Source organism: Meriones unguiculatus, chromosome 2 (genome assembly GCF_030254825.1).
Source record: "Meriones unguiculatus strain TT.TT164.6M chromosome 2, Bangor_MerUng_6.1, whole genome shotgun sequence".
Lineage (NCBI taxonomy): Eukaryota > Metazoa > Chordata > Mammalia > Rodentia > Muridae > Meriones > Meriones unguiculatus.
In genome coordinates, this window is record NC_083350.1 from 146,264,131 (window position 1) to 146,336,219 (window position 72,089).

Below are 72,089 nucleotides of genomic sequence, written 5' to 3' on the forward strand. Positions count from 1 at the left end.
TTCCAAATTGTTTTGCTTTTTTTATTTATTCTTCTCTCATACAATAGGTCTCAACTGCAGCCTCTCTTCTCTCCACTCCTCCCAGCTCTGCATTCCCTCAGATCCACTGCTACTGTGTCCTTTCAGAAAAGAGCAGACAGGCCTCCCAGGGATCTCAACTGAGCATGGCAGAACATGATGCAGTAAGATTAGGCACACTCTCTCATATCAAGGCTGGACTAGTCCACATTTGGACTAGGCAACCCAACTGGAGGAAAAGGGTCCCAAGCGCAGGCAAAGAAGTCAAAGACACCTCACTCCCACTATTAAGAGGAATCCCATAAAACTCCCAAACAACCATAACATATATACATAGGACCTAGCACAGACCCATGCAGGCTTTTCAATCGTCAGTTTCTGTGAGCCCTTCTGCATAGTTGATTCAGTGGGCTGTGTTCTCCTGACCCCTCAGGTTCCCCTAATGTCTGGCTGTGGGTCTCTGTGTGGACTCTTCGCAATCCCAAATTGTCTTATTCTAATACTGGTTTTATTCATACTGTAATGCAGACACTGGCAGCCAGATGGTGCGTCTTCACATAACTTTAGTACATATGTGGCAAGATGATGAAAATTTCCCAGAAATGCAGCAATGTGACTCTGTCGTGTTTAAGCTGGCATCTTTCAATCTACTGACCTGTGTCTTCTGTCCACCAGCTGAACTCTCCTTGGCAAGGAAGTGTTCTTAAAATTCCATATCACTTATTTCTGCTCAAATACCTCCTACAGTAAAATTGCTTAGAATAAGTTTTTATTAACCTATCAAGTGTATAAAATTATGAGCAAGTGAATGATTGGGGAAATTGAGTTCTAGGGAACTTCATTATAGAGTCAAGAAGGAAAAACCACTGTTGGCCTTTTTAGAAACCTTCCTTGGGAGGAAGGTAATTTACATATAAGCATGGGAGGAAAGAACAGACATATACACTCAGGAGGAATAGAATATATACACACATGCATGGGGAAAACAGAACATACGCATACACATGGGAGGAACGGAATTTATACACGCATGCACGGGCAGAATGGAATAGTCACATATGCATGGGTTTGACATTCTGATCAGTGATGGGTTCTTCTGGAAAAACAGTGTCCAGGGAAGGCACTCAGGCTCACCAAAGAAGCAACACACAGCCTTTACTCAGAAAACAATCCATTCTTCCAGAGAATTAAAAAAAATATTCAGGATAAGACTGTTGTAAAACCAAGGGGCCCCTATGTACACAGCCAGCGAAGAGCTGACAGTGACACACAGCAGGTGTTCTGTCAGAGGAGAGGGAGTAAAAACAGAAAAGCCAACACCTATCAAGGCTTCGAGAGAGACAAAGGCTAAATCTTGGTCTCCTAGCTTCCTTTGGGAAGGGCTATATCTCATTCCCCCTCCCTCAGTGTTTTTTAAGAGTATAAACGTGTAACAAAGTTCTTACTGTAAGGATATCCTGCACGTGCTACTACTTAAGGGAGAAGAGCAAACCAAGGCATTTTCTGTAAAGCAAATAGATTTATTATGCACTTCATGTACATCAGGATGTTTTCGCGTAATATAATACAAGGAATAAAATAATACTTTACACTGTGAAATTCAATGTACATTTTAGGTTATTTACACACCCCACACAGAGAGAACAAAAGAAAGCATCTGTCTGCGACTACATTTATGGAAAGTGTTGATGGGGGGACATTAAGCAAAACGAACAGTCGCCTAGCCAAACAGCATGATGACCTGCTCCTGACTCTGAAGTAAGGGGCTATTTGCTTTGTTGAGGAATCGGGTAGGGGTGGGTGGGGGAGAACAGAACAAAAGGTATTCGCTGGACACCACAGGGCTCTGACTTCTGGTCTTCTTGGGCCCCAAACTTCCCTGATGTTTCCTTCAGATGTTTACTTTTCTGATGTTTCACCTGACCTTTGGGAAGGGGTGTGAAGAAACGCCACAAAAATGTTATACACACATGACAGCCTAAACAGTTGACTTACAAAATTTAGACATTTGAATTTAAAAAATAGCTTTTTTTTTTTTTTAATTTTTGGAACCGTTTCTTATCTTCGTAGTAGAGCAGAAGTCATTGTTTTTCCCAGTTGTGGTACTAACCCTCCCCTCCCCTATCCCAAAATGAACAAGCACAACGGGCTGGCTACAGCACCTTGGTCAGCCTGGTCTTCACCAGAAGCCATTTTTGTTCTACTCTAATCATAACTGATTATAAAAACAAAAACAAGAAACAAACAAAAAAATACCCCAAGGAGTATTTATGAGAATCTGATTTCTTCAACAGACTCTCCTCCTAGCAACTGTTTCCAGGTGTGTAAAGATGGAAACAAAAACAGGTGGAAAACACAAATCCCTAACGCACCAAGTTGTCTTTGCCCTTTGGTCACAAGGTGCAACTTTGTAAAAGCAATAAAATTAAATAAATATGATTTCAATAATTCAAGGTGAAGAGAAAAAAAATGGCAGCTTTCAGAGTCTCTTCCTTAAAAAAACATCCACCTAATAAGAAGTTCCTCTTCTATGGTCAATGTGTGTGAGAGACGGAGTGATGCTGGTTCTAGTAACAGGCTGTGACCCCACACTTCTCAACAGATTCAGAAACTTTTAAGGCTGCCTTCCAAGAGTCCTGTTCAATGTCATTAATCAACGTCCCATAGGGACAAGAATTCAATCCTTGAACCATTCACATTTGACTTGTCAGTATCAACCACGTCGTCATCTTTGCTGTCAGTGAATTCATCAGCTCTCCCTCATCCTGGTTATGACTGATGGATGACACACGGGAAATGAGCTTGGCCGACATGGGAAAGACGGAAAGCAAGGAAAGGCTTACACACAGACTCACGTGAGAAACACTCATCACAGAAATTACACATCTGCACTTCCATAAACAACACTACTGGCGCCCTTCGCGCACGATGACCATTACTGGCCTCTCATTAAACATTCCAAAGTTGTCAGTAGTAGCAATGGTTTTGTGCTCAATTTCCAAATTCTCTTTCCCCATTTCCCCTTAGCAACAGCACATGGAGTGTACAGAATCTCCTAGGCTGGGAAGATGGACGGGACTCACTCAAGGATCAAACCATCCTTGGCTTCTGAATCATCCTGCCAAACATTTGTGCAATCCGAGTTCCCTAGTGCAGACGCCTCCCTTAACCATGGCATCCAGCCACCCTCTGTGCAACTGTGCAAAGAAGAAAACAGGAAAGAGAATGTGGCCAGAGAAGTGCAAGCCCATCACGTCTAGCAAGTAACAGAAGATATGTGCTGTGACTAATGGTCAGCGGTGTCACTTGTGATGGACAGCACAGCGTACATTCAAGAACATCCATCCCACCAAGCCATTCAAATGTACCCAATTGGTTCTGACTGGGGCTAATTTGATCATGCAGTAATTGGCAAGTGGAAACAGCTCAGAGCACTGAGCATTCAATTACATTTCATTTAGCTGGAGGAGATGAAGGCAGCCGGTGAATGATTCAGGGATCAGAGCTTCATCCTTAGCTGGACCTGGAGCCTGTCTACACACGTGCCCCACAGGCACTAACAGCTCTGTCCCTGAGAAAGTCCAAGCTTCAGGAGCAGGAGCGGTGGTCTGTCTAGTTGCAGGTGGGATGACAGGCAGCTGGAAGATGGCTCAGAGCCCGTGTTGAAGTCACAGAGCTCTTCTGTCTGCAGTTGGAATGACTGGTGTTCGCCTGCTCTGTCACATTCAGCCTGACACAAACGGTACTTGGCTGGAAAACGGAGACTTAAACTACCCAGAGTGACTTGCTACACCACCAGAATTGAGTCACAAAGTCATTTTTTTCACCTCCATGTGGCATTAACACAGAAACTTGTTTTTGTCTAATGCTGAAGGTTAGCGGACAGAAAACACTTGCAAGAATTGCTTTATTGACTAACATCTATTAAATACACAAGAACCAGGCACACCAGACAATCGATGGGACCGAGTACACACCACAACGCAGAAAACAATAAATACAGAACACCGCCTTTGCGGAGACACCTGACCGTGGCACATGCACGTTTAGCAAATGGGAAAATACTCAAAACTGGGTTTGGTTGTATCGAGGAACTGCTGTTTACATCTGCATTTATTAGGTGTGGTGGAGACTGCTTCAGCACGGGTTAGGCTGAGACAGGCAGCCTTACTGGGTAGGCACATGACAGGAAGTCAGGAAACAGTACTGTGGGAGTCACAGTCTCGGCAGCACGTCCTCAGGCGTCTTGCTTCCATCTGGCAGCTGAATGGCCATTCTGACCTAATGCCTCCTGTTTCACACAAGCGGAAACTGGAAAAAATAAAATGAAAGGGAATTCATTTATTTCTACACTTTTCTTACAATGGCACAGTTTTACGATTTTATAAAAGAATATGTATAACCACTTAGTATTTATGCATTTAAGTACGTAAAGAATAATTTCAATATATACACATCAGAAATTCATTATTCTCCCAAATATTCACCTCGCATCACGTTTTTACTATTTGACAGGGATGTAATCCTTTGTTTTCACAGGAGGTAGTATTATGAGTTTGGGGGGGGGGGTTGTGTTGTACCACCAAAACCAAGTGTTTGGAGAAGTATTTTTCAGTGAGCTTGGGCTGGCCATCTATTCCTCCTTACAGATGGGTATTAATACTAAGGTATTAGCAGATGGATGTAATGCATCATCTATCAAATTCATAAACTGTATCACCAAAAACCATCCCCAGAAATCATGTGTTCAGCACAGTCATTGGACATCAGATATGAGGCTCAAGGAAATCTTCAGTTTATTTAGAACATGAGAAATGCCTCTGGGGGAGCACACAGAGTGTACAGAGGAGCCACTCACTTTTACCTAGACAGTGAGGCCTCCTTTGAGAGGATGATAAAACATTTTATTTAATATAAAATTCTAGTGATATGAACATAATATATGCTATCCGTATCTTGCCCCTAACTACATAAATAAGTAAATATGATAAACCCATACCTTTCATCATGGTCCACATCTGTTCATATTACATGCCAACACTACTAGATTTTTACAAGAGTTATCATAATGAAACTAGATTACTGATTTAAATCCATGATCTGTCTCTGGGTGAAACAATGAAATTAACATTTACCAAGTATCTATTAGGTACAACCTGGTGCTTCAAAACCAAACAATGAATACTTAGAAAACAGCCCTGTTTTTCATCAAAAATCTCCTGATAGGAGATGATAATACAGGAAAAAAAATCTTAATCTAGGATTAATTCATGATATGTTCATCTGTTCATCCAGTTATCCAATACATTTTTACTGACAGACTGCCATGGGTTCCAATAGTATTCCAAGGACAAGAATCCAGCATCAAATACAAACACACCCCTTCGGTCTAACATTGAGGAGGAAAAGGGAGGGGAGATAAAGAGTAAACAGATTAAGTATGTATTGTGTATGTGTGTCTCCTGTTTATCAACTGTTACCCAGTGTCTGTCTCTATTACGTATTATCTTCTCATCAACCACGTGCCTATGTATCTATTACAGACCTATCAATTCTCTATGTTTATTACCCATGTTACCCATCTGTGTACGAGTGTATCTATCAATTATCTACTGGCTATTGACTATGAGCTATCCTACCTCCAATTTATGCATCCGTATATGGACCCATCAGTCCTGTATTACATAAATGCTTTGGATAGGTACTAGAGTCTGGAGAACTCACGCTGAACAGACTGGCTGGGATGAGACCCCCGAGGACACACCGAGGGAGGGTGCCTGAGGGGCCTTGAGAGCACCAGGGAAAGGGTGTTTTAAGGAAGAAGAAGGACATTCCCGTTCCTTTTTGCTCTCCACTGCTCTCTTACCTCTCACAAGGGTGTTTCCTTCTTGTAGTTGAAGCTGGGGTCAGAGCCCTCAATCTGGAGCTTCAGGGCTTGTTTAAGGTTCAGCTCTGTCTCTGAGGGAGGGAACCCCTCCAGCACCTCCTGATGCCCTCGCTCCTGCACTGTGCGAGGGACAGAGACCCTGCCCAGGAACACCTGGTTGCTCTGCAGATGGTAATTGGGGTTCGTCATTATGCCATTCCTTCTCTTCTGCTCACCGCCCTGCTGGTGGAGGAGAAGCTGTTGCTGGGCACGGTTGCTGTCCTGAGGTAAAGGGACCATGGTCTTACACTGAGATTCCGCCGGCGGCGTCTGCTTAGGTGGGCTACTCCCAGGCTTAGCGACAGGTCCTCTTCTGTCAAACTGAGTCATTTCGTATTCTAGAACCTTTGGCTGTGAGGAATTATTTTGTTTTGCTTTCTTCCCAGCTGACCCAGACTTGCTGGAGTTCTCTGATTTGCCCCCTTTATTTGATTTTGTTGACTTCAGACTTGGCTTCACTTGGCTCCATTCAAACTCACTACTGGGAGAATTATGGCTGTGTCCTAGGGACTGGGTTGTGGAGGAGGGGGACACGACTGACTGTCTGCTCCTGCTGCGAGGCAGCGAGTGCTGCTGGATCTGCTCCGTGAATGACAGGCTGTGGAAACTGTCAATGGGCACCGTTTGAGCCGTGGCTGTGGAGGAGGTCGTTCTCAGAGATGAATTTTTTGAGCTTTTCAGGGAATTGTTGGACAGGGACGACTTTTGCCGGTCCACAGTCGAGTCTGGAGACTCTGACGGAGAGCTGAAGGCATGAGCCGGCCCATTGGGCAGGCCCCGGAGGGAAGGCTGCGCGTCCCCTCCGCCAGTACCACCAGAGCTGTTGGACCTGATGGTCAGAGACTGCATCTTGGACGGCGCGGACTGTGGAGGCTTCTGCTCCATCGTGTGGACAGGGGAGGGGGAGCAGCCATTCAGACTGGAAGCACCATATTTTTCTAACAGCTTAATGATCTGAGAATGCCCGTTTTTGGCTGCCACCCTCATGGCAGTACGTCCAAACTGGTCGGCGTGGTTGGGGTCGGCGCCGTGCTCTAGCAGAACCTGCACCACATCCACATGTCCCTCCTGGGCCGCGATGCACAGGGCCGTGGCGCCTTGGTTGCACGTGTGGTCCACCACGGCGCCGTGCTCTATCAGAAGCTGGACCACTTTGACGTGGCCCTGCCAGGCGGCAGACTGCAAGGCCGAGCGCTTCTCGTTGTCCGCCGCGTTGACGTCGGCGTGGCAGGCGATAAGCACCCGCACCATCTCCACGTGGCCCTGCCAGCAGGAGACGTGCAGAGCCGTCCTTCCCTCCGCATCGCAGGCCTCCACGTTCGCACCGTTTTCCAGAAAATACTCGGCCATTGTAAGTTGGTTCTCTAGGGCCAGTATGTAAAGCGTGGGCCGCCCGTCAGCGTCTTTGTAGTTCACATCGGCCCCGTGGCTGAAGAGTAATTCCACGATGTCCCGGTGCCCTTCCAGGGCGGCAACGCGCAAGGCATTTCTCCCGTCATAGCCCCTCTGATCGATGTTGGATTTGTTCTCTAGGAGGATCTGGACACAATCATAGTGGCCCTCCTGGGCGGCCAAAATGAAAGGGATGCGCCCGTCGTTGTCAATCTCATTTGTTCTAGCACCTTGCTCGATGAGGGCTTCACATATTAACCTGTGGCCCTCAAAAGCTGCCATGTGCAGAGGCGTCCAGCCAGCATCGTCGCGGTGGCTCTCGTCCAAGCCTCTGTCCAGGAGGGTGCGCACCACCTCCACGTTCCCCTGTGCCGAGGCGATGCTGAGGACCGTCCGGCCTTCGCTGTCGATGCTGTCCACGGCTGCGCCCCAGAACAGAAGCGTGTTGACCACAGAAGCATGCCCCATGGAAGCTGCGGCCAGCAGGGGGGTCCGCCCGTTGTTGTCCGTGTGATCTACATCCGCTCCTCCCTCGAGAAGCAGGTCCACCACGTCCACGTGACCTTCGTAGGCCGCCACCAGCAGGGGCGTCATGCCATCCTTGTCACAGTGATCTACCTCGGCCCCTCGGTCAATCAAAAGGCTCACGACTGACGCGTGCCCCTTGCTGGCCGGCACGCACAGCGCGGCCACGGAGAGGGCCGTCCTGCCGTCCACGTCCTCGTGGTTCACCTCGGCGCCATGGTCCAGCAGGTGCTCGACGATCTCTCTGTGGCCCATGTAGGCCGCGGCGATCAGCGCCGTCCTCCCTTCATTGTCGGCTTTGTTGACCTCGGCACCGTGCTGCAGCAGGTTCAGGACGATGTCCTCGTGGCCCCCCCCAGGCGGCTGCACGCAGCGCCGTCCGGCTGTCCGCGTCCGCGCAGTCTACCTTTACGCCAGCGTAAAGCAGGGCAGACACAACCTCGGTGTGGCCCCCCCAAGCAGCGGACCTCAGGGCCGTCCAACCGTCCTGATCCGTATGGTTAATGTTGGCTCCACACCCAATCAGGCAGTTGACCACCTTTGTGTGCCCTTGTCGGGCCGCCAGGGTGAGGGGCGTGTGTCCGTGGGCATCTTCGATCTCCAAGTCGGCCCCCCTGGAGACAAGCAGGTTCACCACATCCAGACTGCCGCTGTAAGCCGCATTGGCCAGCAGAGTTCTGCCGTTGGAGTCACACTGGTTGACCGATGCTCCGCTGTCCAGTAATGTCCGAATGGAGTCCTCTCTCTCCAGGGCCTGCCGGACGATGCACGACGTGCGATCGTCCTCGCTGTTGACGTGAGCTCCGGCTCGGATGAGCAACTGCAGCACCTCTTGCTCCTTGGGTATCAAGGTGGACAGAGAGTCTTTGACCGGGGTGCCATTCCATATCATCCACAGCGCCAGCTCGGCTGGCTCCAACTGCAAGTTCGAGTTAATCAAGTGCAAGGCAAATTCTTGCGCTCCCTGGGGCGTCAGGTCCCGGGCCTGGCAGGTGTAGCTCATGGCCAGCATCCGGTGCCCTTCCGCAGCGTTACACAGGTATTTCTGGGTGCAGTGCTTCACATCCAGGAGCCACTCGGCAAAGCTGTGGTGGAACAGGATCTTGGTGCCGCCCAGCCCATCCACCAAGAGCTTGGACAGGACGTCTAGCTTGCGCTGAAAGTCCTCCAAGGTTAGAGACATATTCTTGGTCCACACGGCATGGTACAATTCTGTCATGGTCAGGGGCCGGCAGGCCGCGAGGATCACGTTCAGAATGGGCTGAACTTTGGCAAACTGTTTTCGGACAAAAAGCCTCTGGCACAGCCAGAGGTAGAGACCATTCAGCGTTCCCGGGATGTCGCGGATCTCGCGAAGCATGATGAAATTCTCCACGACCCCATCCAGCACGCGCTCCAGATACAGGAAGCACCCGCTGCTCTTGATGTGCAGCTGGTTCAGGGTCTCGGCCGTCTCCTTGGTGAGGTGCCGCCGGAGGGCCTCCTCCTGATCCAGGCGGTGGAGGATGTACTGCTGCACATCCTTGACGATGTAGGCCTTCCGGAGGTCGTCCAGGCTGATCTTCCGGAACCCTGCAGAAGACGGCCTTGTGTAAGTAGAGCACAGACGTGGGCGTGTATGAGGAGAAAGAACAGATGCCAATCAACGGACTCCTGGGTGAACGCTAATAAGAGGGTCTACCTCAACACCTGCTGAGCTGCAAAGCCGCTTTTGCATGTAAAAACACATAAACTGCAACGACTTCACTTTCCTACCGACCAATGTGGCTACTATCTGTTCTTGCAGCTCGGTGCCTATTTCAACTCCAACTCCTCTGCAGGAAGCACTAAGTGAAACCAGACAGACATACCCAGCTACACAAGTACCATGGGAAGGCATTCTGAACATCAAATTTGTGAAAGACAAATAGGCCTGTTTTCACAAGAGGCTCTTTTTAACACAGGTACCAGCTATTTCCACCCACCCACTTGACCATGCATCAGATTTAATGTGGGCGGTTTATATCCAGACAGAATACCACTCACTCTATCGTATGTTGCTTTATGATATCAAATTAAAATAATTAAATCTCAGACTGTCAAGAAGTAGCTGGAGCCAATTAAGATGCAAATTGCCAAGCCACTCATTCAAAGTCAACCAAAGCTAAAAAGCAAACTAGCGCTGGCTACTCTAGGTTCTTCAAAGCAGGCTATAACAGCATTTTCTAGAGGAACAGCAGCGTACAGACCTGATTTGTTAGGTAACTGTCTATTTGTCCCAAGAAAGAAAAAGCTCATCAAGGCTGGTGTATGTTAGGAATGGTCATCCACAAGACACTCACACTCGTGAGCACAGCGAAGCAAGACTGCAGGCAACCCTTAGAGAAAAGACACACTCTAGAAGGGACCATGGCGGCTGGACGACAGCAGCAGCAGCAGGTACAACAATCCATGCTGGGCTGGGAATTCTGAGCAAAAGGTGGGTCATACAGGGGACTTGGTGAGTGTGGATAAGTCAAAGGTGACCTTGATCAACAGGATGGAAAAGGTATCACTGAAAAACAAGCCAACAACTATCTGAACCCAAGCTTGAAATACCCAAAGGGAATTTTTGAAAAGTGCAATCTGCCAACAAAACCAAAATGAAATAACACATACACAAAGCTACATTTTCAGAGTGGGATTTAAGAACACACCACACGCATACACGCATGCACAACAGCTGAATCAGAAGATAAACTATGAAAGAGGCTCTCACCTCTGGGAGGGTTTAGAACTGAGTCTGCCCTGAGTCTGGCCTCACCCCTGTTCACAGCACAGCCTCCTCCCTCCCCCAGTTCTGCCTTGTGTGCATTCACTTACTTTTTCTTCCAAAAGGTGAACACTCAGCTGCCTAATAAAGCCATGTGTGTGCTTCATGCTGTGTCCCTTAAAACAAAACAAAACAAACAAACAAACAAACAAACAAACAAAAAACTTTCTGCTTTCAATTAGCAGCTGTACTTTAAAAGTGTTAGAGTTTTGTAAGCATAATTTGGCCAGTGGCATCTTCTTTGTTTGGGCTGTTTACTGACAATTGGAGATTTAATTATTTTAATTTAATTGCATAAAACAAACCTTCCCAACCTGAAGAGAGGCTGAGCACACCCCTTGGAATGTCTGGCACCCCACACATCCTAGCAATTCGAGATGTCTGGCCTCCAAAGCCTCTTCCTGTGTGTTCACTCCCTTGTTGCTTTACGAAGTCACTGACACCATTGAGGGTACAAGCGGCCCACCTGATGAGGTGGTGCATGCCAGTGATCGAAGTACTGGAAAGCTGAGGCAGCAGGATTGTGAGCTGGAGGCCAGCTGGGGCTACACAGCAAGCTCTGGACCTGCGACTAACAAATAAAACATTGCTAAAGTGGTACACAATAGTGTGTTAAAGCTTCCAAAGTGAAGTGCACGTAGACCCATCTATGTGAAAGATCATACAACCCACTATGCACCAATATCTACAATTTAAGCTAATTAACTAAAACACCCGATAACAACTTGAGATAACAAAAACAGATTTGGGCTAGGCCTCCACAGTGCCAGGACTGATGCCCCCAAAGCGGGCTAAGGACAATGCATTGAGTCAGCTCTCCTTGTGTGCAGTTTTGAGGCCTGAACGCAGGGCCTCTGAATGCCGAGCAAGGGTTAACACTGGGCTACATGACTAAATATTCACACACACACACCTTCCGTGTGAACTGTGAGGGAGGCTTTCCTATCTTAAAAGTGAGTTAAGTTCAAGCACAGAAAGGCTGCTTGAGTCACCCACCATGACCAGTGAGTGACGGAGTCAGTGTCAGGGCTTTGTGTGATGCTGAAGTGTTTCCTTTCCTGGTAGCACTGAGAAAGAAAACCATGCTGACAGCGATGGGAGGAGCAAGAAGGCCAAGGACATGGGGCTGATGCTATGCAGATGGGTGCAAAAGATTTACAACTTGAAACACAAACCTTTCCCAAATCTAAAGAGTGATATGGATTTAATACAAATTTCTATGTACCACTAGTAACAGTTATATCCTCAATATGGGGTGGGCAGCTTGTGCCAACAATCCTAGCACCATGGAGGCAGAGGCAGGAAGATTGTTACAGGGTCAAGATCCACACAGTGAGGTCCATTCCTGCCAGGACAAGACTTGGTGGCAGAAACAAAACAGAAATAAGAGCAGATGGTTTAGTTTAGCTCAGCAGTGCAAGCTGGGCCAGCATGTGCAAAGCTCCGACTGAACTCTAGCATGCAAGAGAGAAACTGGACTAACACATGGAGAATTGAGCCCATCCACTGACCAACAAGGTAAATAGCATGGAAATGATCTTATTTGTTTATTGGGATACTGGGGGTGGAACTCAGCACCACACTCATGCTAGGAAAATGCCCATAGGAGCCATATGGCCTCTCTTTTGAGTCAGGGTTTTGCACTGGCCTGGAACTCACCATGTAGGCTCGGCTGCCTGCCCAGGGAGCCCAGAGGCCTGCTCTTCTCTGCCTCTTCAGGAGAGAGGCTATCACACCCAGCTTCTTTATGTGGATTCTGGAGCAGGTGCTTTGACAGATGAACCATCTTCCCAGGCCCCGCTAAATAACTTTTCTATTTCTGGTAAAATATTTCAGTGGGCATGACACTCCTGACTAAACAAATGTGTTTGAGTCTCTGCTTACAAATGGGTGCAAACACTGTTGGTACCCTGACAGGGGCCTGCCCCCAGGCTTACAAACAGGTGCTCACACAGTCAGGACTGTTTTCATGGAGCCTACACCCTAGTTGAGAGGATAATCAGTAAACACACGAAATCCAGACAAATTTAAAGTGGTATTAGATCCATGAAGAAGATAAAACCAGACAGAGGGGGTGTGTGATTATGTACAAGGAAGGCACAATTAAGCAAGAATGGAAAACATAGCCTGTGTGACCTAAGAGGGAAGACGGCAAGAAGTACAAGGGATGAACACTCTGGTGTGTGCAAGGCCGTCAAGCAGATGAGGCAACCTGGCTGAAGGAAAGGCAGCGGGAGCCCTCATGCCAAGGCAGCCATGGCTATCCCTGCAAGCATGAAAGACTGTAACATAGCAAAGTAACCAGGTCCACAAAGGGCACACTGCCTAAAACAGTAAGTACAAATAGGCTGGAGGACAAAGGGTCACTGACCTTGCCTCTCTGGCAGCTGAGGTTGAGTAGCTCATCAAAAATGCCTGGGCTGGGAAGCCATTGGAATTTTTCAGACTTTGAAACATCTGAATATGCACAAGAACAGAAACCATTTCCAAGTACAAAACCCATCTGTCTCACATATACATTATCCACACAGCTTGAAAGCTCAGATAATATTTTAAATAACACACAAAACAAAATCTTGCCAGGGATTCTACTTGGATTCACTCAAACAACGTTTAGATTTTGGAGCATTTTGGAACTCAAGATGACCAACCTGCAGTAAGACTACAATGCAACCTCGATGCCAGACAATGGAGGAAAGAAGGGTACAAAGAAAGCCTGCCGTGTTCTTTTGGAGTTCTGCTGCTCTGAGGAAATACCAGGACCAGAAGCAACTTGAGAGGGAGAAGTTTCTTTTACTTTAAGGCTTGCACTTCATCATCCAGGAAACCCGGGGCAGGAACCTGAAGGCAGGGGCCGACTCGAGAGACCACGAGCAACACTGCTTACTGGTTGGTCTGCCCTGGCTTTCTCATCCTGCTTTCTTTATACAACCCGAGACCACGTGCCCAGAGTGGCACTGCCCACAGTGGGTTGGGCCCTCCCACATCAATCACCGATCAAGAAAATGCCCCCAGAGGCTTGCCCACAGGCTAACCTTGTTCTCCACTAAGGTTCCATCTTCCCAAATGCCTCTAGCCAACAAACTTGTTCATGGCAAAGATGACGTGGCACTGAAGCTAAAGACCCAGACTTATAAGAAACAAAAGAATCCAGGTCAACACTGATTTTCATTAACACACTAGAATGGGATGACTAGAATAAGAACAATGTGTCCAAGGCCCTCACCAGGCCTCAGGCATATCTAGGCTCATGGGACCACACTATACAGAGAGGAAACAGGAAGTCAGGCAAGCTGCCTGAGGTCCCAGTGTAAGCACGACTGTGTACTCACTGTAGTGACTCATTTGTGCAAACAGAGGGCACAGCTTGGGGCTGGAGACATTCAGGGGTTAAAGCATGTGCTGCCTTCGCAGGGACCCAAGTTTGACTCACAGCATTCCCACTGGGCCACTCCCAGCTGCCAGGAACTCCACTTAGAGGGGACGTGGAACCCAAGCGTACAGACTCACACACATACGCACACTTAAAAATGAAACCTAAATGTTCATAATGAATACAGAACGTAAATGAGCTGATGCTACCAGCTGACTTGAAGAGGGAGAGAAGAAAGCAGGGCTTTGCCTTCACCCACACACAGGAGCGGCCACACAACACTGGCTACTGTCCCAATCACTGGAAGCTTTCACCCTGATAGTGCATGGCTGGCCTTAGATGGAATGAAGTGCTCTACTCAGCCATGTCGGGATGAAAGGATCACACGTGACCGTTCAAAGGACTTCGGGAGCCAAGAGATAGTGATTTAATGACTAATGAGTTGTAAAGTGCCCAGAACTACTGAAAAATGGCAGAGCTAATTAATCACTGAGTTGGGTCTTACTGTGGGAAGTAGGGAAAGACTGTTTTTGTATGTGTACGCATTCATGTGTGTGCATGTGGAGGCCCGGGAACAACATTAGGGATCATTCCTCCCGATTGGCTAGGCTCGGGGGACAGTGGACCCTAGGGCCTGACTGATTAAAAGCTGGTGTTATGATGCCGGGCTGGGTTTTGTTGTTTTTATGGATGGGGGTTCTCATGTTTGTATGGCAAGCACTTTACCCACTGAATTATCCTCTCAGCCCGGGGAAATAATTTTGTGGAAAAAGCCAACGTAAGTGATTTTAAAACACACCACGCCTTATTTTAAGTATGATCTTAAGGTATGGCGATGAGAGGCTAAGAAGGCTTATGCAGCACTGAGGCCTCCAACCACATACTGTGCTCCCTACCAGAACCCCTCCTGGGTCCAGTTCTGGAGGACACAACACTGAGGGTCACACAGTCTTGCTCACCAGTGAACATTTTAGTGACGGCTCTGCTCTGTTTCCGGGCAGAGCAGAGAAGCAGCAGCCACGGGGGAAAGAACTCGTGGTGACTAGCCAGGAGCTCTGCCACAGTCCCGGAGAGGCTGGGCGACGTCTGCTCCCCTTCCACCACATTGCAGCCTTCGTCCACGGAGTCAACCAACAGGTAGAGGCTCTGTGGGGGTGGCTTCATCCCCAGGAGTGGGAGCAGCACACACCTGCAAGACAGCCATAGAACAGGTCAATGTCACCAACAGACAACGCACTGAAATTCATAGTCCAAATCATTCGTTGTCATGGTGTAAAAACAGATTTCAGATAAAAGCGCGTCTTCTAGTAGTAAGCTCCATGGTACAGTGTGTAGTCCGCGCTTGCCTGTGTATGTGCCATGACTCAACATAATTAGGGGTGGTAGGAACTGGATGAAGCTAGATTTTAACACCCTTCCCGGTGCTCTTGAGTCAGTAATGAAATGCTTAGATTATCCTGAATGTGCTGAAAACAGAAACAGAGATAAGCTTGGAGGATACCATAGCCGGAAGAAACTTTTTGTCCTGGTTTGGTTTTTGGTCAACTTGACACAGGCCAGGGCCATCCAGGAGGAAGCCTCAGCTGAGAAAATGACTCCAATAGAGTGGGTTGTGCTGAATCTGTACCGATTTTTCTTGATAATCGGTGATGTGAGAGGACCCAGCCCGCTGTGGGTGGAGCCACCCTGGACAGGTGGTCCCGGGAAGTATAGGGAAGTAGGCTGAGAAAGCCTTGATGAGGAAGCCAAAAAGCAGCACTCCTCCCGGGCTTTGAGTTGGTTCCTGCCTGAGTCCAGCCCTGATTCCCCTCAGGGATGCCACCTGGAAGTGTAAGATGACATAAACCCTTTCTTCCTCAAGTTGCTGTTGGTCATAGTTTTTGATCAGAGTGATGTAGACTTAACTAGGACAGAAATGGTACCAAGAGTGGGGTACCATTGTGGTGTTAGACTTGACCATGTTGCTTTTGTAAAGATCGCAGAGGCGTTTGGAACTTTGGGCTGGAAAAACCACTGAGTGCCCAGCGCTTAATAAACTGTGGTGGGAAACTGGAGGATGACTCTGAGAGCAGTGCTGGATGTCTGCTCTGTGAGTTTCAGAGGGAAGTGGAGACTCTCCTCCAACAGCTGGTGTGATATTTTGTATTAAAAATCTGTGGCCAACTGGAGCTGATCAATCAGCCAGCTGTGATTAACTCCAAAATTACCAAAGTGAAACTATCCCTTGGCAGGGAAAATAGATGCTGGTCAGCTGAGGCTGAAGAATCAGCTGGGATAAAGAAGAGACCAGCACCACTGAGGTGAAGTCTTCTGGGAAGAGGTTCCTCAGGGTCAGCACACTGAAGCTATGGTCCAGAGAAGGTCAAGTCTATACTTGTGCTTGCAGCTGAACTTGGTAATTTGTAAGAGTTTCCCAAGTGTTACTGGTTTTGAAGGCATAAGGATGTAATGGAAAACAGCTGAGGCTTGACTCTGAGAGGCCAGAGAGGCCATTGGTCAAGGTAGAGCCTCAGTTGCACAAAAAAGCCCCAGGATTAAAGAAATGATGTAAAGATGAGACTTGACACCATATGGCAGGGTCAAAGTCCCTGAAAAGAGCTCAGGAGAGACTATTGGGAAAGGTGAAGTTGTAACAGAGACCTGGGCACTTTTGAGATGCCAGTATCATGAGATGACCACCAAGCACAGCAGCAGCTGTAGAAGGGGAAAAGTCTGAGACTGTGAGACAGGCTGGGTGTGCTGGGTGTGCTGGAGAAGTAGAGCTGCTTAGTCTCTTTGAAGCCCAGAAAATTGCGAGTCCCAGGTGAACTTTAAGCTATTTACACTGCTGGAGTTTGGTTTTCCTTTGATCTGTGACTGTGCCCTAATGCTTCCCTCTTATGGTAAGAAAGTATCTGAGTTAATTTTGATTTTACAGGTACCCACAGTTATGAGACTGTCTTAGTTAGGGTTACTATTGCTGTGATGAAACACCATGATCAAAAGCAATTTGGGGTGTAAAGAGCTTATTTGGCTTACACTTCCACATAACAGTTCATCATCAAAAGCAGTGAGGGCAGGAACTTGAGCAGGGCAGGAACCAGGAGGCAGGAGCTAATGCAGAGGCCATGGAGGGGTGCTGCTCACTGGCTTGATTTTCCCAGGCTTGCTTAGCCTGCTTTCTTAAAGAACCAAGGACTACCAGCCCAGAGGTGGCCTCATCCACCTGGGCTGGGCCCTCCCACATCAATTTCCAATTAAGGTAATCAATTACCAATTAACAATCTACAGGCTTGCCTACAGCCCAGTCTTGAGGCACATTCTCAGTTGAGGCTCCTTCCCCCCTGATGACTCTAGCTTGTGTCAAGCTGACATAAAACTAGCCAGTCTAGAGACTTTGGATTTTTAAGGAGACTTGGGTATTTTAGAGACTGAATGTACTGGCTAGTTTTATGTCAACTTGACACCCTAAAGTTATCTGAGGGAACCTCACCTGAGAAAAGGCCTCCAAAAGATCCAGCTGTAGGACATTTTCTTAATTAGTGATCACTGAGGGTGGGACTCAGTGTAGGCCAGGCCAGCCCTAGGCTGGTGGTCCTTGAAAGCCATGATGAGCAAGCCAGCAAACAGCACTCTTCCATGGCCTCTGCATCAGCTCCTGCCTCCAGGCTTCTGACCTGTTGGAGTTCCTGCCCTGACTTCCTTCAATGATGTGTGGAAATGTAAGCCAAATAAACCCTTTTTGTCCCCAAATTGCTTTTGTCAGTGTTTCACCACAGCAACAGAAATCCTAACTAAGATACTGAACTTTTATTTTTTTTAAAGACTGTAAGATTTTTAGTTATGTTGTCTCACAGGGCAATATTAATAGTAAAATGACATCATGGGGAGAAAGAGAAACGAAAAGGTAATGGTTTAATAGTTAAGTTTGTGTGTCAGTTGATTAGTTTCTTAACAACTTAACACAAGCTGGTCATCTGAGAAGACGGAACCTCAAGTGGTAAAGTTACTCCATCATAATGGCCTGTTGGAAAGTCTATGGGACATTTCCTTCTTCAGTGACTGATGAGAAAGAGCCTGGACTGCTGTGAGGGGTGTTACCCCTGGGCAGGTTGTCCTGGGAAAAAGCAAACTGAGAAAGCCAGGGTAACAAGCCAGTAAACAGCATTATTCGACGGCTTCTCCCTCATCCTGCCCTGATTCCCCTTCATGACAACTGGAGGCTGAACTAACCCCTTTCTTTCTCAGGTTGCCTTTGGTCATGGTGTTTTAGCACAGCAATGAGGAGCAGCTAATATGCCCATCACATGTTCTGCAGAATTAAGTGCTCCATGAAAAATTTCCACAGGAGACCTGCACGTGAAGAAGTTGTGAACCATACTCACTTAAAGAGACCGTGAAGTAGTAATTTTATCACTTTTTATTGCAGCAGTACACAGTAGAATGAAGCCATCTGTTTTTCAGTCTCCACTGTACTTATTTAGATCTGCTAAGATCACCTGCCAGGCCCTGGGGACCCTGAGGAACAACCCCCATTCTCTTGATGCTTACAGTCCCAAACAAAAACAAAAACACTATGACATTCAACAAGCCTATAGTACACCCACCACTGCACCTTACCCTATCTAGTATTTTGTCTGCTGTGAACACAAAGGTTGATTAAAAGCAAAACAGTTAGCATAGGTTAGCCTAGCAATCCCCCCCACACACACATCTATCAGTGAACCAAGATTCCAGGTTCTTAGTATTTACCACTCACTGCCACACAAGAGACTGAGTGAACCTCAATGCTTCTACAGTTTCACCTATAACCCAGCTCACAGTAGGAACACCCAGATGCATGCCACCTGGGGAGTGAACAGACTTTGTTCATACACATCATACTCTGGTTGGTTGCCACCCCAACCAAAAAGGAAACTGAAAGCAACAGGCTAGGGGATTCACACAGCCTGCCTTCCAAGAAAATGGACCAAGATCAGAAAGCTTTGTGTCTGAGTGCATCAAAATGGCTCCCTAAAAAAATTGTGATTATGGGGATGTGATCTAGAACTTGACTGTGGAAAAGTGTACTCAAAAAGGAGAGTGCAGAGGGGAATTCTGGGAGTGACAGGATAGCTCTGTACTATCACTGACTCTACACTTCTCAAAATAATAGAACTGTAAAAGAGTCATTATTACTGCATGCAAACTAAAAAAAAAAAAAAAAAAAAAAAAAAAACAAACAAACTTACATGATATACACTAAAATAGGCAAGAAAATAAATCTCTCATGGTAATATGTCCCTTGGTGTGGGAGTCTGAGTTCTCAGCAGTCGGCTGACTCTGCTCTTCATACACAAATGCTGAGCAAGTCATTACACAGAAAGCCTTTGTTCATGGGCTGGCCTGGCCAGGCCTTCAATCCCACCATTACCCTCAAGCTACCGAGATCCACACTGCCCTGGAAGCATGCTGAGTCCAACCACAGGTTTCTTTTTCCAGGCCCTGACCAGTAATTGCTGCTTACCCATTCCCTCCAACTCTACAGGCTTGCTGTGGGCCTTTGAACAAGCCCTCTCTCATGCCAGAACCCTCCTTGTATGCCTGCTACCATGATCACTCTCCCCTCCAGCCCCAGAGGCTCAGCTCAAATACGCTCACAGAAGGCTTGGATAGCAATTCTCATTCTGCAGCCTTACATAGAGAGGGTGCTGCAAAGAGATGCTGCTCAAAAGCCCTCAACAACAGGGACTAACCAGGTCACCAAGGAACTAAGAGTGTGCCATCTACCTTCCCCTTCTCTAGGGAAGAGGAAGGATGCTAGGTGAAATGCCCTTTGCCCTCACACTAGCTCACCGAGGACCCCTTGGAAGAGTTACCTATAAATGTTTCCTGGGTGTAGTATATTTGTGAAGCATTCATTTATAAATATTTTCATCTCAATTATATAAAAAGTTCACAACACTCAAAAATAAGATGCCTACAATTCTAGTGTTGACAGAACAATGTTCTTCATCCCCACATGTGAACATAAGCGCTCACTGCTGGCTTCCACTCAGCTCCTGTGGGCTTGTGGTGGCTGGCTTTATGTGTCAGCTTGACTGGGCCACAGGATGCCCACACGTGGTCTTCTGTTCTTCTGGATATTTCTGAGGTTAAGGTGTAAAATGGTGGCTCTCACCCAATCAGCCAGAGGCTAAATGCATGACTGCCTGAGTTGGGGCATCAGTTCATTCCTGTCTTCAGATTCAAAAACATCTGTTGGGGTCTTGAGAGCTTGAGCTTTGCAATGAGAACTTGTACCACCTGCTGCCCCTATTCAGGTCAGCTTTCCTAGGTCTCTAGCCTGATAGCTGCATACCTTGAAGCTTCTCAGCATCCATCGGTCACCATGGGAACAAGTTCCTTCTAATTAATCCATTTATTACATTCCAACCCAGGGCTTACTTTAAAGCTATTTACATGTTACTTTCTCACGTACTTTGGAGGTTTCTAGTGGATTCCATACATGGACCTACAGGACATATTTCTACCACCTGCCTCTCTCTCTACAGGGCACGGTGAGATCACTGTACTCCACAGTGCTGGAGAAGGGCTCATTTTGTGATTTCTTTTAGGTTTACATTCTTGGAATAAACAAGTGAAAATGTTTCCAGAGAACACACTGGGCCTACAAAGATAGGTGACCAGCTGCAGGGCATCTGTGACCCACAGAGTCGGCACGGCTGTCACAGTCCATGTAACAGTGGGGACCTGACCTTCTTCTCAGACATGAAGACACTCCTGCCAACTCCCGGAGTCCAGTGTCAATACAGCAGAAGCACAGTGGCCTGATTCCTCCATTTCTGACAAATAAACATTTATGTTCACTGTTAGGGCATGGCTACCGATGCATACCTCAGCCGCCCTGACCTTGAATGGTCCTGCTGCCCAGTGCTGAGGAAAAGGCAAAATCTGATAAAAAGTGTGTGTGTATAAACATTTAGCTAAAAAAGGAATTTACAAAAAAACAAAACAAAACAAAACAAAACAAACCATTCTCAGAACTAGTAGGTGAAAAAAAAAAAGAAGCAACTAAGATAAAAATGGGACAAGACAAAAACAAAAACCCTAACTCAAACAACTACAGTTATTTCAATAGGTTGCAGTAGCTTTGCAAATACATTAAAAAAAGGTCAGGTCCTACAGTGACTTGCCATTGGCTCCCCATTCTGGGCAGTTTTGTGTCAGGAGGCACAAGCTAAAGTCATCCGAAGAAGAATTAACCTTAGTTAAGAAAACGCCTCCTTAAGATGGGCTGTGGACAAGCCTGCAGGGCATTTTCTTAATCAGTGCTTGATGAGCGAGCCTTAGCCCACTGTGGGTAGGGTAGGGACACCCCAGGGCTGGTGAGAGAGCAGATGAACAAGGCAGTAAGCAGCACCCCTCCATGGCCTCTGCATACTCCTGCCTCCAGGGTCCTGCCCTGACTTTCCTCAGTGATAAGACTGTTACCTGGAAGGGTAAGCTGAAATACACTACTCACCAAAAGGCTTTTGTTCCAGTGTTATATTATGGCAATTGTGCCCTAACTAGGACAAGCCCACTCCCTCAGCCCCGGTGCTGCTAAAACATTCCTGGTATTTTTATACACAATAGATTGCCAGAATCCTCTCCTAAACTGGGGTGGACAGACATTAGGGTCACTGCTCTCTCTCTAAGACAGAGAGTGGAAAGTTGGGCAGGCACAAAACGTTGGAGCCCACACACCTAAAGCAAACTGTGTCTCAGTACTAACTCTGCTTCCTATGTGACATATTACTGGGTTCTACTCCATAAACAGGTACTTCTTTTCACAAGAAGGAAGAGGGATGAAGATGGCAGGAGCCAGTGAGGTCCTGTGCATGTTAGTGGTTCTGCACTCACTTCATTAACTGTTGGCCTCACAGTGAGAATATGCACATCTTTTTAAACACTCACAAGTGAGCCACTCTTTCTCTGGGCTTCAGCACAGTACTGCTTCAGTGGGGGATGGTCCACGGCTGAGGTTTTACAGGAAGACTGTCCCGTTTCTGTTTTACATGACATGATCAAAAATTCTGATTTATAGAGCTGAAGGGGATGCTCTGTGAGAAAAGTACTTGCTGCACAGACATGAGGCCCAGGGTTAGACACCCTGGAAATCATGGAAAGTGTGTATCCTGAAACCTGATATGGAGATGGAGAATCCTCAGATGTCCAAAGGCCAGCTGGTCTGGAGTACACAGTGGCAAACAAAAAGAAAACGAAGATGGACACTGAGAGTGTCCATGGCTTTCACACATGCTCCGGGGTGAACGACATACAAAGGGGGGCACTGAGCTAAGCTGTTTTGATTCCAGGGGGCCGTAAAGAACCCTAATCCTCAAGTCCTTAACACCCAAAAGCCACACAAGACACCGAGTTCCAGGGCTGAAACATCTCAGGTCACCCGGGCATGCTCTTGAAGAGGCCACTGGGACCCTGGCCTTGTGCACTCTCCACCACTGCTGGATAGCATCCCCAACAGAGGCCAGGATAATGGACTCACCTGCTCAGAGGCCAGAACGGCCTTTGATCTGCACTGCTTTTCTCTGACCCCTCAATGTGATGCTCTCCCAGGGTGATGTAACCACTTACAGGGTGTGACACGGCACACTTCCAAAGCCAGGGTCTCAAGTCTCTTTCCTCTGAGGACTATCCAGGTAAGAGCTGAGGACCTAGCTCCCCCATCTACCATGTGTGAGGGTCATTCACCTAGAAAGTTAATGCTAAATCTAGCGTCTTCTAAATTATCTCAGGCAACATACTGACATCTCTGCTGGTCGTTTTAATAAATTACCCAATAAGAAAAAAATTCCAGGCTTTAATAAAAAAAAAATCGGGAGAGGGGTTATTTGCTTTTTACAGAAAATGAAAACAGCAATAATTTTTATCTTGTCTTCCTTCAGTACAACAAACTTCAACTGTGTTTTCTTAAAAAAAAAAAAAAAAGCTATCCATCCAATAAAGTAAAGCATTTGTAAAGGGACAGAAGATGATGGTGGTAGCTGGCATTTCCAAAGAGTCAGGGGTAAAATACTATCTAATCATTCACCCAACCAATAATAACAACAGCCAGCTGATGATTAAAACAAGGTTAGAGTGTGGCCAACCTAAAGAGGGGGAAGCCTGTTTGTGAAATCTTGATCAAGGTGAAGCCAGAATGTGAAAGCATAAACAAGAACATACAGCAAAAGACACACAAGCACCAGAAGCTTAGCTTGGAGGGAACTGAACCCAGTACTACCCCAAAGTATGCAGTGATGGCCAGAGACCTACCGGCCCTGGGAGAGCACCCAAAGCTAGTCTCATGAAGACAGGAACTGAATATAAAAACATCCATGTCAGCCAGGCTTGGTGGCTCACGCCTTTAATCTCAGCACTCAGGGAGGCAGAGGCAGGGAGTTCAAGGCCAGCCTGGTCTACAAATCAAGCCCAGGACAGCGAAACCCTATCTCAAAAAAAAAAAAAAAAAAATCAGTGTCAGTGCTGAACAAAGAAAAACTGATAGCAACTTGGGGTCGTGTCTTTAAGTTTCAAGTTGTTACCCTCATTCAAAGGTAACACGGAGGCTTAAGATAGTGATGTGGGGGAACCAGTTAGCAGAATGGAGAGTCTGGGGATCCAGACAGAAGAGGGGTATAAAAGGGAAGATAGCCGAAGAGTGGCCGCTCCAGACCAGGCCTACTACTGATGTCCAAAGAGAAGTAATTTACAACACCACCCACGGACTTAGAAAAGCCACATTAATATTCACAGGAATAAGCAGAGATAGATTTATTTTTAAAGAAACAATACAAGTATAACTCCATAAAGTGGGATAGAAAGTTCCGGCGCATCCCATCCACAGTGACTATAGGGTGAAGATGGACAGTGCCAAACAGCACAGGGCTGGCTACCTGGTCACAAGAAAAAAAGCAATGGCCAGATTACAATACCTACATCTATAAAGACAAGAGATGAGCCCAGGTGAACTACAACTTCTGAGACCAGGGGTGTTTTCAAAGATGGGGACTAGCCTGCTGGTCTCAGTTCATCTGGTGATCGGGGAAGTGTCAGTGATCACAGGTGCAGACCAGGAACCAGCTTGGCCCATCAAGGAACTCTGCCAAGGAACCAAACCCACAGGGTCAGTCAGGTCTGCTTTAAAGAGCAAAGTGCAAATCTGAAGAGTTCAGCACACAAGATTAGTTTTCCCCAAGGTGTGTTTGCTAAGTTCTGGACGGTGTTTAAAAGGCTGAGGAAAGTAGGCCAAGTGTGTCTGCAGGCCAGCGGGAGAGCTCAGTGTATGCTGGAAAGAGATTCTGCTTACTCGAAACACAAACAACACTCAAGAGAGATGAAGGAATCTGAGGCTGGAAAGGGCATGAGGCTACAGAGCTAATAACCTAAGCATCACTGAGAAAGAGCAGAACCTCTGAGCCCCAAGGAGCTGAGGGGTGGTCAAAAGTGAGACAAACTGTACCAAAGAAGGCAGGTGTACCTGAGGTTTGGCAAAGACCACCAAGAAAGCCAGGGCAGCCGAGTCCTGAAGATGACCTCCCATTGCCATTGCTGGCCCAAGGAAGGAAAGGGCCTTACTGATGAGAGGCGCTATCAGGACACTGCTATGTTATCATCCAAAACATAGACACATACTTAAATCTTTATTATGGGGCCTGGAGGTGTGGCTCAGTGTTGAGGAGTGCTTGCTGTTCTCGCAGAGGGCTGGAGTTAAGGTTCCAGCACCCACGCTGGGTGGCTCACACCTGCCCTAACTCCAGCTCCAGGGGATTCGACACCATCTTCTGACTCTGCATTTACATGCTCAACTCTACTTCAGATACACAATTAAAACACAAAAACAAACCATTTTCCCCAATTTTTTGTATATACATGGGTGTTTTGCCTGTACATGTCTAAGCACCATGTGCAGGCCTAAAGGCCAGGAGAGGGTATTGGATTCCTTGGAACTGGAGTTACAGATGGTTGTGAGATGCTGTGTGAATGCTGGGAATGGAACCAGGGTCCTCGAGAAGAGCAGACAGTGCTCTCAACTGCTGAGTCATCTCTTTAGCTCAATAAAACCTTTAAAATAATTAATATGGGAGCTGCCAAGATAGCTTAGTGGGTAAATCCATTTGCTGCCAAATCTGAAGACCTGACATCAATGTCTGCCCACATAATGGAAGAAGAGAACTGACCTCCACACAGGTGTCACAGGATGGCCATGCCCACAGATATAAACAAACAAACAAATAAATAAATACATACATACATACTTAAAAATTAGGATTATGGATTGGTAACGTACTGGTAAATGAAACAATATAGAGCCAGATCAGATAATCCAGGTATTTTCAGCACTCTGGGTGTCTTCCATACCATCCAACACAGTGTGAGCATATAAAAAAAGATATGTGTCAGAAAACAACTTCGCTAGAGTCCCCCAAACTAAGCAACTCTGGCCCACAGCTCCCTCTGACCACGGCCGTGGGGAACAAACTCACACCCGAGCTGGAGATGTCCCCTCTGCTCTCTTATCCTGGAAGCCTGTTCGTCAGAGTCTACCCACCTCACCTCCTCAACAATGGCCAACACTCCCTCATCTCTTCTCTATTCCACCTCTCCTCCCAGCCTGTCTTCTCTGTCCTCTGCAAGCAACCCATGAGCCCACAGCTCCTCCCGCTTCTGCTAGATGTCATTCCTGCATCACAGGTAAGGCTCCTGACCACAGGTAAAGTCTACTAGGTACCACTCCCTAGCATCATTCACGATGCCAGTGGCCCGAGCTTTCTTGTGCTATGGAGATGACCTGCCTATCACTCAACGCCTATACATGAACCTCAACTTGCTGGAATCCTTTACAACTGACACCTTTGGGCATGGTTCTATCCTCCAACTGCAGTGATTCCTTATCCATGCTCTAACAACCCCTAAATCAACCCCCCCCCCCCGCGCCCAAGTTCTGAGCCTCTTGCTATTACTCTGCCTGGGTGCCTTAGACGGCAACAATATCCCATGCAAACCCCAGCTGAACCTGAACTGCTTGCTCACCCTCTGTGCTTATGCTGGAGTTCAGCTTTTCAGAACTGTGAGCTCCAGCTCCCAGCCCTCGCTAGGCTCCTCCCTTCAGTCTCCAGTTTTCAGTAACTCAGTAATTCCAGGCTTCCAGCTTCCCAGCCAAGATCTCAAGAGCCAGATCTTGCTTTCTTTCTGTCACAACTCACATCCAAAAAGCTCTCGGGTCAATCTGAAACCAAACTCAGAATACACCTCGACTGGGCTCTCTGCTTCCCTCAAGCCCAAGCCCCAACACCTGCACATGGATGACTTACTGCCCACTTACCGCCTTCCTGGTCTTAGCTATCTACCCTCTTCTCAGGACGTCAATTAGTGTGACCTTATGAAACAAAGCACTTCCATGGCTTCCAGTCTGCTCAAAGGCAGGGGAGAAAGAATGTCCTCTCAACCATCTAAAGCTCTCTCAGGCTCCTGACTGCCTCTGCCTCTCACTAGCTGCCCCTGTGAGTTCTCCCCCAGCCATACAAGCACCCCTGTTTCCTAGACATTAAACCAACTCCGACCAAGGCCATAACCTTGTACTCGGTATCTCCTGGGTCTAAATTTGTGTCAAATTTCCTTCTAAACAGCCTAAGAAGCCCTATATGAAAGAGCAGGCCCCCATTTTCCCAGCCCAAGCTCCTGCCCTGCTTTGGTTTTCTATAATAAAACACTGTTACTTGTTTTAAGTCCTGCGACAACCACCTCCACTAGCTAGCTATGAGTGGTGCCAGGAGTGCCACAAGAAGACCAACAGAACCAAGTAACCAGAGCCCAGAGGGGCTTGTGGAGACAAAGCACCAAGCAAGGACTGTGCATAGACATGGTACATATACAGATGTACCACGTGGGTCACCTAGAAAGGGGAGTGGGGGTGGGGGCTGACTCCGACATGGACTCTGTTGCCTGCTCTCTGATCACTCCCCCTTCTGGCGGGGCTGCTTCACCAGGCCACAGGGGAAGAGGACGTTCAGTCCTGATGAGACTTAATGACCTGGGAGGGGTGTGGGTAGGGCTCCCTTTTTCTGAGGAATAGGGGAGGGGGGACAGGAAAAGAGAAAGGGAGGATGGAACCAGGAGGAGAGGAGGGAGAGGGCTAAAATAGGGATGTAAAGTGAATAAATAAATATTTTTTAAAAAAGCCAATAAACACACAGGATGTTTGCCACGTCTGCTTCCTGCGTGCCCTAGGACAGGATCTGGTGTGTTCTTCACCCCTATTATGTATTCAAACAAATGAATGAACCAAAGTATGACAGTGGCCTCAGCCACACTGCATACCTAAGGCTGTTCTTCAGAGGACCAGAGTTTGGTTCCCAGCACCCACATCAACCGGCTCATAACTGCAATTCCAGGTCCAAGGGATCTGACCCTGTCTTCTAGCCTCTTTGATACCTACACTCATGTGGCATATACAAACACAGACACACATACGCATAAAAAATAAAGGAAACCTTTAAAACACAAACTCTCAGAGGAAAATGTTGTTTAATGATGCTGGCTGCACAAGACAATCCACCCCAGACATCCCAGGCCCCATACCTCAGAGAGGCACAGTGAGGCGAAGGAGGACCTCCCCCAGAATATGGGTGTATTTTGGCTAGAGCAGAGGGATGGTGTAAATGAGATTTGTTCATCTACAACTCTGTAATACACATAAACTGTTTCTCACACAAAAATGAAGTATTTTGGCATTGCATGTGGTTTAAACAATAAGAATCGCATAGATGTGGCCAAAATTAGAATGTTTCATATTAAAACAAGTACTCAGCTGTTAGTTTAATAGTGATTGGCTCTTACCACATCCTAACTCTTACAACCACTTCCTCTGCTCGCTCAAAAACGTAGTCAAAGAATAAAATTTTACAGAATTACAGAAGTGATTCCAGGAGGGACCACCATGCACACGTGTGCTGAGTTGGCAGTCACATAGCCTGCCAGGATAGAGAGAGTGTGACTTAGTAAGGAAGCTGCTCAAAGCACTACAGGCAGGGTCAAAGGCCAAGGCCTGCAGCGCTCAGGCTCACCTCAAAGGTGGCAAAGAGGTGCTGGCAGGTATAAGTGGGGAGGTAACATGACCTGATTCTCTCTCTAACGTCCAGGGAAGCTGCAGTAGCTCCACAACGCAGGACTTAGCCATGACGGGAAATGGAAATGGGAGGCGCTGGCTTCATCACGGAGGTAAAACAAGTTGCTGACAGATTCAGTATATGGATGAGTGAAATTGATTAATCCACGACGCCCAAATTTCTAATGAAAATGACTTCCCATTTGAAAAATTCCTTTCTTCTTAAGTTTTGCAGCTATTTTCATAATCGTGTCTATAACCCACCCCCCACCCTCCCAATAACATACACTCCTATCTATGTGTGTGTTTTATCTTCTCTAGGCATGGGTCAGATTACAGGTGGGATCCTGTCTCTCCATAATCATCATCATCTCTGGACCAGGAGGCCACCCAGAGCACATTCTCACCACAGTTCTGTTACCATGGTGATGGCAAGAAGCACCAGAGTAAAAGCTTCATTGAAGCCTCTGTTCAGGCCACATCTGCCACCATGGCACAGGCCCCTCGATCCTGAGAAAATCAGAGACAGAAATGGCTCTAGAACTCAGCTGCCTCAACGGTGGACTGCAACTCCATATGGTGACCCCTAACTTTCAAAATATAACTTTGTAAGAGTAAAGGTTTTTTGAATATACCATGACCCAAAATTAGCTCAGCATAAAATATGGAATGAATCCAGGGTATTCCTGGCAGCTCGCCTGTGCTGTGTCACAGGACTTCACTGCCGCCTTGACTCTGAACATGCGGCATGGAAACTTCATGCTGCACACAGTTAGGTCCAAGGCCTGAAACACTGCAGCTTGCATTCATGCCTTGCATTACGAATCGCCTTGCTTTGACTCCACAGACAAAGCCTTCTGCTCTTGTAGAAACATGGCGGCTTAATTGTGGAAAACCAAGTCTTCCCATGCTTTGCTTTACTATTGCACTCCTTGGCATGTAAGAATCAAATTAGGATATATCTGGATGTATTTGCAACGTTAGTTGGATTTTTTGCATTTATTAAATGTGTGTGTTTGTGATGAGTATGTGACATGCACACAGTGTTAACAAAAAAAGAAAAGAAAAGAAAGAAACCTTGGAAGAGAAGTGAGTTTAAACAAAGGTTAGTGAGGGATGGCCAAGTGAATTGACAGGTATAGATCAGCATGGCTGAAGATCTTAACATGTCATATGTTAAGAGAGTTACTATGTTGACATGTCACTAGATAAGACAGAATCATGTACATGAAGGAATGTGAGGATGCTTTGAGGACAAACCTAAGAGAAACCAGAGGAAGAGCCACGAGAAACAGTCAGAGGGGGATTCTGGGAAAAAGGACAAACAAGGAAGACCGCTCAACAACATAAGAGATGCAAAAGGCAAGCTGAGCCAGGAGCCCAGAGCCTGCCAATCACATATTCAAATCTTCCTGTGGGTACACTTGACAGAAGTCACATTTCAGTAAGATAAGAAATGTGACAGAGAGGAGGAAGAAGTTCCATTTATGGGCACAAATTCAAGACAAGCCCAGTCCAAGCCTGTAGAGAACGTATAGAGAGTTTCTGGTACATGCCAATAAATGAAACTGTCCGTGTAAAAAATTGCACAGACGGTGTCAATCAGGATGTCAGTCCCGTCAGCCCTACATGCACACACTGGCTGGCTCAGACCCCAAATTACTGTTAGAGTACCTTTCCCACACCCCCAATAACAATTATGAACACTCTCCCGGCTATGTGTGTGTGTTATCTACTCCAGGCATAGGGTCTGGTTACAGATGGCATCCTGTCTCTCTAGAGCCATCATCATCCCTGAACCAGTAGGCCAGCCAACCAGAGCACATTCTCACCACAGTTCTGAACAAAATCTGAATGCAAATGTTAAATTCCTGAATTGTGTAAAAATATACCAACTTGTAGGGCACCATTTTCTTCTGTGTGTTCTAAAAGAAGAATGAAAATTATCCAAAGTGAATTAAAAATATGGACACCTGAGCAACGTACTAGTTCAGCACTACACAGGTGCTGGGAGGCCAAGCGTGCAGAGCCACTGCAGAGAGCTCTTCTGGTGCTTGGCGCTCACAGTCCACTGGGAGAAGAGACAGATGTGAGGGAGAGGCAGTGGAAGGCTGGAAGAATGGAGACTCATCCTACAGGAAAATGACAGAGTGGGGCTGGAGAAATGGCTCAGGGATTGAGGGTGCTTACTGGTTTCCAAAAGAGTTCAGTTCCCAGCACCCACAAGGCAGTTCACAGTCAACTGTCACTACAGCTGTAGGGAATCCAGCTCTCTCTCTCCCGGCCTCTGTGGATGCCTCATGTGTACAACCCCACTCACAAACTACACACTACATATAACTAAGAATGCTTTTAAAATTAAATAACTAATACACAAATACTTTAAGCGATAGGGCAAAGGTGAAAATGGTCTTGGCCTGAAAGACAACTGCAAAGTTTTGTGAATGAAATTATAGTTCTGTTGTGTTTAAACTGTGTGTATGGGGGTGGGGGGGGGTGGGGAAGAGACATGGTAACAGGGACCTTTAATTTAAAAAATAGAATAAAGAACAGAAAATGAAGAGGCTGGAGAGATGGTGTAGCAGTTAAGAAAACTACTGTTCTTGCAGAGGACCCGAGTTCAAGTCCCAGTGCTCAGATCTAGTGGCTCACAACCACCTATTAACTCTAGCTCCTGTAGATTTGATGACTTATGCACATAAACATATACACAAATTTTCAAAATGCCTTTAAAAAAGAATGAAAATGACATTTGGCCTACCTAGCATTAGTTATAAAAGACAAGTGATGAAAAAAGAGTATTTTGCCATGAGCACACACAAGGGAACAAGAGGCGGGCCTTCTGCCCTGAGCCCTCTGTTGAAGAGAGGTGGGATGGGAGACAAGTATCTGGCCACACTGAACTGCCTGGATTGATGCCAGCTCACACAGCTAGTCACAACACTAGCCTGTTCAGCACTTAAAACTAGCCTTAACAATGCAACATTTCATTTTTCTTACTCATTCAGAGGCTTCAGCCTTTCAGCTATGTTAGGGAATAGTTCAGATAGGCAAGCAGCATTATGCATTCATTAAATGATAATTACTTAGCAGCTGCTGACATCATGCAAAGTGCTAACTAAGCACTACAGGAGACAGGAAAAGTTCCTCGGGCATGAATGATGTCATGAAGATGGTGGAGTGAGGGGGCAGCAGAGGATGCTCTGCATTTTGAGTAAGAGAGCCAGGTAAGAACCTGGGGATGGCAGATGAAAGCACTAAGAAGATTCGGGTTTCTGTTGAGTTGGCGCAGGGGTTCATCTCTGAGCCTGAGCTCTTCTTTCGTAAGCCCAAGGCCCTTCTTCACCACTAACACACTTAACTGCTAAACTCTCAGTATCGAGAGCCATTTAGCCATCTTTAATATTTCCTCACGATTCTAATCTACTTACACTGATACTGTAATACCAGAGGGAAAGGGACACCTTCAGAGTGTCATCCAGAAATAAAGGCAGGGGTAGGGATGAGGGCCTCTTGGGCACCGTGTCCACCTGAATATAAAAGATCTAGAAAGCCCAGCTGGGAGCTTGTAGCCTAGTGAAATGCCATCCTGCTTCTAAAGCACACGGGAGGCCTGAAGCTACTGCCACCACACCGCACTCCCTACAGAGCAAGTCACCATTTGCCCAGAAATAGCTGGAATTTGCTAATGGTTACAGGACTGACTGGAAGCCCTGCCTTGCTTGTTCTAACACTAGAGCAGAAGCCATGCTGAGGGCAAAACATACAGCTCTGTACTGAAAACCTGGGGTTGGAGGGAGCAGAATGAAAGAAATCAACCACCAGTTTTCAGCCTTATAGACTTATTCTGAGTAATACAAATGAATTTAAAGGAGAAAAAAAACTGTATATACATACAATTAACTGCAACTCAATGAAAATGAAAAGAAACAAGCAATGGTGTGTTTTTATGTCTTTTCAGTAAGCAAAATAATCCTGTGGATGCCACAGTGTGTCACAAGAACGCTGTAAAGGGTTTTCAACCTTAACCTCTCTTCATAGAAGCAGGATGGGTTAGAATAAAATCTCTTTGAAGGCAAGGCTGCAGCTACATCACTGTTTATCTCCAGCTCAGCACAGCTCTGTCTGCTCATGTGTGAATGAATGAGGGAATGAATGAATGAATTAGTGAGTGAATGAATGACAGGGAAATTTTAGACCACTATATCTGAGAAGCAGCATGCCATGTCTGAGGGGAAAGGAGCTGCCATGTGTAACTAGATTAAAATAAACTCAGGCATACATCATCTCACGTAACAATTTAACCAGCAGTACTACAGTCTAGCCACAGACTAAGAGTAAAATACACGTAAAAAGTTAAAAAGTGAAACTGAGGGAGAAAGTCAAGTGGATGAAAAAGCTCATGACTGAATCTCCTCAGTTTCCCAGCAAACGGTTTTCTTCACCAAGTGCAGACTGCTGCCCTTTGTGTGTATTCTATTAATATTATCAAAATTTATATGTTAAGAAAGCATAGTTATAAAAGCTGGCTTTGACATTTTTATCAAAAGGAAAAAGGATGATTCCATTTCTCTAGGCTTACATTTCTATGTCATTTAATTCTGCATCAATCATCTACTTTCACACTGTGCTGGGTAGTTTTATGTCAATTTGATACAAGCTACAGTCATCTGAGAGGAAGGAACCTCTCCATAAGACGGCTGTAGGCCATGGATGGGGGAGGGCCCAGCCCACTGTGGATGGGGCCATTTCTGGGGAGGTTATCCTGGGTCCTACAAGAAAGCAGGCTGAGCAGGCCATGAAGAGCAAGCAAGGAAGCAGCACCCCTCTGTGGCCTCTGCATCAGCTCCTGCCTCAGGTTCCTGCGCTGTCTGAGTTCCATTCCTGGCTTCCTGTGATGATGAACAGGGATATGGATGCATAAGGCAAAAACATCCTTTTCTCCTCAGGCTGCCTTTGGCCATGGTGCTTCATCACAGAAATCCTAACTAGGGCTCCTAAATAGGACATACCCCCTTAATTGTCTCCTTTTAACTCTACCTAAATGAAGTGGCTACATGGAAACTACAGCCCTCTCCTAAGTGACATGTTGAAGGGTGTCTCTTCATGTCCAGATCTAACACATTCCTAATAAAGTTTGCAGCACTTTACTCAAAGTGGGTTGCCTAAGTCCACTTTGTACTGCTGTAACAAACACAAGAGTGGGAAGGACGTAAGCAATGGGTTTACTGGGTTCTAAAGGGTGGGAAACCATCGATGGAGGAACCTCAGCTCATGAGGTACTTCTTGCAAGCAGACACACAGGAAGTATAGGTGGGACCCCTGTCAATCAGAAGGGCAGTGTGGGTGTGCTTTTCATCCAAGGTCCTAACTTAGCTTCCTTCCCCTCGACCAGTTAATAACTTCAAATCGGGCAGAAAAATAGTTACAGACTAATGTCTGGAATGGAAGAAAAATTCCTGAATGTTTTCAGGAAAATCAATGATATTATGAAGAAAGAGTTGCTTGGTATAAGAATACATTAAACAAAAGCACAGTTACCAAACAAGAGTTTGAACTCTTAGATCTCAGGCTACACACTCCAAAAGGGATTGTTCATGATGTCACCCAGATAGCTTACGGAATTATCTAAAACAAATTAAACATGCCTCTTTAATTAATAATAGTTGTATTCAGAAAAGGCAGTAACAGGGGAGAGAGGGTGGTCAAGTACAGCCTGTGAGATCTGCTATAGATGACATCACTGAGCCTGCAAAGCTTCCACACAGGGTGCCCTCCACCAAACCTGCCACCTGGCTGAGTCTGTGTCACAGGCTTGTCCTGATTTCCTCAGCAGCTTATAGGCAGCAGTCCTGTATTTACACATTAAGACGTCTAGAAGAGGGGGCTGGGAGAGATGGCTCGGCGGTTAAGAGCACTGTCTGTGCCTCCAAAGTCCTGAGTTCAATTCCCAGCTCATAGATGACGAAACCAGCTATGATGAAATCTGGTGCCCTCTTCTGGTGCATATGCATTCATGCACAGGGTACTATATAAATAATAAGTAAATAAATCTATGAAAAAAATAGTCTAGAAGAATGTGACACCTCTATGCCTGCACTGGCCGTCATATATAAACAACTCAGCTTCAATCCTCTGGTCACACTACCTGTACTTGCTGCTTTCCGTTACTGTGATCAAACTCCTAACAAGAAAGCAACTTATGGGGAGAAGGTCTGATTGGAGGACATGAAAAGCAACAGTAGCTTGAGGTAGATGGTCACATGATGTCCACAGTCAGGAAGCGGAGAGCAGAGGGGAAATGAGGTGGGGCTACGGAACTTCAAGGCCTACCCCCAACCGCCCACTTTCTTCAGCTGGGCCCCTCCTCTAGGGCTGCGCCTCGCTGTGGACCAAGCTTTCAACTCAGGAGTCTATAGGGGCACCTCCCATTCAAACCCCACTCTTAAATAGGCCATCTGAACATGACACTGAACACACACCTCCAGGCTCTCCAACTCCACTACCCACAACTTGTTACTTATCACGTGCATCAAGAACTCTAGTCTCTCTCTCTTACACACACACACACACACACACACACACACGCACACGTAATCAGATACGTATATAAAATATCAGTCTGCAACTTCCCAACCTGTATAATCTTCCATAATTTCCTTCTGCATTCTCTCTGTTTCCTCATCAAGAAGATAGAATAAAGGTTCCCACACCACAGAATTCGTAGGAAAACTACATGACTTAATATTTGCAACACACTTAGCATAGCAACACCCACAGCGTTAGCTATCATTATCAAATACTTTCAGTATCTCCTGCAGAAGCTTTAGCTATCAGGATATAAAAACAAGCGCTGCTTTTGTCATCCTTTGCAAATCCCTCCTCCACAAACCTCTCAGGCACGAGAGAGCAGAATACTGAACACACACACCTGGTCCTGGAGGACCTACTAGGCAATGTGGAGGAGAAGGAGGCACACAGAAGGAGGAGAAGGGTGACTCAAGCAGAAGTGAGGCGGAGAGGACAGTATGCGCAGAAACTGGGAAGCAAAGCTTATCTCCAATGAATGGCGTTTCCTGGAATGCAGTTCTGCACCTGAAACCATTTGCAAAAGCAGCATGCTCACTCACACCAACCCATTTATCACAGAGAGATTCTTAAATGAGTAAAACAATGTTGTCTTCATCACTCAAAATACTAAAACGTTTCAAATGTTCGCTGTTTTAGAAATATCACCATTGGTCACGCAACTTTTCTCTTAGTCAGTAACAGAATAAACCCCACAACATGAGCCAATTTCCTAAGGTCTCGGTTTTAGAGAAAGTACCTTTCTTATTTAAAGAAACTGTAAATATTACTATGGTCAAAAGCTGGCTTCAGTGAAACCCCACCCCAGAGTCCCAGCAGCTAACTGCTATGTCTTAGAGCAAATCCCCCTTTCCAACCACACGCACTGTGTAAGGAAGCAGCATTCTGTTATTAAACCAGTAAAATGAAGCTTCATCTTTAAGCCACATACTATGCAGTACAAAGCTTAAGTTTGGTTCTCTTTTATATAACCAAGGGGGTATACTGATGAACAGTGATTTAAGTCCAACAACTGAGCAGTGTGGTCAAGGCATCCCAGACTTGGGTACACAGAAATGCAAGCATGGCTGCCTTCTCACGGTTACCTTTTAAATGCTTCTGCTGGGTTCCTCTCACACTCTCCAGGCCCTAGGAGACTCTGGACGGCTGGATCTCTTAGCTTGTCCTCGTAACCTTGGAGAAGTCCGCTTTGGCAGATCTGGGCTACCAGACCTCGGATAAACCCTCCAACACACAAAGTGTCAGAGTCCTGGGCTTTGCAGAAGTGAAAAGCCAAAGCCTGGCGGTGCAGGCCTCTCTGCAGGCCTGCGGGGGAACTTGGCCACAGGAGCTCAGTGCAGAGGGCTGTCTTGCCACTGCCAGGCCCTCCTACCAGCAACACACCCCAAGAGGCTCCCTTTCCAGAGATGGCACTAGCATTATTCCCAGCATTTCCGACAAGAGACTGTGTGTTGGCTGTACTGTTGCAGCAGCTTGACTTCTCCTGGAGGCAGTGCTGAAGTTTGTGGAAAACCCATTCACGACAGTAAAACTGCTTCCCTTGCAGCAGACTCGTTTGGGCCATTTTGCAGACTTTCTCTTCCCAAGGATTCGTCATAATAGGTTTTGTTTTCTTTTTTAAATCTTCACTGTGATCCAGAACTCGGATACATTGCCACAGGCTTCACGTCCATTTGGGCATAACTTCTATGTAAGTTGACTGGGAATGGCCAGTTACAGTGAAACTCAACAGCCCCAGAGTTCATTTGGCAAAGGAATGCGCCTGTCTTTATTTGGTTCCATAGCCTTAATTAGCAAAGGATTTATATGTTTGTCAAGAGGATGTAAAAATGGCTTGTCCCAAAGCTGGCAACACCATTCCTGGATCTTTCGGGGTCACAGAACTCTGTGGCTCAATCTGGAGTTCATGTGATGGTAGATGTTTCAAGCACACAAATGAGAAAACACATCTGGAAAACAGAAGAGAATTGCCAGTGCTTGGGTCTGTAGAAAACGCCCCCACAGCACTATGAGCCTCAGTGCTCTCTCTGAAAACGAGATGCAGAAAAGCCATCCATTACGTTAAGTGGCACCAGAGAGATTGCATTTAGACAGGATGTAGGTAGCGCTGTGTCTCTCTCGCTGAAGGATGAGCATTCCGAGCCTAGAGCTAGTTCGTGCCAGTTTCAAACATCTGACCGCTGCCAGGGAACTGTTTCAAATTAGAGTCTCTTATGTGGCAAAAAAATCACAAACCTCTGTTGACACCTTCTTAATGAAAAACATTCATAAAATACATTTTTCGAGATGACAGATTCTTAATAGACCTGTTTGCAGGTTCCTCGGTGTTCCTATGCCCAGGCAGTCAACAATTCCCAAAACTAAAATGAAGCAAACAAAAACCACGTTAAAACCTATCTGTTACAACTCACCCGAGAAAGCACTTTCAAAAAGTTACACGATTACCCCTTAAATGAACCCATTTTCCTTTTTTAGACTTTTTCTTCTCCATGAGTATTCTTCCGAGGCAGATTTTTTTCCAGAATTAACCCCGATTTTGAAAGCCTCCCTGTCGAAACGGAAACAAAATGGTACTTTCTGCCACCTACAGCAGCACCCTGGATTTCAGCCTGAAAGCCCTCGCGGTGTAGCTGTGCAAGAGCGCCACTGAGGCAGCTCAGGCTCGCCCCGTCCGACGGGGCTTCTTTGTTGATAGTTTGCAGACCCTCGGGGGAAGCTCGGGGCTGCCGCTGCACAGGACCTGCTCCCGCAGAAGGCCGGCTGAGCCCGGGCAGGCAGTCCCCACTCAGGCCCGGGAGGACGCCTGCCTCCCCGAGTGCTCGCGGCCGCAGCTCCGGCCCCGGCTCCACTGACAGACAAAGGCTCGGAACGAGGTGCTGCCCGGTGCGGCGCGGGCAGGGCGCGGCCCAGGTCCCGCCGCGGGCGCCGCCTCCAGCCCCGGGGATCCAGAGAGGGGTCTGACCCGCCCGGTCCCAGCTTCGCTGCAGAGGCCGCTCCGCCCGGCCCGCTGCCCGCGGTTACCTCAGTCCTTCCAGCTCCACGGCTCCCGGGATCCCCCGCAGCCGTTCCACCGCTTCGGTCCCCGGTGCGCTCCGCCTCGCATCCGCCCGCGGCTCCCGGCCGCCGCCAGCCCGGCCGCCCCGCACCGCGGCGCTCCGCCCAGCCCCCACAGCCGCCACCGCCGCCGGCGCAAAGACTGTCTCCGCCAGCGCCAGCGCCCCGCCCGCCACGCATACCCCGCCCACCCAGGGCCCGCCCCGCACAGACCCCGCCTCGCTGCGCCCAGACCACGCCCCCTTCGGACCACGCCCCTCCCCATAGGTCACGTCCCACATAGACCCCGCCCCTCCCCTTTAAAGCCCACTCCAATTGGTCTGCCTTTCGCAGGCCCTGCCCAACCTTTCTTTCCCCGCAGGCCCCGCCCAGATCATAGCCCCGCCTCGTCTGCCCAGCCATTCTCCTAAGACCCGAAGCGCCACGGCCCCGCCCCACCCCGCCCACCGTCCTCCGCACTCTCGAAGAGTGAGAGCGGATCGCGGTGCGGCGCAGGGCTCGGGCAGGGTGGTGTTCTGGTCACCAAGCTAGGCTCGGTGGCCGCCTTTGTGCAATAGGTCCCTGGGTTTGCACAGACAGCCGGACTGTCGTCGGCCTCCGTGCCTAGCTAGGAAGGCGGCTCAGGTCAGCCCGCTCAGGCTGAGGGACCGGGTGTTAATCTCGTGCTTGCTTAACTCCTACACCTGAAGTCCCAGGCACCTAGCCCAGGTTGCCAGCTAACCTGCAGAAACGTTCTCCACAGAGTACGTTCTCCACAACTGTATGGAAGCTGGTTTTTATAAAGCTACGGTTTGGGTTAGTTTCTGCTTAAACAGCTTTAGTCATTACTTAGCCTGTGTCTCTTACAGCGTAGGGCAGGACGGTAAGTGGAGAGATTTTTAATACATATGTAGACCAGTTTGTTCTCATTTATCCTGTATATATATTTTCCATTAAACTACTAGTAGTTAATTTAGACCTGGACCAGAAGGTAAAGAGACCTGGTTTGGTAGGCCATACCCATTGACATGAAACAGTTTTTTGAGAGGCAGTCTTCGCATGTTGAAGACTGGCTTGGAATGTGACTGTTCCTCTGCCTGTGCCTCACTGGTGCTAGTATCACAGGCATGGATCATGCCTGCTGAAAGACTAGCATCAAGTTGTAATTGTCATTAATCTTTAGACCCATTTGGATATTAATTTTTCATTTATGTATGTACCTCAACTCACTTCTCATAGAAAAACTAAGAATAACTTACAGTTTTATCAAATTTATATCTGTCAATTGCCTAAATACTAAAAATAGCAGATTATTTGCCCCCAGTACAGATAGATCAGTTTTGCTTTGTTTGAGACAGGGTCTCGCTGTGCAACTGTGGAACTTGCTGTGTAGACCAAGGTGGCCCGAAACACATAAAGATCTGCCTGCCTCCATCTACTGAGTGCTGAGATTAAAGATGTTGTGCCACCAAGGCCACCGATTCACATACATTGTTTAGTTTCTTAGCCATATTTTCTCCAGCAGAAGATACTGGCGTCTTTCCGGGAAAAGAGATTTCAAATTAGTTTTTCTTATTTTTTTTTTTTTGTTAGTAAAATTTTCTTAAATCTTTAAAGTTGCATACAGTTGAAAGTATTCACATTTTCAAATATATTTGACACCTGTAGACTAATTAATTTGTTCTTCTAACTTATCTCTTACTGATTTTTTTTTTCACTATTAGAAGTGAGAAGTGAGACACCACAGACTAAGATATTTAAAAAACCCAAATACAATTTCAAACTGGTACTTTTATATTTATGGTCTTTAAATGAAGAATGTTTGTTCCCTTCTTTGGCAGAGAAAATTATCCTCTTCTATCTAAACCCTGATTTCAGTTATTTCAGCAGACAGAGACCGCAAACATCAAATACTCAGATTTTAGAGATTTTAAGCAAGGTGCTTTGAAAGTGTGGAGGACTCCTGTGGGTCCTGTGGCCTAGATCGTCGGGTTTGCTCAGGAAGCCAGGCTTTAAGGAGTTGAGGGTCTCAGCTTCTGTCAGGGCTTTGAAGCACACTGCTTGCTGTGTGCTTCCTGACCAGGCGACGTGGTCTTTACAGCACATATTCCAGAGAGCTTACACTTGATTCCCACTGGATCTCAGGAAGACACTAATTGCAGGAGTCCCAAGTTTGGGAGGCAGTGGCAAAAAGTACACAAATTTCTAGCCACACTGCCAGTGCGTGTGTGTGTGTGTGTGAGAGAGAGACAGAGACAGAGAGCGAGAACACTAGCCATTCCCATGAAGCTATATTTTGTGTTTTGAGATATCTCACCATTCTAAAAAGAAAGGGCTAGGGGAAAAAAAAAATTTGCTTCAGGTGGCCTTTCTTGTTTCTCGATGAATTTAAAGAGCTCCACACAGATTGTGTCTCACACCCCTCAACAGGGCAGAGGCTGGAAGTAAAGTAAAAATCAAGGTGCCACACCCATCCACGGGATTTTTAATGTTGCTGTTAGTACAGGTATTATTTACATAAGCATGGGGCATGCTGGTTATGCTGATGGAATTTAACAGAAATGGAGAGCGCAGGGAAGATTTTACCTTGTAAGAATATGGTAGCTCACACCTAAAATCCCAGCATTCCAGAGCTTGAGACAGGAGGGTTACTGAGAGTTCTAGGCCAGTCTGGGTGGCTTATTAAGACACCGCCTCAAAAAGATCAAGACAAAAGGGACTCTAGCTTCATAATGGGACATCCTGTTGTTCTCCTGAGTGCCTTTTGGGGGAGTACCTATATAAACTTTACATATTGAAGGTACTTTCCTGCTTGCCCTGTTCTAGAATACATCTCTAAAGTAGCTTTTACCAGTAAAACGTAAGAGATCCGGGTGTTTTCCCTCAAAGGATACATAGGAGAAACCCTAGATAAGTTGAATGTTGTAGAATGCCAGGCCAAGAGGATGAAAACCTTCCAAGTTTGGTTAAGCAGCTGATGGCAAAGCTTCTAGGCAGAACATAAATTGTCAGTAGGCCCTAATGTTACACCAACAATAGACTTACTAGTGTGAATTTAAAACTCAGCCTTTTCCACCTCTGAGAGGCAGAAAGGTGTTTTTAAACGGCAAGTTAGGGTCCTCTAACAATGTATCAGGTAGTGAACTTGTGCACAGTTTTAATGATCTGCCATCCTCCACCTTCTCAGAGTTTCATCTATTCCTAAGCAGTCTGTGAACCACATTTAAATAGCTGAGAACCTTGGAAACCAGCTTAGTAACAAGTGACCTTCATGAGTCCTTAAATGTGGCCTGTGCCATATGCTTATATAGAATCATAGCAATAATCACACAAAATTACACCAATTTGAAACTAATGTTAAATGTCATCTGCCAAGGTGAACTTTTGTAACTTTATTATGTCTGCTACACATCCTCCAGTGAGACAGCAAGTGGCTAAATTAATCACTTCATTAGCCTGCATATAATTTGTTAACTTGAATGTTCCCAGGGAAATGAAAGACACTGTTTAATCACTTGTCCTCAGGCTGTCTGTGCTCCCAGTAGCACACCTTACTTTTTCTTTCTCCAAACCACTCCTGTCTGCTGAGCCACGATGACAACTTCAGGATGATAGTTTGCCTTCACGTGGAAGACTAACATGATATGCTAGAAAGTGCAAGGGTAAACTCAAACTAGGGTGTATGGGAGTCACAAATCTAATAAGACATTCTTCTCAAGGGCTGGAGAGATGGCTCTGAGGTGAAGAGTGCTTGCAGAGAACTGGAGTTCAGTTCCCAGCACCCATAATGGCTGACACATAACCTCCAGTTCTGGCCTCTGGGGATCTCTGCAGTCACTTGCAGACACCTTCACACACACACACACACACACATACACACACACACACACACACACACACACACACTTACATAAAAAATAAAACTTAATGCAGAATTTTTTCTAAGGTGTCGAGAGGCTCCTGTGGGCCCTACAAGTCCTGTTCTAGAGCTCACTGAGGGTGATAATGAGGACGACAGAAAGAACCTGCTACAGAGCAGGAGGCCTGCCACAGTGTTGGGGAGTTAGTTGGGTTTGCTTAAAGTTAGACTTGGCTGTTTGATAGCCACTAAGATATAATTCATAATTTTCATAACAAGTCAATTGAGGTAGGTAGGTAGGTGCCTAGATTTTTTTCTTTGTTTGTTTTGTTAGCCTGATACACCTTCCTTCTTTTAGGGGTTGTTAAAGTGTCTTTTTCCTCTCATCGAATGGGAAACTGCGCTTGTGACTGCACCGGCCGGGTCACAGTCACAGTCCAGCATTGCTGAGATTATGGGATAAAATCACATCCAGATGGGAGTATAATGATGTGTGTGAAGCAAGTGAATTTTGCATCTACATCAGTACTTCGTTTTCTTGCTGCTGTACAAAGTAACTGTCGAAGCAGCTTTGGCTGTATGATGGTAAGTGTTCTGTAAATGTGCAGGAGACTGCTGGGCAGTGAGCCTCTAGGGGTGACTGTGGGGCTTGTTTTGATTATGTTAATTGGGGTGGGAGGGTGTGGCCACCAGGGTGGCAGTCACTGCCTGCTTGGGATCCTGGCCCCATACACATTGAAAGCACGGGCTGAGCACATATTACGAGTTTTACAAATCAACACATAACAAAATTGTCGTATTTCCTCAGCGAATTCTAGGAAGTGGGTCCTATTTCATCAATTTTGGACTCTCTGAGATTAAATTATTTTAAACCAACGAAGTTAAAATCAACTCAAATTCTCAGCTTTGCATATTGGTTGGAGGGTATCCCATCACACAAGAAGAGCCGATTTTTTTTTACTTTAATTCATAGTGTTAAAAATTAAACAGTGTGTACCGAAACCTATCTTAAGAGGAGTGGTTTTCAAAGGTAATTTGCTGTATGACATAATAGTTGGCTGTATCTTCCCCAGATAAGTTTGTTACTCGATACGATCTTGGCGCTGTGGGCATGCATTATAGCGCATGGTAGTTTGACTTGGCTGAGTTTCAGGTAGAATGAATGAAGAGTATTTTATTCTCTATATTCTTATATGCCTTCATTATTTGCTTCCAGAAGATCTTAGAAAAGTCACACGCACAAGCGGCTGGCGCTTTCTGAGACTGATAAATTACAAGCCGTGCTTTGCGTGTGTCCACACAGCACAGGCTAGAAACTCTCACAGAGTTCCTGAATGTCCAGAAGAGCAAGGTGCTACCGCTTGATAAGGCAAGCCAGAGCTGCAAGAAAATACTGCAATCAAAGTGTGCCCTGCGGACAAAGCAGAAACCAAAAGTTCACTGCAGGAAACTGTCCTAATTTGCTCTCTGATGCTGCAGTAAACACTGACCCAATGCAGCTTGGAGAGGGGAAGGTTTATTTGGCTTACAGCTTACAGCCCATTTTGAAGGGAAGCAGAAACTGCTTCTGGAGGCAGAAACCGTGGAAGAACGCTGCTTACTGACTTGCTTCCCAGTTTTGTTCAGTCCAACCCCACCTCTCTCTCTCTCAAATAAATCTTTAAAAAATGTATATAACTATTTACCTGCATTATGTGTACACAATAATACATACAGGGCGGTAGTAAGAAGCCAGCAGAGAGCATTGGATCCCCTAGGACTGTGGGTGCGAGGATTGAACCTGGGTCCTCTAGAAGAACGACCAATACCCTTAACCTCTGAGCAACCTCTCCAGCCCTCTGTTAGTTTTCTTACACAGCCCAGGTCCACCTGTCTTGGTATTGCCCACGTGTGGGCTAGGCCCTCAGGTGTCAATTAGCAATCAAGAAATGCCCCACAGGTAGGGCCACAGGCCAGTCTGACAGAAACAGTTCTTCCATGGAATTCCCTCTTCCCAGGTGTGTCAAGTGGACGACCACAATTAGTCATCACAGAAGTCCTCCGAAGGAGTGCCCATAAAGCAGATACTGCATAAAAAGAAAAGATCCCAGTTTCAGACACAGTTTCAGAAGCCCAATGATCTTCAGGAAGTCTCTCGGTCCTGTTCTGGGCACAAGGGAATCTGTAGCAGGAAGTTTCAGTGCACCTCTGCTGGCTTGAAAACAGCAAAGGCCACAGGCAAGGATGGGACAATGATCCAGGAAGCTAGGAGTGAAGCCTGGCTAACTGCCAACAGGAAGTGGGATCTGAAGACTACAGCTGTTGGATACTAAAGTCTCCCAAGCACAGGAAGGAGTCTGGAACCGAAGCTGGAGTCCCACAGCCAGCACCTTGATTTGGATTTCATGATATCCTAAACCTAGAGTCACCTGAGCCTGGCAGAAACGGAGTGGTGATAAGCAGATGTTGTTTTAAGGTTCTGAGTCTGTGATAACTTGTTTGCCAGCCACAGAAAAGCTCTCAGTACCACAAAGCTATCATAACAAATTCTCAGAGAGGGCTTGGCTGCCTGGCGATCTGAACCAAAGCCACTAGAATTTTAAAGAATAATAGACAAAGCTTACAGCCTTGAAGTGGTGGTTACTAGAAACACAGATTTAAAAAACACAAACAAACAAATAAACAGCATGGCCAGAGGAGGGGTCTGAAGGCCTGGAGGAGAATCTTGTTATCAGAACTAGAAGAAGGGAGTTCCTGCTTGCTGGTGGGGGTAGGCTTTAGTTCCTATGGCTCTTAGAATATGCAGCCTTGACTCGGTAAAGCAGCTCAGGAAAGGACTGTGAGAGGCTAAGAGAGACTTGATGGCTTGGGAATTCCCCAGCTGGGGCTCAGACAAAGACTGAAAGTGCAGCTGACTGATCCTCTTCTGAAACCTGAAGAAGAGCAAAAACTCTAAGGGTTCAACACCAGAGACTGAAAGTAGTCTGGAGGGTGTCAGTCAAACCAGCCACCGCTCGCACCCCTAGGTAGCTTTGGCACTGCCCCTCCCAGTAAGAGGAGAGGCCGTAAAGAGGAGCCCGGACCTCAGAAGAATGAACACAACTGTGTGTCTCAGGTAGCATAGACTCAGAACATTTTCTTCCCAGCAGGAAGCTGAGGCTAGCAGGACCGCTCAGGTGACACAAACCACCTTCCATGGAAGATGAAGAAGGCTGGGAGTGAAGATCCCCAAAGCCCAGGACCAAACCACAGAGGATGTTCCCAGGCCTCTCCCAGATGGGAGGGAAACTGTTCTGTTTCCCACCTCTGGATGAGAATGTTTATAGTTCTATCATTCTCCTACTCTCTCTCCTCCTTCTGTTCATCTCCTTCCTTCCCTTCTTCCCTTTCTTCTTTGTTTTTTCTTTTTTCTTTCTTTTTTTTTTCTTTGATAAGGTCTCACTATGTAGCCCAGGTTGGCCTCTAATTCACCAAGTTCCTCCAGCCTCAGTCTCTGGGATTATACATGTGTGCCACCACACCCAGCTTGAATCAGTTTCCAACTGCCTTGTAACAACTTGCCACACCTGTGCTGTGTATAGTTTTAAAGCAGGTGATGAGTAGCCTGTGGTTCCAGAGAATCGCATTGTGGCCTCCAAGGGCATCTGCATAGACAGAGCTTACAGTCACCCAGACATGTTCATAAACATAAAAAAATAATAATAATCTTAAAAGAAAAACAGAGGCATTAATCTCCTCACTTGAAATCAAGAGCACAAGGCAATGTCTCTGTGTGGGTAGCACCTTGATTGTGTGTACCTCATTCCATGGAGTCACCTTTGTTTACTTCACCACAACTGGGTATTTTATGAATATGTGAAATACAATGGAGTGCAAGAGGTAGCATGTTTGAAACCCAATACAAAATACACATATATGTATATGCAAATGGATGTTATTAATTTGCATATGCATAACGGACATCTTATTAACCCTCTGTGTCCCTGCTGATGCAGTCCGTCTATAATTCACCAGTATTAGCCTTATGACTTCTGAGCTTGATTTTACTGTGTGCATTCCCTGCCTGAGCCACACTTCACACACATGGTCTCTGACCCTCAGGGAATGTTAGTTCTCCAGTTGTGCATCTTTTCTCTGGCTTAAGCTTTGACTTTGTCTGAGGGTTTTCTCACCTGCACTTTCCGTGGTTAGAAAGCAGAAGGCTACATGTCGGCCATTCCAGTTAATACCCACTGGGTGTTGTAGGCACGATGTTATTGTGTAATTCAAACGATCATTTCTGTAGGCCCCCTCCCCCACCAATCTGGTTACAATTCTTGTTCTAAGAAACTCCTGTCTCAATGTTGTGTAAAACACTGCTCCCCAACTGTCCCCTAATATGCCAATAAGGCAGCTTACAGCCAATCAATAGGGAGAGGAGAGAATAGGGCTGGACTTCCTGCTAGCCAGGGGAAGAGGAGTTAGGAAAGAAAGTAGAGGATTCAGCCTGGGGATTTAGCCACTGGTAGGTGTCCAAGAGGGGCCAGGAGAAAGAGCTCAGCAAGGGAAGCTACAAAATGCAGTTATCACTGGGAAAGGTGCTGGGAGGAAGCCAAGTTAGCTGAGAGGGTTAAGAAAAGAATGATAACTGTTCAGGATTGTGCTGTGAAACTTGTTAAAATAGTATAACGGAGCCTCAACTATTTGTGTGATAGCTGGATTAAGAGAGAAACTGAGAAACAAACAGAGTTTTGAAAAAATAACTGTAACGATGCTCTTTTGAATGGTACCTTTCCCCTCACTCCCAAATGCATTCATTTGGAGCCCCAGTGCCTACCTATATTTAGAGATAAGGTGGTGATTCAAGTTAAATGTGTTTATAAACTAACCCAGTAAGATTGGAGTCTCAAAAGAAGAGACAGAGGACGGGCATTGGTGGCGCATGTCTGTAATCCCAGCACTTGGGAGGGAGAAGCAGGTAGACCTCTGAGTTCAAGGCCGGTCTGCTATACAAAGGGAGTCCCAGACAGCCTGGGCTAAACAGAGGAACCCCCCTCAAAAAAAGAAGCATGGATGCTTTCATAGAGGAAAGCAAGGCCAACAGTACCAATATTGGTGAACCAACGTCAGAGGGCTGGCCAGAGTCCAAGCCTGCTGGTTCCTGAGTCTTAGGCTTCTGGTTTCCGCACCACAAGAAGATGCATTTCTGTAGGTCATATCACTGACTGCTGCTTTGTCTGGTGGCAGACCTAGCAAAGGAATCTAGGAACTGCCCAGCTCTCAATAACAGAACAAAATCCAAACATCAGAAAGTACTCATGAGCACAGTTGGACATGTAAAGGCAAGATTGAGGGGTTTTCCCCCTTAACTTAAAAATGTGGGAAATATTTAGGCCAAGTTCAATGTTTCCAACTTCCAAGTTCTCCTAAGTTTGTCATTGAGTTTTCTGCTTCACAGTTCTGACAAAAACTGCTCTCTGCAATGTCACTAGTGACCTTCAGATGTGCCGGTTCTCAGGCCTCCCCCAGTTTGTCTTGATACCTCAGGCATCTTAGCTACATTCCTAGTAGTAACAACACGCATGAGCAGCTTAAAGACGAAAGCGTTTACTTTGCCTCACAGTCCATCATGGCGAGAAGTATGGCGACAGGAGCATAAGCTGGAGTCGGGACATGAATGCGCGTGTTCAGCTTGCTTTCTTCTTTTTATTCAGTCCAAGACCCTAAGCCACAGAGTGCTGCTACCTACAGTTCAAGTAAGTCTTCCCACCTAAAATGACCTAAAATTGTCCCTCACAGGTGTGCCCAGGCTTTCTCCTGGGTTATTCTAGATCTTGGCAGGTTGACATTCAAGGTTAGCATCACACTTTTTCTGAGTGAGAGCCCTAATGGTGGAGCTGATTTTTCCTGCAGTCTTCTTTTGGTCCATTCTACCCATTGTCTTCCAGGGTTCCACATCTTATTTCGCTTCTCTGGACACAGTCACATTCAAACCTCCAGCCTCTGCGCTTGTCTGTACTGGAGGCTCCCCTGGACACGCCTGCCTGCCCCAACTCTTTTACACACCACATTCCCTGACACTACCTACCTCTTTGGTTTCGTAAAGGATTGAACGTTAATAAATTTAGCATGAAAGGCCAATGATAACTTTGAAATAGAAGAAAATATAGAACGGAGATAGTGAAGATCTTAGAGTTGGTGGTAAATAATTTTGCAGTGCAGCCTCACTAAAGATAAAGAAAACTAAAACAAAGCAGTGCATACTGAATCTTCAAGGAAGAAACAGGAGTATTGGATGGCAGCCAGTGCCAGAAGCCCCTAGGTTTGTTATGCTTTTGGCTGGAATCCACTGGGGCAGGGCTTAAGACATGAATCCTCTATCAGAGAGACAGGTCAAAGGAACAATTGTAGACATTTTGATGTGAGCTCTAATGAGTAAGTTGTTAAGGCCAGTCTTTTGTTTTTCTCTTTTCTTTATGTCAGGTCATCAAGTTTTTATTTTTATTTTTGCCTCAGCACACATTTATATGTTAGTAGTAATTGAATAATCATGTTTATGTAGCTTCCAAACTATGCTCATGTGGGAATGTACTTGCCCTATTAAAACAAAGAGTGTAAATATATTATGTTTAAATAACCATAAGCCAATTACATGCTGATATAAATAATGTAATTTTATAATTTTTTTTCAAAGCAGTAATAGCAAAATACCATGAGAAGACTTCAGGACTCCCCTTTAACAAATCTTTTTAATGCGAGATGTAATAAAAGACAGCAGGAGTCTTTGCCTGTTGGGGAATATACTTTTGTGTTGACCTATTCTGGCTCAAATATACACAGCAGCCAAGCCAAGCATAATACATAGTTCAAAAAGACACAGAATAACAACAGTTTTTTCATATAATAATTATGTTCCGCTCCATACTGCACCAAAATTTGGCAAACAGAGGCAACTTAAACATTAAATTTCAAAATGGGATCTGAGTTCATGGCGATTAATTTAATTGGCTGATTCAATTAAATCTGGTTTGTCTTTCTTACACTATAACAATATATTTTATTGGCATACTACAGTAAACCCACTTGGTCTAACTAAAACTATAAATGGACTATTCTTTTCCAGACATGATTGCATAACATTGAATTTCAGTGATTTGGCAAATATTCACTGGGGTTGGTAGACACATTCCCTTATAGAATATACAGAACGACAAGAAATGAAACCCAAATCTTGGGATTCCAGAAAACCTTACTAAAAAGAAAAGGGGTGCTGCTTGAACAGGGAGAGAAGTAGTAGAGGGAGCAAGAACAGAGCGAATAAGAACAGGCCTGATGGCATGTACATACAAAAATGCCAGAAAGAAACCCATTACTTCCTACACTGCTTTGTTAAAAAAAAATTAAAGACAATTGCCTTTTATTAATTTTAGGATATTGGCCACGTGGACACAGATGACCACTAGCGTTCTCAGATGAAATATTATGTGCATGGGTGTTTTGGCTATAAGCATGTTCGTGCATCAAGTTCATGCCTGGCAACTGAAGAGGGCATCCGATCTCCTAGGACTGGAGTTACAGACAGTTGTGAGACTCCTTCTGTGTGCTGGAAATCAAACCCAAGCCCGCAGAAAGAACAGCAAGCGCCCTCACCCAGACTCACCTCCCCAGCCCTACTCCCAAGATTTTCATTACAGTTTGAAAGCCTATGTTTTATCATTGGCAATAAGTATTCCCTGTTTCTTTTCCTGAAGATGGCAGGCATACATCTTTCATTGTTGAGAAAACCTACACTACACTCCCGAGGCTGGTTAACTGCAGTGTGATAGGTCAGCTGTCCTGTCAGTTAAGGGCAGCGTTCATGAAAACTGTGTAGCTCAACTGACCATAGAGCAATGAATGTTTACCAAGGCGACTGATTCATAGAGCTTCGTAGCAGGAAATATACATAGCTTCGAGATTTTAGTAAAAATACTCTCTTTGGCTGTGGCACTGAGTTAAGCTGGCTTTGTTTCTCCACTCTGTGCAGTGGTGAGTGAGCTACGGTGAGTTCCGAGCCCACTGGGTGCCCCTGCCAGCTGGATCTGCAGAGCCACCAGCCCCTTAGAGCCATCAGCTAAACATCAGCGCACAGAAAAAGAAAATTACTTTTTCTTGTTTTCATAAAGACCCCTTTAGCTTCATGGATCTCTTAGCGATCCTTAGAGACCGTTACTGTGGTTTAGAGTCATGTGTGCATGTGCCTGCCCCTCTCCCCAAGCGTGGTCACCATCTTCATTGATGTAACCATTTAGCAATGTAGTGGCAAGAGAGCAGCATCTCCATTTAGCTGCTGGATGCAGTTGGTTGAGTTTTGTTTCAAGACAGGATCTTACTGTGTAGCTCTGTCTGGCCTCAAATGTACAGAGATCCACCTGCCTCTGCCTCTCTAGTGCAGGGATGAAAGGCGTGGCCCATCTCAACCAGCCAAGAGGTAGATTTTATCGGTTAGTGTACATGGCAATTTGAGGTACCTATACAGTTGGTGAAAGATTATTTCTGAGTGTCTGTGAAGGAGCATGCAGAGGAGACCAGTACCTGAGTTGGCACACTGTTAGGGAGACACCAACCTCACTGTGTTGGACACCATCTAAAGAACTGGAGTCAGACAGATCATGAGGGCAGAAAAGAGAAGCTGTCTGTTTGGCCCCCATCCTGGGCCCCTCCCCCCTTTTTCCAGCCATGAAAAACATTTTTTTTTCAAAATTTTTAGCTTTGGGTCTGTGAGGTGTACAAACCCCTAGCCCCAATTCTATGCCATTTGTTCTTGGACTTGGAATTCCAACATTAGGTCCTTTTGCTCACATGGTCCAGAGGCCTTTAGACTTGGCCCAAATGATATCACCTCACCCCACTCCCAGATTCTGAACCTCCCTTGTCTTTTGAGCACATCATGAACACTCAGCCCAGCTGTGTTTTCATGATAACTTCACGAAGCATGTCCAAATTTGATTCCTTTTCAGCATTATCGACCTGTTTGGCATTTCTGTTCTTATCGGGGTGCACAACTGTGCAAACGTTTCTTCCTTATCTAGCTTTCTCCAGTCAGGTCACCTAGCAACTTCAAAAGTTATGTTGTTTTATCAAACCCCTATCACCAGGAGCATGAAGTCAGCCATTCTTGTGAGGGTACAAAAAGCCTGTGAGATTCTAATCCCACCATTGAGGGAAGGACAGGACTCTCCATCGCCACATAGTTCCATCATAGACTTCCAAACCAAGAGCACATGTAAATGCTTCCATCCCTGAGACCTGGAGCTGGCAGATGTAATGTGGGCTTTTTCCTACCTGGTCTCTCAAAGTAACTAGGACATCTTCTGCAACACTCAAAACTAATTGTTTGGGTGACTTTTCATATACTCTGTGAGCTCCTTCAGCGCAGAGGCGGTGTGTGCTCATCACGCATCCTCCCACCCCTCCTCTTCTGTCAGGCTTTATCGCTCTTCAATAACCTGTGTTGAATAAATGAATGCTCTCTGCCTAGCCCGGAGAAGCACAGAGTTGCTTTGATAAAAACACCCCCATGTTACGTAGTCACAGCGCGGTGTTTTCGTTTTAATCTCGACGAACATATCTTCTCATCCCACACAAATCTGTTCTTCCTCTCGGATTGCTATCACTGTTTGGGTACATTCTCCCTTTGGCTGCTCAAATCACAAGACTAGGCATTGCCCTGCACATCTCCTTTCTCTTTCTTGTTTATATGAAATCTTCCTAGACACCTAAATGCCTTTTATTTGATGTTTTTAGTAGAATCGTTTTTATTCATACCGTGTATTTTAGTAATACTCATCCCACCCACTCCATGCTTTTTGAGACAGACTCTCACTGCATAGCTCGGGCTGATCTTGAACTCCCGGTGACTAAAGGCATGCATGGCCTCGCCTGAACACTTTTATGATCATTCTTACCCACCTTCTCGTCCTCACCACGTGTTTTCACCATTTCGGATCAGCCACTTCCAATATTCACTATAGCCCACGCTACTGCACAGCAATCTATCATCTAACTGACGGCCATTGCCTTTTATGAAGTTTTATCATTGGCTGCCTTGACTATATATAAGGCTCACTGATGCGTTGCCAGTGATGAGGCAACACCCAGAAACCACTTTATCTTGCTTTTTTCCCCTCCATGCACTGTGCACACACCAATACACTTAACACTTCAGACCCTACATTTTGGAAGCCAGACAGGCTGTAGTTTCTTCAACATTTCCACTTTTGGGATCTACTTATTCCACATGGCCATTCAATATCAATGATGAATGAATGAATATGAATTACAGGAAAGACAAGCCCTGAAGCTGCCAAGTACTAGGTCAGACTTCATTCCATTTTCAATGATTATCACCTTTAAAGGAGGAAAAGGGCGTAATAAACTGCCTTCATTCATGCAGAGGGACAGCTCTGAATGATAACTATGGCTCTGAGCCCGCAGCCACACCCAGGGTGTTCTTGTAGTGTTAAAAGGTAAGATGAGAACTCAACACACCATATAGAATACTAGATTGTGGTTAAAATGACTATTTCACAAACCTTACAACGACACGGAACATTTTGTGCTTTTGAAATGTGGCAGCATAAAACATATTAATTACCTTTTTCAGTTATGGGAATAACAGAGTAATGGTTATTATTCTACTGGCCTTGAAATCTGTGTTCCAAAGAGAAATAAATTTCTTTCTCTCTCTTTGTCTCTATCTTTGTCCCTCTCTCTTCCCCTCAGTATGTGCAGATTTGTATGTAGTAAAATATATCATAACTATAAGAAATATGATACTTTATATATAGATGAAGAGCACTCAAGAAATTTCAGAGACTTCAAAATCTCCATAAGTCTTATTATCCAAAGGTATTATCACCATTTCTCCATTAGAACTGAGGTTATGCTCAGTCTATGTTCTGGTTTGGAGATGTAAGAATTTTAAATGTAATTAACATAATTAACTCCTTAGGGGTACTTTGGTTGGTGTCTGAAGTGTGGGTCCATCATGGGGGGGGAGTTAAACGGACCCGGAGACCAGGTTTACCGTCACCCTGGGACCAGCTTCCTCCAGTTGGGCCCGAGCTCCTGAAGTTTCCATGATCTCTTAGAGCATGCCAGAGCACATGATCAACCTAAGCAGCTGCAGGAGGTACTCCATGCTTCAACTGTTACTTCAGGGGGAAAATTAAAACTGTTCAGTGACGTCTACAATGCGTAAACTGAGTAATCAGAGCAGATGCTGGCATGGTCTGTAAGGAAGCAAGGCTTCCAGAGTGCTGTGTCCTTGTTGGTTGTTAGTCTGTCGGCTCTCTCATATTGTCTCTCTGACTCTGGCGTTCTTTGTTTAATACACAGTGAGTATGCATTGTGTCAGACATTGTGTTAAATTAGGTTTGAGATGAAAAGCAAATACATTCTCCCTTCCTTGAAGGTAGTAGTCCTCAGTACAGTGGGTGTGGTGTGGCCTATGGGCCTAGCTCTCTACCTAGAGAACATCCTAATCCTTCCTGGGGTTCTTTCCATCCACAAGACTGCTAAGCGTTAGCTTTGGAGATGCAGGCCCTCTCCTCTCCTTTCCCCTCCCCTCCTCTACCATTCCTCCCCTCTCCTCTTCCCCCGTTCTCCCCTCCCCTCCTTCCTCCCTTTCTCTTCCCCCTTATCCCCTTCCTTCCCCTTTCCTACCTCTTCTTCCCTTCCCCCTCTCCCCTCCCCTCCTCTCTTCTCCTTTCTCCACTCCCCTTATCTTCCCCCTTATCCCTTCCTCTCCTCTCCCCTATCTCTCCTTCCCTTTTCTTTCTCCCCTCCCTCACCTCTCCCTCCCTTTCCTTCCCTTCCCCTTCTCTCCTCCCCTCCAGCCCCCTCTCCTTTCCAGATCACCCTCTTTCTCTACTGCTCTTTCTCTCTAGATTTTCCTCTCCCTCATTCTCTGTCTCTCCTTGTTTGTGCTCATTTCCAATCTTGAATGAATTAAAAAAATGCCTTGCACGCATATCCCTGTGAGTTCAAGGCAACCATGGTATATATAGTATGACCCTGTCTCAAAAAATGTTTAAAAAGGAAAAAGACAGAAAGAAAGAAAAAGAAAAAGAAAATGAAAGGAAAGAAAAAGACTTTTTAGGGCAATCCATCATTTTAAAATTTTGACATGACCTTGTTAGCTACAAAACTCACAGTAAAGAGAACCTTGCAATCAAATTATAAAAACATTATAAAAAGAAAAACTGTAATGCTTTAAAATGAGTTTAATTTTTTGTGTTGTACTGAAGTCATTGTTATTCTGGCTGCGTGTGGCCACTCAGTTGAATTGCTCTAAGCAGGTCCTGGAGGCATGTGTTGAGTATGTTGAGCTAGGCTCCTCCAGGAAGGAAAATGGAGGGGGAAAAGACCTACCCGAAACCCATGAGCAGCTCCATGCCATGGCTGACAGAGTACAAAGGATGGAAAGAAACCCCCCCATCTCTGTTTTCTGATTTTCCAAACATGAGCAAGCAGCCTTCCACCATAGTCAACAAGAGCTAGTCCTACCACCTGGCATTCCCCACCATCACCGACTGTGTGTCTGGCACCATGAGCTAAAATAACCTTTCCACCCTTAAGTTGCTTCTGTGAAATATTTTTTCATAGGGACTAGAAAAGCAAATAACATACTGAAGCATGTATGTCCCAAAATGAGCAGTCAGGCTCTCCTGTTGAGACCGTACTAAGCACTTGCATGCCGGCAATCATTTCATGCTTTGTGTACATGTGAAGCCACTTTTCCATTTTCTTTGCCACCTCCTTGGTGAGTTGTCATCCTTAGACGTCTGTGGAGGATGGGCTTCTGGACCACTTGCAGCTCCTAAAGTTTATGGATGGATTGGAGATGTAGCTCAAGGCTAGAATGCTTTAAGGCGCCCAGGACTTAGGTTCACTCTGCGGAAAAAGTGAAAGTGTCAGCGTTTGCATAGAGCCTGCTGGTAATGTATACCGTAAGCATCAGCATAGTATGTAAGTATAGATTCTATGCCCTGCCCATTGACTTACGACAAGAAAAACAAAAAGACAAAAAAAAAAATCAAAAACAAAAACAAAACAGTGTTGTGTACAGATGCCATTATTTTCAGATGTTTTCCATTTGTTCATGGTTGAATTTGCAGGTGTGTCTGGCCATAGGCTCAGAACTTTCAAAAGAGATGGAGTGTGACAAGTCCCAAGAGATTTCAGGAAAGACTCCCAGGCATAGAACTGGGGAGTGGGTGAAGGAATGGGGGTGCAGTTCCTGAACACCTCTCTGTGCCTTGACTTGCTCCACTTCCATTACTCTCTGTTTGATTAGAACCTGCCTTTCACCCGTGTTGAAACAGTCCTCATTAATATTATGAACAGGGTTTTAATTACAAAGCCAACAGCTGATATGTCAGGCCTCCAGTGAGGCAAGGTGATGCTAAGTTATTCACCCAGTTTCTCCTGTTATTTGTGACACTTCTCAATTAGGCACTGACCCATTTTTCATCTGTTTAAAACTTTTCCCACTCTTGGGATGCTTTATTACCTCGTTCTTCTTTACTAATAGGGTGAGCTCGCTTTACACTCTGGAGGGAAAACAATATTAAATAGATGCCAAAAATCAGCTCTCCTGTGACTTTTTCTGATCTAACATCCCGCACCTCTTTTGCTTCTGCATGGGGACTACTCTACCACACAAACAGTGAAGAGTGAAGAGTGCTGCGTTTTGTCTTCTGTTTCTCTCTGTCCTTCTCTCTCTTTCTCTGGGTGTGTACGTGTGTGCCTGTTCATGTGCAGAGGTCAGAGGACAACCATATTATGTTTTCTCTGGCACTGCCACATTTATTTCTGTTTATTTATTTATTTTTTGAGGCAGGGTCTCTCACTAGCCTGAAACTAATCAAGTGGACTATCCTGGTTGACCATCCAGCCACAGAAATCTGTCTGTCTATACCTCTTCAGCACGGTTATGGTGTGTGGGCCACCACATCTGACTCCTTTTTAAAATTTTTTATTAATTAATTCAATTGACATCCTGATTATAGGCCCCTCACTCCTCTTCGCCCAGTCCCACCCTTTTTCTCGAATCCCTCTTTTCTATTCTTCAGAATAGGGGAGCCCCCCCCTACCCAGACACCCCAGCTCATCTATTCATATGAGGACTGAATTCATCTTCCTCCCCTGTGATCCTGTAGGGAAGTCCCATCAAAGAGAAGTGATCAAAAAGTAGGCGACATAGTCTGTGTCAGAGAGATCCCCCTGTTTCTCTAACTAGCCTACAGGAAACCTAAGATATCTATTGGACTTATCTTCTTGGAGTCTGTGCATTGTAGTATGTCTATCTTGTACTATATGACTAAAATCCATTTATAAGTGAGTATATACCATCTGTGTCTTTCTGGGTCTGTGTTACCTCACTCAGGATGATCTTTTATAGTCCCATTCATTTGCATAAAATTTTCATGATTTCCTTGTTTCTAATGGCTGAGTAGTATTCAATTGTGTAAGTAAATGTACCACAGTTTCTTTATTCATTCTTTAGTTGAGGGACATCTAGGTTGTTTCCAGTTTCTGGCTATTATGAATAAAGCTTCTGTGAATATGGTTGAGCAAATGACCTTGTATGGTGGATCATCTTTTGGGTAAATGCCCAGGAGTGTTATACCTGGGTCTTGAGATATGGCTATTCCTAGATTTTTGACAAAGCACTAGATTGATTTCCAAAGTGGTTGTACAAGTTTATACTCCCACCAGCAATGAAGGAGTGTTCCCCATTCTCCACATTCTCTCCAGGATGTGTTGTCACTTGATTTTTTGATCTTGCCCATTCTGACAGGTGTAAGGTGGAATCTCAGAGCTGTTTGATTTGCATTTCCCTGATGACTAAAGATACTGAGCATTTTTTAAAGAGCTTCTCCACAATTCGAGATTGTTCCATTGAGAATTATCTTTGTTCTGTTCAGAAAGTGGTCTCCTGTACCAATGAGTTCAAGGCTCTTACCCACTTTCTCCTTTAGCAGATTTAGTGTATCTGATTTTATGTCAAGATCTTTGATCCACTTGGACTTGAGTTTTGTGAAGCGTGATAAATATGGATCTACTTGCATTTTTCTACATGTAGACATCCAGTTAGACCAGCACCATTTGTTGAAGATGCTGTCTTTTTAACATTGTATGGTTTTGGCTCCTTTGTCAAAGATCAGGTGTGTACAGGTGTGTGGGTTCATTTCGGGCCTTTGATTCTATCCCATTGATCAACCAGCCTACTTCCATGCCAGTACCAGGCAGTTTTTATTACTATTGCTCTGTAGTATAGCTTGAAATTAGAGGTGGTGTCACCTCCAGAAGTTCTATTATTGAATAGGATTGTTTTAGCTATTCTGTTTTTTTTTTCTTTTTCCATATAAAGTTTAGAATTGTTCTTTCAAGGCCTGTGAAAAACTGTGTTGGTATTTTGATGGGTATTGCATTGAATCTGTAGACTGACTTTGGTAAGATGGCCATTTTTACTATGTTAATCCTACCAATCCATGAGCATGGGAGATTTTTCCATCTTCTGGTATCTTCTTCAATTTCTTTCTTCAGAGACTTGAAGTTCTTGTCATACAGGTTGACTTCCTTGGTTAGAGTTACCCCTAGATACTTTATTATTTGTGGCTATTGTGAAGGGTATTTTTCCCCTAATTTCTTTCTCAGCTCATTTGTCATTTGTATACAGAAAGGTTACTGATTTTTTAAAATTAATTTTGTATCTAGCCACCACTGAAGGAGTTTATCAGCTGCAGGAGTTCTCTGGTGGAATTTTTGGGGTCGCTTATTACATTGTCATATCATCTGTGAATAATAATACTTTAACTTCTTCCTTTCTGATTTGTATCCCTTTGACCTCCTTTACTTGTCTTATTGCTCTAGCTAGAACTTATAGTACTCTATTGAACAGATATGGAAAGAGTGGCCAACCTTGTCTTGTCCCTGATTTTAGTGGGATTTCTTTTGAGTTTTTCTCCATTTACTTTGATGTTGGCTATTGGCCTGCTGTATAGAGCCTTTATTATTTCTAGGGATGGGCCTTGTCGCTCTGATTTCTCCAAGACTTTTTATCATGAAAGTTTGCTAACTTTTGTCAAAGGCTTTTTCTGCATTCAATGAGATGATTATGTATTTTTTTCTTTCAGTTTGCTTATATGGTGGTTTACATTGATGAATTTTTGTATGATGAACCATCCCTGCATCCCTGGGATTAAGTCTTCTTGATCACGGAGGATGATGTGTTTGATGTGTTCTTGAATTCAGTTTGCAAGTATCTTATTATTTTTGCATCAATGTTCATAAGGGAGACTGGTCTGAAATTTTTTTCTTTGTTGAGTCTTTGTGTGGTTTTGGTATCAGGGTGATTGTGGCTTCACAGAATGAGTATGGCAGTGTTACTTCTGTTTCTATTTTATGAAATAGCTTGAGGAATATTGGTGTTAGCTCTTCTTTGGAAGTCTGGTAGAGTTCCACAATAAAACCATCTGACCCTGGGCTTTTTTTTTTTTTTTTTTTTTTTTTTTTTTTTTTTTTTGGTTGAGAGAATTTTGAAGACTGCTTTTATTTCCTTAGGGGTTATAGGACTGCTTCAGCTGTTTACCTGCTCTTGGTTTAAATTTGGCAGGTGAAATATATCAAGAAAATTATCCATTTCTTTAGATTTTCCAGTTTTGTGGAATACAGGTGTTTGAAGTAAGACCAAGTGACTCTTTGGATTTCTGGACCTGGAGCCTGCATTCTCCCGAGTATTCGGAATAGAAAGGGGGCTCAAAGTTTGTGACTCCTGGACCCGGGAGACAGCCACTGAGTGCCTGGATCCGATTATCCTCAACTCCTTGGATATCCCCTCTTCTCCAGGAAGCACCAAAGTCAGTGTTTTGGATCTAGCCCCCTGTTTACTTACCGGTTTCAGTTTCTGATTTTCTGCCCCTTAGACAGGGTACACACTGATCACCATCATCTTGAAGCCTCCACATCTGACTCTTTTATACAGATTCTGGGTTTGGAACTCAGGTCCTGAAAAGCAAGGGTCTTAGTCATGGAGGTTCTGCGTCAGCCCCTTAAACTTTTTGCTTAACATCTTTTTGTTTCCCACACAAAGAAACTAGTTAAATATAGTGGACAATGCTATAAAACATCTGAAATTCAAAGCATGTTTCAAATGGTGCCATCCGCAAGTGCTTAGGAAACCCTTCTGAGAAACTAAATGTAATGAAATCCATTTAGTGATTATACCCAACTTCCTCTGGCCTCAGCAGCACCCTGAGTGCTGTGAAGGCCAGCCTCCTGCCCTTGCATTCAAGGCCAGCCACACTTTCAGCTGCTGTAATTATGCTCTTTGAAGTTTGAATGCCAACAGTAAGAGAGTCATTTACATTCCTAATTCCATGGCCGCTAGAGTACCAAGAACTAGCCAGAAACTCCTAGTATATTCCTATTTAATGAGGCTTTGGGAGAGATAAGGGTAAGAAAAAATGAGCTGAACACTTACTTTAAGGTTCTGTGCTAGAATGTTCAAATAGGTCAATGTTACTCTCCCAGTGTGACTATCCTGCCATCAAGATTGTTAGAGCAGGGGGAAAACAAAACAAAAACGAAACAAAGCAAAACAAAAACAACAGACAACACTGGGAAAGTGCTTTGAGGTGTTGGGAACCACAGGAGTCCAGTGTAGTGTTTTCCCTGGGGACCATTGGCTCACAGTTATTAATGTGTAATAGCAGCTGCTTTATAAAGATGCTGTTCTTTGTTGAAGACATCTGAAGATTAGTACATATTGTTTCGAGTGTATGTATGTGTGAGTGCGTGAGTATGTGTGTGGTGAAGGGTGTGTGTGTGTTGAGGTGTGAGTGTATAGTGAGGTTTGTGTGTGTGTGTATGTAGTAAAGTTTATTGGTGTGTGTGGAGGGGGGAGGGGTGTGGTGTATGTATTTATGAGTGTGTGATGGTGTGGGTGTAAGTGGTGGTGTGAGTGTATCTGAACGTATGGATTATGTGTGTGTGTGTGTGTGTGTGTGTGTACAAGTAGGAGTATAGTTCACAGCACAACCTCGAGTGTTGTTTGTGCCTCAGGTTTCAAGCTCATTCATTCAGCCAGCACATCCCCAAAGAATCTTCCTGCCATGCCCCCCCCGTGTGCCTTTTATTCTCACAGTCTTATTAAGAATGTTAACAATAAAATTAATATATTAGATTAATATTACCGCCAGGGGTGCATTTTCTGGCTCAGAACCTTATTTACTTATTTGTAAAGGCTTTGTTCCTTCACCTCCTTGTCCTATTGTTTTTAGCTGATTCAGTTACAAGATTGGGAAAAAGTAAAAGATTAAGGCAGAAAGAGATCTGATGTTTCCTGCTGTCCCATGCATCATTCTCATAGCTCCAGAGATATTTGTTGTCCTAGGATGACCTAAGTGGAATAGTGTTCACCTCTAACCCCAGCTTGGAAGGCTGAGGCAAGAAGGGTCTCAAGTCCAAGGTCAAACTCAGCTTCATAGTCCCAAGACTTTGTTTCAAAAGGACAACAACAGCAAAAACACCAAACCAGCCCCCGGGAAGAAGGATGCTGATGTGTAAATGTGTTTTAATTAATTTTGCTCACAATTGGAGTGCAATGTTGGAAATATTCTAGTATGTCACTACTGCAGACGGCTCATCTCTAAAGTGGAAGGATGAGGCCAGATCCCCTACATTTTATGAGGAGTAGGGGTTCATAAAACTAACTAGAGGTCAGAGCTGGTTTTGTGGATGAAGTCACACAGGTCAGGGAGTCTCGCCACGGTCTCCGCTTAGTTTCCCGCTAACTCTTAGGACCAACACTGCGCATTTGACTGAATTAGCTCCCACTTTCTCTCCTTTAAGTCCATTTTCATTGCAAATAAAGTTAAGCAAAGAAAGTCATTAGTTGTACTCATTCTCTCTGTGTAGGAAATAATAAGACGTGTAAATGCACCTTAACGTGTCTTTAGAGAAGCCAGAATTTATTGGATACTGGGAAATTAGATTTCACAGGGATCTACTCTGTGGATTCATTCATGCTTAAGTGCCAGGTGGATTTGATATACATACTGATATCACATATTCATTATGGTAAAGTATTAGAACATGTACTTTTGCTATTTTAATTGTGTGTGTGTGTGTGTGTGTGTGTTTGTGTGTGTGTACTTGAAAGGGCAGCTGAGGGGGCCAGAGGTGCCCATATGCCTTTCGAGTGAAATGATAGGCATTTCTGAGTCACTCCACAGGGGCCTGTACCTGACCTGGGGTCCTTTGGAGTCTGTGCTATTAACTGCTGAGCCATCTTCTCAGCTACCCACAATGATGCATTTCATACAATTTATTAAGATTATTCAAGCTACAAAGGTGGTATGTGTTAGGTTTCCTTGGACTTCTTTCCATACAATTATACCTTTTTTTAAAAATTCTTGCGCATAACTTTTAAATTCATTTTTAACTATTTCACTTATATGCTATTTTAAACATTTTAAAACTGTTTATTTTTATTTTTTGAGACTTCCCTAGATGACTACAGTCTCTTTATATAATTTCCTCCTCTTCCTTCCAGCTCCTTTCATGTTTCCACATACCCTTCTCAAATCCATGACTTCTCCAATCATTTCACACACACACACACACACACACACACACACACACACACACACACACCACATTTACTTTAGAAACACCTGTTAATATTCTCTCAGTGTTGCTGCCAGTGACTTGAAGGCTTTTTAATCTGCACACACGATACTTTTCAAACATATTTACAAGTCAGGCTCCCTTTCCTCTTGGTGTCCGCGGTGACACTTCTACAGAAGTATTCCTGACTGTGACATGCTGAGTTATACGAATACGCTCTTCAAACTCCTCGCGCTTCCCTCTGGTGACAGCCCAGCTCCCAGATCACTGCCTGTGGTGACTGGAAGCAGTCGACAGACCTCAAGTTAATTAGTTTTAGCATCCACTAGACTCTAGTCACTTCCTCCAAGCATCCAGCTGAGTATCTAGGCAACCCGGAGCAAGCTCTAGGGAACACAGTCCTCCTCGGCATTCTACCTTCTCCCTCTGACTCTTGTCTTGATACGACGGCAGCTTCTTCCTTTGTTTTTCCCTCTTCAAGGATTCAAGTCCTGGCTGCTTCTTTATTTCTGGACATTACTGGAGCCTGCTTTTCTACAAGAACAGCTGCAGATTTCTGGCTTTTCTACACAGCCACCTCTCTATTTCATTACCCAATAAAGCAATTTATCTCTTCCACTCTCCCGGGTCTTATCCTTTGCTGAAGTTTCTATCGATGCATGTATATATTTAATACCCACTCCACCCCCACCGCCACACATATGAATTGATGAGCTGCTTGCTCCACTCAAAACATCACCTTTCTGAGGCGGTTGCCGTCTCTCTGTGGAGCTACTAATGGCCAGTCACACCTGGCAGCTATCTACTTCTCTATTCTTCCCACCAAGCAACAATTTCCTGACATTTTAACCAGTTTTGATTGCTACAACAAAGCACCAAAGACTTGGTGATTTATAAAGAATACAAGCTGAAACTCTGAGATAGAAGGTGCCAGCATGTGGGGCTCGGATGAGGGTTTTTTCTCTCCCAAGCGATGCACTTTTATTATTTCATTGTGTTCCTCAGAGGCAGAAAAGGAACAGGAGCACTCACCCGGCTTCCTGTTGTGGCCCTGCTCTCATGACTTCATTACCTTGTAAAAGGCTTCGTATCTAATTCTGTGTTAGGAGCTAGCATTTCAACATAAGACCTGAGGAGAACATTTTTAGTACATCATTCTTGGAAGGCTCGTTAGCTTTGTTCACTTTTCCATGTTTTCTTGTTTGTGGGCTGTTTTGAGTGTTAGCTTTGTATTTTTTAAGTGTCTTTCAATTTTTTGTTTATTTTTATCTTGTTTGTATAGGTATTGTGCCTGCCTGTGTGTCTGTGCACCATATATTTGCCTGGTGCTCTCAGAGGCTGGAGGAGGGTGTTGGATGCCCTAGAACTGGAACAACAGACAGCTGTAAGCCTCCAAGTGGGTGCTGAGACTAGAACCCTAGTGTTTGGGAGAGCAGACAGTGCCCTAAACCACTGAGCCATCCCTCCAGTAAGCCTGTCCCCACAGTATTAATCAGAATTCTCTAGAGTAACAGAACTTACAGAATAAATCATCTATCTATCTATCTATCTATCTATCTATCTATCTATCTATCTACTTATCATTTTTGGAAGGAATTATAGACTGCAGTCCAGCTAGTCCAACAATGTGTGGCTGTGAAGAGAAAGTCCAATAATCAAATAGCTGCTCAGAGTTACTCCCTGACTGAGTTTTTGATAATCAACTGTCATTCTCCAAGATCCATGTGTCTTCTGCACTGGCCAGATAGGAGAGTTAAAGGGGGTTGTGGTGGGAACCACCACCTCTGCATTACTGATGGTGAGTCCTTGATGGTAGCAGTAATTTCTACAGTTCCTGCAGGGTTTTTGATTCACTGTTTTCTTTGGCAAGGGAAATTCTAATAAAAGTTCCCAGTTAGCCCTTCCAATCATAACAGCTCTCACTCCACAGGTCAGGGAACCCATGTGAGAATTCTGCCAACTTCTAAGTATATCTATTCCAATTATACATTCTAGAACTAGGAAAATAACCACCAGATGGGTTCAGGGATCCACTGGACCTACTGTGAGTTGGACTTCAGCCAAAACTCCATTACTCACTAGATTTCCACAAACTCCTACTTTAACTGGAGGACCACAATATTTCTTGGTATCTCCTAGAATCAGTGTCAATTCAGCGCCATTATCCAACTGAACCTGAAAAGTCTAATTGTCCCCCACCCCCGTGTACAGTTTCCCTTGTAAAGGCGGTAGGTCCCTCTAGGAAAAGACATACACGTAGTTGCTTGAAGGAAAATGGCTCCCATAGGTTTACAGGGGGTGGCATTATTTGAAAGGATTAGGTTGTGTGGCCTTGTTGGAGTAGATGTCACTGAGGGTGGGCTTTGAGGTTTCAGATACTCAAATCAGGCCCAGTGACTCGCTCTCTCTTCATGCTGCCTGTTGGCCTGGATGTAGAACTCTCAGCTACCTCTCTGCCATGTCTGCGTGTGTATTGCCATGCTTCTCACTATGAGTAATGGACTAAACCTTTGAAACAGCTAGCTATCTCCAACTAAATGTTTTCATTTATAAGACTTGTATAGTTTTGGTGTTGTTTCACAGCATTAGAAGCCCTCCAAAACTTTTCATCAGTTTGAGTACAATTGTCACTTGGCGACTACAGATGACTGATTCCACTCTTAGTGATACCCCACCTTGAAATGCTCAAGTCTTTGCATATAACTATAAGCTTCCTCTCACATGAGTCAAATCATCTCCAGATAACTTGTAATACCCACGGTGGTGCAAATGGCATGTGGAGACTTGTTAGACTGCTCTGCTTTGGGAAGCATGCAATGTGAAAAAAACAAAAAACCACAAACCTGTATGTCTTCAGTTGAGATGGAAGGTTTTGTCCCTGCAGTGACCTACGGCAATATGTCCTACCTCTTAAAGGCTGCACAGTCTTCGAAGTAGGTTCCATCATCTGGAGACCCAGTGTTTAAGTACACACGCCTACCTGGGGTGTTCACTCAGCATCCCAGAACGTGTGTCAGTATGCCTTGGAGAGGTCACATTTTCCCTTTGAACCTCTTAGAATCTCCTATCAATTTGTGTGTGTGTGTGTGGGGGGTCAATTTAATAAATAACACCAAACAATAATATATTTCTAGGCACTATTTGAATATCATGTGCAAATTGACTTATTTTTATCCTAAAATAATCACACTTAGTTGATGAAGAAGCAGGCACAGTAAGTTGAAGTCATTTACCCATGATCACTCAGATCCCAAGAGTCATAGCCGCAAGAGAAATGGAGTCCACCATGCTCTGTACCATCATGCTTTGTTCTAAAAGGGTTGCAATAGAGGAAGTAGCATGGGGCTGGATTTTCATGCAGACAGTGTGCATGGGAGATTTTCTAAACCCTGGATCATTCCGTGTTAGGTGAGCTCTTTCTATCTGTTTTCCATTGACTACATTATCAAGATTTGCCTCCTGGTGATCATACTCAAGGGTATTAATGGTTGTGACCTTTAAATGAGACTATTGGAACTTCATGTCAACACTAAAGGCTGTTTTTATCCTTTAGTGTTCAAAACTTATACATGGTCCTTGGGATTTCACAGCTATTATAGGATACTTGTTGAATTGGGGAGAGGGAGGTAGAGCACATTACAGTACATTAGCGGACCCAGTAACTGCAAAGCTTCTCTGCCCAAGTTCATGGTAATGACAGAAAACACACAAGATTCGGTATTTGCAAGATGGAATTTCACCTGGACTACTGAGGCTTATGGTGCATCATGGGCCACCAGGCATGACTTAGCAGCATTTTACATCTTGTAAACAGCATCTACATCTGAGTGTGAATCACTTAAAGGTTTGACCTCAAGGGGCAGTGTACACTTAAGTCATATATCGTCTCCAGGTGAGGCATCTGGGTGTCGTGTTGTAGGAGATTCCAGTTCAGGGTCTTCCATAGTAACTGGCCTGATTCCAGGTCCTCTGGGAGGCGGGGCATGTGGATGGTTGGCTCAGGGTATTCTGGGATGGGTGGCATAGGAGACACTGTTCCAGTAAGGCTGTAGTGAAGAAGGTGGCCTGGGCCTCATCTGAAGCTAGCTGCTTCAATTTTGTTGCATAGGACTGTTTGAGTGTCTTTAGGATGCAGGCATCTGTCTTCTCTTAGAGGGCATAAACCAAGAAAGAACAGGGCAGAATGACAATTTCACTATAGCTTTAATCTACAAAGTCACACTGCCAGTTCTATACTGTTTTTGTTGTTTCACCATTGAGGCCAAGTCAGTGTGGCTTGGGACATCACAAGGGACATATATCCAGATGAATTGCCAGTGGCCATGCTGGATGTTGGATACTAAGATCCCACTCACCACTGTCCTGCATGAAGATTGGCCTCTCACAACAGAAGCTGGACCTGCCGAGAGGAGCCTGTAAACCAAGTGTGTGTAAGTGTGTGTGTGTGTGTGTGTGTATGTGTGTGTGTGTGTGTGTGTGTGTGTGTGTGTCTGCTGAGCTCACTGCCAAGAAAGAGCAGACATGAGCTATATGACCAAAGCCAACAATAAGACTGATGGTCTCCAGTCTCCAAAGCAGGGAGAGAATGGCTGGGAGCACTGCAAGGAAACAAGGCCTTCACTAGAGGCAGGATGTAACTCTGTGGGAATACAGCACAGAGTGCTATTGGAAGGATCTAGGCTCTGTTCTCAGCACCACAAGAAAAAATAAAGTGGACTAGTCCTCCTGTCAACACACCATATAAAACTTTCCCACAAATCATGTGACTATCTTCTGGCTTGAGGAAAGTTGCAACCGTGTAGCTGCCTGTCTTTCTGGAGTTCTTTGCAGTTAAAAGGCTCTTGCACACTTTCTTCCCATGCACCATCATTTCCCCTTTTAGATGGTTACACATAGTAAAGAAATATATTTGCATTCATACATTGTAACTTCGAGGATAAAATCCGGACCATTTAAGCTTTGTTTAACACTGTATTTGTGTGTCTCAGATTCATTTAGACATTTTATTTCCAACACAGATATAGCCTATCACTAACAATAAATGTGAAGAAAATAGCTTTGACCTTGAGGGTGAAACTAAATAGAAGTCAGCAATAAATACATGGGTTGAAAAATCAGAATAGAATAGTGGGAACTGGTCATTTCATCAGTGTTTTAGTCAGAGTTCTCTAGAGGAAGCGAACTAATGTGATTTTATATTATATTACAATTATATATAATTGTATAATTTGTAATTATATATTATATATAAGTAATAGTTTTGATAGATCTATCGGTCGATAGAAGATGATAGAGGATTTATTAAAATGGCTTACAGGCTGTGGCTCAGGTAGTGGTCCAAGAATCAAGTTATTGTTCCATCCATGAGGCTGGCTGTCTCACCTGGTCTTCAGTATTTGCTGGAATCCTGAAGAAATACGCCCCAATGCCATTGAAGTAATGAACTCGCCAGTGCAAGCACTCAGGCAAAGAAAGAGCAAAAGCTTCCTTCTTCCATGACCTTCACATAGGCTGCCAGCATATGGTGTGGCCCAGATTAAATGAAGGTGGATCTGTGGTACTTTGAATAAGAGTGACCCACATAGGCTCATATAGAATGGTTAGTCACCTGGGAGTGAAACTATTTGACAAGATTATAAGGATTAGGAAGTGTGACCTTTTTGGCATAGGTTTGGACACGTTGGAGGAACTGTGTCTGTGGGGACAGACTTTGAGGTTTCCAAAGTCCAAGCCAGATTCAGTGTTTCTTTCTACTTGTCAATTAAGCTGTAGCTCTCAGATACTTCCCTAACATCACACCTGCCTGTCACCATGCTCCCTTGCCATGATGATAATGGACTAAACTTCTGAAGCTGTAAGTAGACCTTCAGTTAAATGCTTTCTTTCATTAGAGTCACCTTGGTTATGTTGTCTCTTTACATCAATAGAACAGTGACTAAGACACCTTCCCATCAAAAGAACGGGATTAAAAGTGAATCTTCCCATTCTGTCCTACTCATAGATAAATGCCTTGATCAGCCATCATCAGAGAAGTAGGAACAAATACAGAGACCCACAGCCAGACATTATATAGAGAGTGTGAGACCTTGGAACACATAGCCTTAGATGGGATGTCTCCACCAAATCTCTCCCATCAGAGCTCAGAGAGAGAGCCAGGGAGAATGTAAGAGCCAGAGGGAATGGGACCCACCAAGAAAACAAAGCCCACTAAATCAACAGAATCACATGTGAACTCACAGAGATGAGGAGGCAGGCGAGTGCAGGGCCTGCATGGTCTACACCAGGTCTTTTGTGAATATATTATGTCTTTCAGTTTAGTGTTTTTATGAGATTCCTGGGTGTGCAAATGAATGGGTCTGTTTCTTGTGCCTTCTCTTGAGCTTTTTTCTTTTTGTTTGTACAATTCAACTGTTAGTTTTTAAACTGAATTTTATTATTATCCTTGAGAAGCCTGCCTGTTTTCTAAGAGAAACAGAAAGGAAGTAGAGGAAGGGAGGTGGGGAAGAACTGGGAGGAGCCAAGGGAGGGGAAATCATAATCTGGATTTATTATGGGAGAAAAAAATGTATTTTTAATAAAAAGATGAGGGATGGGGTCTTTTCATTTCAATTTTTTTTCAAATTTTTTAATTAAAAAAATTTCTCACAGGTGTACCCAGCCATGTGGGTTTTAGTTAATTCCAAATGTAGTCAATTTAACAACCAAGAATAAGCTATTACAGGTCTACCTCCTTGATACAGTATCATATCTACTTATGTCCTTTGTTTCCAAATGAAAACAATTACCAGGTCATAATGATGCTTAACATAATATTATTATGCCTCATACAATGACAAACACGTACGTTTTAGAATGGTGAGAAATTCCTTGAGGGATATTCTTTTAGTATTACAAACTTAAATATGATGACCATTAATATCTCTTAATTGACATTATTTTACATGATAAAGAAATTGAGGAAAGAAAACACAAGTATCTGTACAGATACATTCTTACTAAAATATGACAGAAGCAATCATGTCAATCATAATCCTTGCTTCTGGTCACATGGCCTTAGCTGGTATTTATAGCTCCCTTTCTCTACTACCCATTCTGTATTTCCTTCTTTATGGAGAAGCAATCTCCCCTGGATCAATAATCCCTCCTAACCTGGTTATTTCTTTTTTAACCTGTTGGTTTATTGGCATTAGAAGCCCAAAGCGACCAGGGGAAAGTGGAAGTCTGAACTTTCAATTTAATGGAATATTTGTTGTGTCTCTTTTCTAGCAGTAGTACTTCCTTCTCTGGAACCAAAACTTCGTGGCCAGCCACACTTAAGAGTGCAGGGACAGGAAGCAAATTTTTTTCTAGTGTGTCACTGGGGATGATAATGAGTGAAACTATTTCCTTTTCTGACCCCTCGATTCTGGACCCGTAGATCCTGGCTATAAAAAAAATAGCATAAATTGAATATTGATTGAAAGAATATAGTGCCTTCTGGAACACCCTGCCCCATCTCTCCAGGCCAGTGCCACCTCATTAGTACTCTACTTATGTCTTCAAAAGAACATTCCATATTCCTATAAGGCCAGCTGCTTCAGGGTAGTAGTAAACATGGTAAGACCAGCGGATTTCATAACCATGGGCTCACTGTCACACTTCTCTGTCTGTGAAGTGAGTTCCTTGGTTGGAAGTAATACTGTGTAGAATACCATGATGGTGAATAGGCATTCTCTAAGTCCACAGATGTTGCTTTTGACAGATGCATTACATGCAGGAAAGGCAAATCCACAGCCAGAATAAATACCCATGCCAGTAAGAATAAGACTTTGTCCTTTCCACAGAGGAAGTAGTTCAATGTAGTCAACCTGCCATCAGGTCTCTAACTGGTTACCCCAGGGAATGGTGCCTTATCTGGGGTGCAGTGGTGGTCTTTGCTGTGGGCAGATCTGGCACTCAGCAGCAGCTGTAGTAACGTCAGCTAGGTCGGCTATGGTGAGTGGAAGTCCATCCCTTTGGGTAATGACAGGAATGGCTGGGGAAAGAGGCTGATTGTCCATAGGAGGAATCATCCTATCTGCTTGAGTGCTGAGCTCCCCTTCAGCTATGATGAGCATTTACACGGGACACATGTATCTTCACATCCTTCGCCCATATGGAGAGATCTTTCCACATACTCTTTCCCCAGATATCTTTCTCACCAACTTTCCAATCATGATCTTTCCAAGTCCCTGACCATCCAGCCAGTCCATTAGCTACAGTCCATTGGTGAACAGTCACAAGAAGAGTCACTGGAGCCAGTACCAGACAGCAGCAAATCACAGCTCTCATCCTTCTGGTGCCTGTATTTTCTCTGTGTTCTGATGCTGAACAGAGTAAAGTACTTTCAAAATTCATTTTTGAAATATTAATTTAACCAGTCCAGTTAATTCTGGGATTAAAGTCTTATGGTACTATGCCCAACTAAGAATGCCATTACTATTACAACTCTCCTAGGGAATGATAAGTTAACAGAATTTTGTGCTGTATTGTTTTGGTTGGGGAAGCTGGATTGCCAAAGGCAGGTGAAGAGTCCTAAAGTTCCTGAGGAGCGCTTTCATCACAGATGGAATGCAGATGGTAGCCACGTGTCTGAATCTGTCCACTCCAGATTCTACGAGGGAAGCAATGCCAACCACTGTGCTGGTTCCCAGTAGTTAGTGGACAGGCAGATAGCCTCTAACCTCTGGAGCTTGTAACAGAGTTAAAGAAGACTCCTTGAAATAAACAACAGAGTTATCATGTAATGAAAAATGGTAGTTGCTAACAAAGAGATGCATAGGCTTATGAGATGACCCAATCCTGATTTCTATGGGAAGGATGGGGAAGGCTTTATCTTAGAGAGGCATTTTGAAGCTGGATCTGAAGAATTAGGGGGAAGCATGTGGAAGTGTGCCAGAACAGTGTCTGGATGATGAGACTTTCCTCCCTGGATGGACTTATGATGAGGTAGCATAGCATATTTGTTATCTATTCCGAAAGCCTTGCCAACTCTGGCAGTGATATCACTAGGTGATTCCTGTTTTCAAGACCATGCTACAGCAAGGAGAGATGGGGGAAATTAAACAGGCTCCGACAAAAACATCAAATTAGCAGAAAATATCTGAAAAATGTGTTGTTTCCAACATGTTTTCAGGCAGACAAGAGCATGACTCCCTGTGGAATTTTCACTTGAATGAATTGCTCAGAGTATTTAACCCAGTGAGGCTGTTCTTCAGCTCCAGCTCAGAAGGAAATCTCACCCTCATGGCCTTCTTATCTGCCCATAAGGCTTGAAGAAAGTCTCAGTGTACACATCCTTAATTAAAAGGAGCCATTATCATCTTGTTATTAAAATGCCTTCAATTAAGCTCTGGTTCTGTTGTTTTAATGTAAATCAATGCTTAACAACAAAGCATAAGCCTTATCCAGCCCCATTCATCTGTATCGGGCTTTAATCCTGCAGTGCTTTGTGCCTACATTCTCAGAGGTTGCATATTGCCCTATTAATCTCAGCATCCTCACCCCCTGGAATGGTACTCGACACATGGCAAGTGTTTCATGAATGTATACTGACATGCCAGTGTCAGCTTAAACAGTAAATGGTGCATAATTAAATGTTTAAAGTAAAACGTGGCACATCAGTCTAAATGCACGTTTTTGGTAAAAGTGAAAAGCAACGAGAAGTTAAAAATAGCATATTTACATAAAATTTTAAATTCATGCATTCAGTCTATCTATGTTTCACCAGACTATTAAATGAGAGCAAATTTATTAAAGAGAATGGGTAGCTGCGCTCAAGGGAAGTAGAGCTAGGACTACGCAAGGACCTGAAAGGTAAATGTGTAAATAGCTGAGAGGTTGAAACCAGTCATAAAAACGGTGAGAACTGAAAGGTACAATTCAGCTTTCTGTCCCCACAGTTCTGGAAAACACTGTGGGACAAAAAGAATGTCTTCATGGGTTCTTCATGACTGCTTTGAATAAGCACAGACATATCTCTGAGTGGATGGATAGACAAATGGATGGATAGACAGATGGATGGATGATGACAGTTGGTGTGGAGAGCCTCCCATCAGAAGAGACATGAGAGATGGATTTTGTGAGGATGAGTAGGAAATGTCCAGGCTAGGTGAAGGGGCAGGAAAACTGATCAGAATAGAATACTCTGCTGTAAGCTGAACCCTACGAGCAGCAAGCTTAGTGTTTCCAAATCCTGCTGTACGTGTCTTGCTTGGAACTGCACGTAGTTTAGTGTGTTAAGTGCACGGGCCTCAGAGTAAGGCTGTTGTAAGATGAAGGAACAAAAGCGGTCAGAGGTCTGAATGATTCAGGACAGTGTCCTGAGTTTTCATGCTTGCAAGGGCCTCTGACACTGGACTTTAAACCATTTGGTCTTACTTCAGCCTGGCTCCCTGTAATGCTCATTCAATTCACATTTCCTCACCAAAGTCCTTAGTCTAGTTCCTAAGCAGATTAGGTATGTTTTGTCTTTATCTATTTTTAATGTGTATGAATGTTTTGCCTGAATACGGATGAGTATTACTTGTATGCCCGGTGTCCTTGAGGCCAGCTGGTTGTGAGCTACAACTTTGGTGCTGAGAATTGACTCTCATCCTCTGCAAGAAAAGCCACTGCTCCTAACTACTGAGCCATCTATCCAGGCCCAAATTGGATATATTTTCTTCTATATATCAGATATCATTTGTCTTTTTGAAACAGAATGTAGCATATTCTTACAATGTGCACCTCCTGCCTATTTCTCTTTTGACATTTAGTTAAATAAGCCTCAGATTTAGAGGTGACAGAAAATGTCAAGTTATTCAATGTTTAGTGTGGGTCAGA

The 72,089-nt window shown here is 44.9% G+C and overlaps 1 protein-coding gene across 1 annotated transcript; it reads right to left on the reverse strand.

Moving 5' to 3' along the window:
• Nucleotides 1–1,517: 1,517 nt before the first annotated feature.
• On the reverse strand, nucleotides 1,518–37,926 carry Ankrd50 (ankyrin repeat domain containing 50). Its single transcript, XM_060378253.1, is given in 6 exon segments — nucleotides 1,518–4,329; nucleotides 5,885–8,215; nucleotides 8,217–9,433; nucleotides 14,985–15,214; nucleotides 35,806–36,669; nucleotides 37,742–37,926. Coding segments are annotated over 4 exon segments (4,287 nt in total). The 5' UTR covers nucleotides 36,318–36,669; nucleotides 37,742–37,926; the 3' UTR covers nucleotides 1,518–4,329; nucleotides 5,885–5,887.
• Nucleotides 37,927–72,089: the final 34,163 nt, after the last annotated feature.